General features: G+C 43.3%; 1 protein-coding gene across 1 annotated transcript; it reads right to left on the bottom strand.

The window, feature by feature from the left end:
* Nucleotides 1-34,714: 34,714 nt before the first annotated feature.
* On the bottom strand, nucleotides 34,715-69,735 carry LOC126412133 (O-acyltransferase like protein-like). Its single transcript, XM_050081579.1, has 12 exons — nucleotides 69,436-69,735; nucleotides 61,756-61,898; nucleotides 58,534-58,724; nucleotides 55,213-55,298; nucleotides 54,094-54,275; nucleotides 50,525-50,857; nucleotides 47,983-48,176; nucleotides 45,883-46,015; nucleotides 43,747-43,930; nucleotides 39,648-39,790; nucleotides 38,814-38,922; nucleotides 34,715-35,935 (listed from the first exon to the last, which is right to left on the bottom strand). Exons 1-12 carry the CDS (start codon nucleotides 69,668-69,670, stop codon nucleotides 35,682-35,684), a joined length of 2,187 nt encoding a protein of 728 aa, XP_049937536.1. The 5' UTR covers nucleotides 69,671-69,735; the 3' UTR covers nucleotides 34,715-35,681.
* Nucleotides 69,736-72,089: the final 2,354 nt, after the last annotated feature.

Here is a 72,089-nt window from a genome sequence, read left to right as displayed (position 1 = left end):
TCCATTTTCAATATTTTTACAATGACCATTTGTTTGTTTGTTTAAAAGATTGGACTATTATAAAACGGAATCTTTTGAAAGAATGTGGCACGCAGAAAAGCATACGACTGTACAATTAGTAGCGAATTAAGGTTTAAAATACACACATTAAAAAAAAAATTTGCATCACCCCTGTTTCCAGAACTCCTGAAGATAGACGTTGACTGTGGATGTTGTATCACAGACACAGTCCCTTTGACTGTTCAGAGATGTCACTAAACCCGCCCAAAGAGAGCAGCGTCTATTAGACCGAGGTTGTCCGACAGCAGATCAGTTCCAGTCATTCTGTAGTTCAACCATGCCTAGACAGTCAATACCGCGGTTCGATCGCGTCCGCATTGTTGGCTGTGAGCACTATGGGACTCAACTGCTGTGGTCATCAGTCCCCTAGAACTTAGAACTAATTAAACCTAACTAACCTAAGGACATCACACACATCCATGCCCGAGGCAGGATTCGAACCTGCGACCGTAGAAGCAGCGCGGCTCCGGACTGGAGCGCCTAGAACCTCACGACCACCGCGGCCGGTCCGCATTGTTACTTTGTGCCAGGAAGGGCTCTTAACAAGGGAAGTGTCCAGGCGTCTAGGAGTGAACCAAAGCGATGTTGTTCGGACATGGAGGAGATACAGAGAGATAGGAACTATTGATGACATGCCTCGCTCAGGCTGCCCAAGGGCTACTACTACAGTGGATGACCGCTACTTACTGATTATGGCTCGGGGGAACCCTAACAGAAACGCCACCGTGTTGAACAATGCTCTTCGCGCAGACACAGGACGTGCGCAATAGGTTGAATGATGCGCAAATTCACTCCCGACGTCCATGGTGAGGCCCATCTTTGCAACCACGACACCGTGCAGCGAGGTACAGATGGGGCCAACAACATGCCGAATTGACCGCTCAGGATTGGCATCACGTTCTCTTCAGCGATGAGTGTCGCATATACCTTCAACCAGACAATTGTCGGAGACGTGTTTGGAGGCAACCCGGTCAGGCTGAACGCCTTAGACACACTGTCCAGCGAGTGCAGCAAGGTGGAGGTTCCCTGCTGGTTTGAGTGGCATTGGGGCCGACGTACGCCGCTAGTTGTCATGCAAGGCGCTCTAACGGCTGTACGATACGTGAATGCCGTCCTCCGACCGATAGTGTGATCATATCGGCAGCATACTGGCGAGGCATTCGTCTTCATAGACGACAATTCGCGCCCCCATTGTGCACATTTTGTGAATGACTTCCTTTAGGATAACGACACCGCTCGACTAGAGTGACCAGCATGTTCTACAGACATGAACCCTATCGAACATGCCTGAGATGGTTTGAAAAGGGCTGTTCATGGACAATGTGACCCACCAAGCACTCTGAGGGATCTACGCCGAATCGCCGTTGAGGAGTGGGACAATCTGGACCAACAGTGCCTTGATGAACTTGTGCATAGTATGCCACGACGAATACAGGCATGCATCAATGCAAGAGAACGTGTTACTGGGTATTAGAAGTACCGGTGTGTATAGCAATCTGGACCACCACCTCTGAAGGTCTCGCCGTGTGGTGGTACCACATGCATGAGGAATAAAAGGGGCTGAAATGATGTTTATGTTGATCTCCAATTTTCTGTACAGGTTCCGAACTCTCGGAAGCGAGGTGATGCAAAACTTTTTTTGATGTGTGTATTAGCTGCACAGATCTAAATAAAGAAAATGACAATTGACTCCAGTTAGATTCGAATGCTCATCCTTTACTCTCGTAAAACGTCTACCTATCCACTATGCCATTAAAACAAATGTGCAACCTTCGTCGTTGTAGTAATTCTACCGACGTGGAGTTCTTATATTTCAACCGTTTCTAAGCACTCGAATAATGATCTTCCAAAAAAGTGATACAATGAGTTAAGTTGCAATGAATCTCGACGTCTTCTGGTTCCTAACTATTATATTTATTCCTTTCGACGATGTAAACGCCAAGCTGAAGCTCCACAGACCGCTAGAGTTATGAACACTGGCATTTCTGAACTGAGCCATGCGCAGTCCCTGTTCTTGGACTTTAAATTATGCGGTCCGGACAATCTTTTCTCCTCTCATTGCACACTCTAGAGTCACAGTAATGTGACCACCACGTGTGTTCGAAATCAATGTGCGATAGCCGCTCACACATGGCAAATGGTGACATTAGCAATAGAGGGTATATAAAGCGTGTCCGGGCGAATCGTAAAAATGTGCAGTCGTTACCGTTATACGGGAACTTAGCGATGTACCTGACGCCCAAAAGCATATGGTAACTGATTTTCGGGCCAAGGGTGTAAGAATTTCCGAAAAGGCTAATTTTCTAATCTCTTCGCGTGCTGTCTTGGTTAAATTATACGTGGCCTGGGTGAATGCTCTGGTTCGGTTGGCAATGGTGTCATGTCCTAGCTGGTTCCACAGATATTCTATCGAGGGTAGATTTGGAGAGCTTTCTGGCCACGGGTGTATCTCAGCCTCACGTAGATGGTTCATAGACACACGAGCCATGTGTGAGAAAACATTATCCAGTTGAAAAAGTTCACTACTTTACTGTCACGAGAGGGGTAATACGTAAGGACGCAGGATGTCCATGACATTTCACTGAGCCGTCAGAGTTCCCTCAACCACTGCTAGCTGTGACCTGAGGTCATACCCGATGGCTCACACCACATCACTGCTCAAGTGTTTAACACCGCTGTGTCTCTCCAAAACGTTGGAAAAAATGGACTTCTGCCCAGAACACTGTCATACTCGCTGGCGATGTGCAGAACCGTGAGTCATCGCTGAAGTTAATGCGACGCCATTCAGCAGCGCCGATGCTTCCAGGTCACGGCACAACTCCAAACGCAGCCGTTTCTGTTGTGTTAACGACAGCCTACCCATGGGATGCTAATTCCCTAGTTCAGCTGCTACTAGTCTCCGACCAATGGCGTTGGATCACGCATAAAGTTTCCTCAGATGGCAGGCGTAGGTATGAAGCGGTTATGATGTGCTTGGTGCACAACTTGGTGATCCTCTCTTGCGGTGGTCAGGCGTGGAGGACCAGAACTTTGACAACGAGTATGCCTGCTCTCACTTTCTCGTTTAGTCCAACCTCGAGCCACTGTCACAGCCGAATGATCCAGAAATCTAAACATTGCCCGATTCGATCAGCTGGCTGAAAGCAGACCCACAATGAACCCCATTGAAACTCGGTCAACTGGTGATAACGCTGCCTCAGACAAGCATGTGGCATCTCGATGTCCTTCACAGTGATCCCTCAACATCTCATGGTGTTCAGGCCCTCTGTCAGACCTGCTAACAACACTAAGCAAGACCAACATTAGGGCCCTCACTTGTCCGTTCTATCTGTCACAGAGAATGGCAACTCTGATAAAAAAAAATGGCTCTGAGCACTATGTGACTCAACTGCTGAGGTCATAAGTCCCCGAGAACTTAGAACTACTTAAACCTAACTAACCTAAGGACAACACACACATCCATGCCCGATGCAGGATTCGAACCTGCGACCGTAGCGGTCGCGCGGTTCCAGACTGTAGCGCCAGAACCGCTCGGCCACCAGCGGCCGGCAACTCTGATCATTTAAATATCTGCTGATGGTGCATTTTTCTAGGTAACACAGTAAATATGAACTCGAAACAGTCCCTGCAATCCTACTACACGTATCATTGAATGATATGGTCTTTTTCCCACAGCCCTTTTTAATGCCAGGCGATCAGTCTAGTTTGTTAAAATTTTAAACTGCTCACCAGAATAATATACACGATAGTAGGAAGGAAAACAGAGAAACTTCCGTATGAAGGTAAGTTTGGTTCAAGAAAGGGAAAGCTACCAGAGAAGCAATTTTGAAGACGATCTAAGCGAAAATCAGGACACCTTATTACCTGTAGAGGACCTAGAGAGTCTTCCATGTTTGAACCAACAGTGCAGATGACGGAGGGTCTGTCAGGCCACAATGATGCTGAGATGGTTCCTAGTCCATTACGCCCCCAGACAATGCAGATAATAGTTCACGAGGACGACCACAAAACAAAAGGCATGGAATTTGATGTGGAGGAGAGCAGTGGGACGAAGATGGTTCTACACCAGTTTTAATGTAATATTCATATCAAATTAATTAATTGGTCAATTAATTACCCCAACCCCCTGTTGACATCATCAGTTTTCCCAACTAGCATGTGGGTCCTCCTCAGGGAACTCCTCTCCCCTCCCATTCCCTTCTTGTGACGTAATCCAAGATGGCGGCCCTGGAAAAAAGGCAGGAAATATAATTTATTGGTGGGAATATCAAATATTGTGTGTTCACTTTGAGATTTGGGGACCGACTGACCTAGTTCACAACATCGCCTCCAGAGGGCGCTGTTTCCCACTCGCACTCCAGAAATTGGTGGAAAAAGGACTCAGTCTGTGCTGGGCTGCCGGATAGGACTGATGTAACTCTCTATTTTGTATGCAGTGTGGTATATTGTTCATTTAAACAATTTGAGTTGCAATTGATTGAGCACCAAACAGTAGCTCCATCTAATTTTGTCAACTGATTGAGCACTAAACAGTAGCTCCAAACAGCTTCATCAACAACTGCTGGATGCGGAGTGGATATTTTCGTTGTTAGTCTAACACGGGAGAGTTGCTCCATCCAGTATAGTTAACAACCGTATAAGGTAAATAATAACATGCCAGCAAGCTATCACTAAAGTGCAGTGGAGTGCCTCCTACTAATCTACACATGAATAGCTGCTGCTCCTGTTGGAAACACAAGAACAGATAGCAATAACAATAATGAAAATAATAATAAGAGAACAGCACATAATAATAATAATAATAATAATAATAATAATAATAATAATAATAATAATAATCAGAGAACAGCAACTCACTTTCCTACTACACATAATGATAATGATAATAGAACACCAACCCACTGTCCTACTGCACCACTTTCCCTGTAACAGACTGACCTATGAACAGGACTCCTGTATGAACTTCATTTGAGAGTGAAACACACACTTACAAGTTGCAAGTCACATCCTAGCCAACAGAAACATGGGATATATATCGTATGATATTTCTTTATGAGTGTAACAATCATTGTTTTACCTGAACATGGAGTCTCAAGATGAGAAAGAAAACTGACTAGTCATCTCCAGTCTAGGCAGTGGCATCTACCCTAAGAGCTGGCCAGCCAGAGAGCTGCAGCCTGTCACAGGCAAAGGTAATCCTCAACTTCCTGCTGTCCGAGCACTCCTGCCGCCAGCCACAGCACAATTTGGCCTCACTTGGGCTAATTGCAGCTCCATTCCTTACACAGACCCCTTAATTTAAAAAAAAAACACGAAACGGGGATGTTTTTTTGTCAATACACCTCGAATTTCTCATGTGAAACATAGATTCCTTCCGTTTATACGAGTTATTTTCGAAGTTAGAATCTCATTACGTTTTTTAACTTTTTTGTAGGCTGTAGAGCAGCAGGAGGTGGGCGGGGGGGAGAATCGAAGCGCAATGAAGGAAAAAAAAGAAGAAGCAGATAGAAGAAATCAAACCATACACGCATTTTCACGTCGTTACATTATCGTTAATTGTTGTGAAAATCCTGTACAACAGTATGGCGTAGGCTATATTTCCTCTAAGTATTCTTTGACTGGGTAGAAAAATCTGTTCTTACCTGCCACATCCTGCCTCACAGGACTAGAATGTCAAACTCCTTATTGGTTTATGAAGGAGTACTAATAATAAACAATACAGCTCTACCTCGCAAGATTCCTCCTCACTTTCGAACTCTCTTAGAAAAAACAAATGTCTCGTCACATAGGAAGTCATCACAGAGGAGTTGTAAATATTAGGTTTACACTATGCACCATTCTATAAATTCGACAATATAGGTGATTTTATTAAGACGTCCACCTCAGCCTGTGTAGGTCCCGTTAAAAGATCTCACTGTAACGGAAAAACGCCTGACTGACACTCCAACTCTCGAATCTTATCTGTGGCACTCTCAGCCTCGCATCCACCCAGCCTGCGGCACGTTATTCAAAAATGGTTCAAATGGCTCTGAGCACTATGGGACTTAACATCTATGGTCATCAGTCCCCTAGAACTTAGAACTACTTAAACCTAACTAACCTAAGGACAGCACACAACACCCAGTCATCACGAGGCAGAGAAAATCCCTGACCCCACCGGGAATCGAACCCGGCACGTTATTAATATCAAATTGGTACACTAATTAATTAATGAGAGCCCCATTGCATAGTGAAAAATTTTTTTCCTGCAATCAGGTTACACTCGCCAGGTAACCATTACAGACGCTTCTGTGATGACTCTGGAGGCTTTCCACAAGGCTAGGTAAACACGTCCTCTGCTACCGAAACATATGGTAACCATCATGAAATAACTGAAGACATCCAAGGCTATTTGCGTTCTGTCTCTCAGTTGTCTTACCATACTGGTGGAAATAAGTCATTCAGAATTGTGATATACTGCTCCCGAACTAATCCTGCTGAGACCTGTCGGTCTATGGGGGCACTAGGAGGTTTGACTCTCTTCTCCACCCCCGGATTGCATGTGATCAGCTGTTACCAGGATGCGAACCTCTGCCCGAGCGTCAGGGCTGCACTGCCCCCAGCTGTAAACCCACCACTTCTCTTGCCGGACAGCAGTTAATGATTCCACACTCGCAAATGGTGTCCTATCCTTCCCAAGACTGGGCGTTTAAATGTCGGTGGGGTAAATACCGGGATATTGAACAATATTCTTTCCCTCATCTCTCCTGCAAGCCGAAGCGTTCTGAGATGTGTTTTCTAAATATCCCGGAAAGGCAGACACAGTGGGCAATAACTAAATACTAGTATACTGTCGGCCACATCCCAAATGTGTAGGAGTCTGTAGACCTGCGCTTCCCTCAGAATGTAGCCCTGTAAAAGCGTTCCTATTGCTTTCCGCCATATTAGTGAGTAAATGATTCGAGAACTCGAACAGGAATCCCTGGAGGGAAGAAGATGTTCTTTTCGAGGAATACTGTTGAGAACCGGCATTTGAAGTTGACCACAGAAGGATTCTACTGCTGCCGACATAAATTTCACATAAGGGCCACGAAGATAAGACATGAGAAATTAGCACTCATAAGGAGACAGGCAGCTACTTTTCTCTCGCTGTATTTGTGGGTGGAATAGGAAAGGACCAGTATACCCCCCACGACACACCATGCGATGGCTTTCGAAGTAAGCGTATAAACGTAAATTTAGTCTTCCTATTAATATATCAGTCCATCCATTTACAGGCATGCAAAACTCACAGAAGAAAGTTGTCTCTTATTGATTGAGAAAACAAAAGACAGAATTTCTGCTGCTGGTTGTCTCTCTGTAGAGACCTTCGCATTTACCACTAATTTACTCACTGCAGTGACTTGGCGAGCCATATGTGAGAGTTCTAAGATGTTTGCCAATAACACTTAGAATAAACGGTATAGAGCTTACCTTTTAACTCCTCTTTCGTGACAATATCTCTTACCTACCGTATTCTCACGAATCTTCGAGTCTTCAATACATAGGATTTGAATCCACCTGATTTCGACCAGTAAGAGATGTCCCCAGCTAAGCTGCAGACCCCTATTAATTCTCTCAAAATCCCATCAATTTCTGACAGCACTGTTCCATTAGTTAGAAGGTTCATGGACAGAGAGCTATCACAATGTGAAAAATTGCAGACTAATGTACAGGAGGAATTTCATAACCATGCGTAGTACACAGATTAGATTAGATCAGATTGTACAAAAAAATTCAGAAGCTTAACATCTACAATTCATCGATATCGAATGACTGGCTGTAAATATCCCTCCTGTGCTTGACCTAATCTCAGTTACGTAGCAGCAGCCGGCCGAGACAGACGCAGCGACAGGGAAGTAATAGATTTTGTGACTTTTACGAGTTCCTAGTCAGGAGCGAATTTTATATCATCTGTGTGCTTTCATAGCTTAGTTTTTTGAGTTTCTGCGTATTAATTTAATATCTAATAGTCACAGTTCTCCCGTTTTCATTTGCGTCGGAAAGTAAACCGATTTTCTGAAATATTACAAGTTCCTAATCAGGGGCGAATTATTTGGTTTACCTGGGTGCTTCGGTAGTTAGGTTCTTGAATCTCTGCGTATTGACCTAATTCATTGGACACAGTTCTTGCATTTTCCTCAGTGTCTTCCGCAGTAAGTGCCAATAGTCCGTTTATCTTGGTAGTTCAGTTTTCCACGCTCTTTAGTATCGATAGGGACTGTGATTGTTGTGTGCAGATGCGAGCCTAGTTGGTGACACTTCGCTCTCAGCTCCTGGCTGTGACGGCTTCGGTTACACAGCTTGAGGCTGCAGTGGATGGGCACCACTGTTGTGGGCCGGCTGTGGAGATCCAACGGACATCCAGCACGTTCGAGTCCTCCAACCGGTCCTCGTCGGTGGCCAACCGAGTTACTTCTCGCACTGAGATTGACCCCTCACCTCTGGCCGAGTGGCAGGTCGTCCTGGGGCGTAGCAAGAGGCGAAAGACTTCCCGGCGGCCACACGCAAGGCCTCCCTGGCTAGTCTGACAAACAGATTTCAGGTGTTGTCTGTGGTTGACACTGTTGCTGAGCCAGATGCTGTCGCCTGTCCTGTTTCAGAGGAAACCTCTCAGCCTGCAAGATCCGGACAATCACAGGGGGTGGGATTATTGATAGTTGGCAGCTCCATCGTTAGGCGCGTTATGGGCGTCCTTAGGGTCATGGCTGCCAAGAAGGGGAAGAAAGCCAATGTGCACTCTGTATGCATACCAGGTGGAATCATTCCAGATGTGGAATGGGTCCTACCAGAAGCCATGAAGACCACAGGGTGCAGCTAGCTGCACGTGGTGGCTCACGTCGGTACTAATGATGTGTGTCACTTTGAGTCGCAAGAGATTCTCTTTGGTGTCGAGCAGCTAACAGAAGTGGTAAAGGCTACCAGTCTTGCTTGCGAGATGAAAGCAGAGCTGACTACTTACAGCATAGTCGACACGACCGATTGCGGATGTCTGGTACAGAGCCGAAAGGAGGGTCTGAATCAGAGGCTCAGCTGGGTTCTGCGACCCTGTAGGATGCAGATTGGTCGACTTATGCCGTAGGGTGGTTGGGCTTTGGGTTCCGCTGAATTAGTCAGGAGACCACAAAACGCAGGAGGCGGTTACACGGGTAGCAGGGGCTGTGTGGCGTGGACAGGGCGGCTTTTTAAATTAGAGGGTCTTGGGAAAACACAAAAAGGGCTTCATTCACAAAGAGTGCAGGCCGAACACAGGGAGAACGTATATACGGGAACCATTGGTATAACAGTTACAAATTGTCGTTCGGAAAGTACCAGGGCTCCAAGCGCTAATAGAAAACGCTGATGCTCAAATCGTTGTAGGCACGAAGAACCTAACAGCGTTCCGAAAGGATAGGCTAAGCATGATTGGCGGTGGCGTGTTTGTTGCTGTTAGAAGGAGTTTATCTTGTCGCGAAATTGAAGAAGATAGTTCCTGTGAGTTAGTATGGGCAGAGGTCATTGTTAGCAACCGGGATCCCTTTACCGACCTCCCAATTCAGATGATACAGTTGCTGAAACGTTCAAATAAAGCTGAATTTGTTTTCAAACACGTACCCGACTCAAACGATTATAGTTGGTGGTGACTCTAATTTACCCTCGATATGTTGGCGAAAATATATGTTTAATTCTGGAGGTATGCATAAAACATCATCCGAAATTGTGCTAAACGCATTCTCTGAAAATTATTTCGAGCAGTTAGTTCACGAGCCCACGCGAATAGTAAACGATTGTGAAAACACACTTGAGCTCTTAGCAACAAATAATCCTGAGTTAATAACTAACATCAAATGGATACAGGGATTATTGAACACAGGGTTGTCGTACCGGGACCAAATCCTCCAAAAATAAACGAAAAATATACCTATCCAAAAAAGCAGATAAAAATTCACTTGACACCTTTCTGAGAGACAATCTCCACTCCTTCCAAATTAACAATATGAGTTTAGACCACATGTGACTTGAATTCAGAGAGACAATACCGGCAGCAATTCTGAGATTTATACCAAATAAATCAACAGACGACGGAGCTGATCCTCCTTGGTACGCAAAACGGGTTAGAACATTGTTGCAGAAACACAAACACAAATGCCAAATCTAAACAGACTCAAAATCCCCAAGATTGGCGATCTTTTATAGTAGCCCGAAATTTAGCGCGGACTTCATTGCGAGATGCTTATAATAGTTTCTACAACGAAACTTTGTCTCAAAACCTGACAGAAAATCCAAAGAGATTCTGGTCGTATGTGAAGTAGGCCAGCGGCAAGACACAATCAATGCATTCTGTGCGTGATAGCAATGGAGATACTATCGACGACGGTGCTGCCAAAGCAGAGATACTAAACATAACCTTCCGAGATGCCTTCACAAAAGAAGACGAAGTAAATATAGCAGAATTCGAATTGAGAACAGCTGCCAACATGAGTAACGTAGAAGTTAATAACCTCAGAGCAGTGAAGCAACTTCAGTTATTTAATAAAAGCAAGTCTTCTGATCCAGACTGTATACCAATTAGGTTACTTTCAGAGTATGCTAATGCAATAGCTCCATACTTGACAATCATTTACAACTGTTCACTCGACGAAAGATCTGTACCCAAAGACCGGAACGTTGCTTAGGTCACACCAATACTCAAGAAAGGTAGTAGGAGTGATCCACTAAATAACAGGCCCATATCATTAACGTCGATATGCAGCAGGATTTTAGAACATATGTTGTGTTCAAACATTATGAATTGCCTTGAAGAGAATGGTTTATTGACATACAGTCAACGTGGATTTAAAAAACATTGGTCTTGTGAAACGCAACTAGCTCTTTACTCACATGAAGTGTTGAGTTGTATTGAAGAGGGATTTCCGATTGACTCCGTATTTATGGATTTCAGGAAGGCTTTTCCACTGTATCACACAAGTGGCTTGTAGTGAAATTGCGTAGTTATGGAATATCGTCTCAGTTATGTGACTGGATTCGTGATTTCCTGTCAGAGAGGTAACAGTTCGTAGTAACTGACAGAAAGTCATCGACTAAAGCAGAAGTGATTTCTGGCGATCCCCAAGGTAGTGGTATAGGCCCTTTGCTGTTCCTTACCTATGTGAACGATTTGGGAGACAATCTGAGCAGCCATATTAGGTTGTTTGCAGATGACGCTGTCGTTTATCGACTTATAAAGTCATCAGAAGATCAAAACAAATTGTAAAACGATTTAGAAAAGAATAAAGAGAAAGACGATAGTTGACTACTTCCCGTACGATAGTGAGATGAATAGGAACATAATTGACATTAAGGTAATACCATTAGAGGTCTTGGATAGCGACCACTGTTTGCTAGTAATGAACCTGAGAGGTACTAATGTTAATAAAGGGACAGAAAACCAGGAAAGACGTATAAGGGTATGGATGTTGAAGAAGGAAGAAAGCAGGCTACAGTACCTACAAGTAGTAAAGGAAAGCATCCCAAAGGATGAACCAAAAACGGTAGAAGAGGAATGGGGTAGATTCAAGGGAATATTAGTGAGTGCAGCAGAAGCAATATGTGGGAGGACAAGCAACAGAAAGAGATGGAAAGAAATACCCTGGTGGAATGATAAAGGATTTAGTACAGAAGAAGAATAGAGCCTTTTCCAGAAGAGAACAGTAGAGACAAGAGAAGAGTATCAGGCAAGAAAGAAAGGAGGAAGCAAGTGGATGGAACAGTGGACTAGAATGATGGAGGAGAATAGTGAAGGTTCAAAAAAAGGTGTTATATGGCATGATTAAAAGTAAGAGGAAGAACGGTACGACAGATTATGCTTGAATGGTGAACAAAAGTGGACAAGATGTAGAGAATAAGGAGGAACGCAAGAATATGTGGAAGGAGTATTTTGAAGAACTCCTGAACCCGAATGGAGACTTGGATGAGGAGGAACAAGCCGAGGAGAAAAAAGAGGATGAACAGCAAATAGAAAAAGACCTTACATGGGGAGAAGTGGAAGAGGCATTGGGCAAGATGAAGGGAGGGAAGCCACAAGGTCTGGATGACCTAAGTGTAGAAATGGTAAGAGCAGCAGGAGAGGTGGAGATGCAATGCCTATATCGAGTAATGAAAATTGTGTGGAGACAGAAGATGATCCTAGAAGACTCGAAGAAGGGAATAATTGTCCCGATCTTTAAGAAGGGAAATAGAAAAGAGTGCAAGAACTATTTTTGAGAAAATTTTGGAAGCACAAATTCGGCCAAAATTAGAAGGAAGAATGAGAGAAGAGCAACATGGCTACAGTACAGCAAGGTCCACGATGGACCTAATTTTTGCTGTAAAATAACTGCAGGAACAGCATTATGAATATGGAATAGATCTACTAATGACCATCCTGGGCATCGAAAAAGCATATGATAGTGTATATAGAAGTAAAGTGTGGAAAGTCCTGGAGAACAGAGGAGTAGCAAAACATATTATTTGGAGGATAAGGGAAATGTACCTTGGAAGTGTGAGCTGTGTGAAAGTGGGAGGAGAGAGATCAGCTTGGACTGAACAGAAGAATGGCTTGAGACAGGGAAGTGCACTTCCGCCATTACCATTGTAGTGATGGTGATATAATGAGTACAGTAGCACAAGTAATTGGTGAAATAAAGATGAAAATTATGGTGTTTACAGATGATCTGATGATTTGGGGGAATATGGTGGAGGAAGAACAAGAGCAGTTGGACGTATGGCAACGAACAGTACAAGAATATGGGATGAAATTTAGTATAAGTAAGAGTGAGATGATTATGACAATAAAAAGAGGAGAGAGGAACAACTGGAGTAGCAATTGGTGGGGAACGATTGAGGAGAGTGGAGAGTTTCAAGTACCTAGGAAGCCTGGTACGAGAAGATGGAAAAACCGCCAGAGAAGTAAACGAGAGGGGGAGAAAAGCAGAAGCATTTCGGAATAGTGTCAGAAGCCAGATATGGAGCAAGGATGTACTCCAAATTAGTAAAAAAGGTTATATACTGGTCATACTACGTGCCAATCCTGACATATGCATCAGAAACCTGGGATATGAAAGAAAGAGAGAAAAGCAAAGGGCAAGCTAGTGAGATGAAATTCTTGAGAAACAGTACTGGTGTGACGAAGATTGAAAGGTTAAGAAATGAGAGGATCAGAGAGTTAATAAAGCTGGAAACATTACTGGAGGAAATAGAGAAATCAAGGTTGAGGTTGTATGGACACGTTAAGAGAATGAAGGGGATACACAGGGGGATACACGAGATGAAACTGGAAGGAAAGAGACCAAGAGGAAGACCGAGAGATAGATGGCTGAAAGGAGTAGAGGAATGCGTCCAGAAGAAACGAGAAGACTGGACCAAGGTGAAGACGGAGAGATGGTCGCACGACAGAAGACGATGGAGAGGCCTATGGTCCATACATACTCGGACAGAGGCTCAAAACTGTCCAAGATGATGATGATAACCTGTATTGTGCGAAAATTGGCAATTGATCCTAAATAACGAAAAATGTGAGGTCATCCACATGAGAGCAAAAAGGAATCTGTAACTTCGGTTACACAATAAATCAGTCAATTCTAAAGGCCACAGATGCAACTAAATACCTAGGAAATACAATTACGAGCAACTTAAATTGGAAGGAACACATAGAAAATGTTGTGGGGAAGGCTAACCAAAGATTGCGTTTTATTGGCAGGACACTTACATAATGTAACAGAGCTACTAAGAAGACTGCCTACACTACGTTGTCTACCCTCTTTTAGAATACTGCTGCGTGGTGTGGAACCCTCATCAGATGGGATTCATGGAGTACATCGAAAAAGTTCAAAGAAGGGCAGCATGTTTTGTATTATCCCGAAATAGGGGAGCGAGAGTCATTGAAATGATACAATATTTGGGGTGGACATCATTAAAACAAAGGCGTTTTTCGCTGTGGCGGAGTCTTCTGAAGAAATTCCAATTACTACTTCCTCCTCCGAATTCGCAAATATTTTGTTGACACCGACATACATAGGGAGAAACGATCACCATGATAAAATAAGGGAAATCAGAGCGCGTGCAGAAAGATACAGGTGTTCGTTCTTGCTGTGCACTGTAAGAGACTGGAGTAATAGAGAATTGTGCGGGTGTTTTGATGAACCCTCTGCCAGGCACTTAAATGTGATTTGCAAAGTATCCATGTAGATACAGATGTATATCGTATTCCTATTATTACCACACCAGAAATCTGACAGTGTCTGAGTCTTTGCTGACAGCACAGTGTTTCTCTCCTCATTTTTTGTAACAACTGAACAAAACTACGAACTATAAAAGCTTCGACTTCATCTTGTAGAGAACTCAAAAATATTTTACTGTCTCTCTTTCTCTTCCGATATATCGGGAAACAAGTACCTTTGTGTGTTGGCACCAACCATATGTGGTGATTCTATTAAACATACACGTACTGGTTCACTGCAGCAGGCAGCCAGTGATTGAAGTCGCTTCCACAGACCTATGTAAAATTTTGTTTTCTGTACTGGAGGAAGACCGTATAGACTATCAAATGTACAAAATCCTATGACCAATACACTGGCTCTTCAGATCTATAGCGTTACGCTCTCTGGTAGAAATGCTGTCAGCGATTTTGAATCGTAGCTCTCCTTTCAACCACATTTGGGTTGGATTCTATGGAGATGTCTTTTAATCATTATAGCAACTAGTGAATTATATTCATGGCACTCTCATATCTCGAAATGTGTCACCTTTTTTGAACCTATGGACACCATACAGAAAAAAATTCCAGAGTGGTTTTAGGCAGCCCCTCTGCATCTTGTAACTGTTCCTCGGTTTCTCCCCAGCCCTGCCAGCAGCTTTATCCATGTAATCGTTCCAATTTAAGTCGGAACTGAGTGGAAGTTGGAGGGTGCTACATCTAAGACCTCCTGCATCCCATGGAGAAACAGGGTGAGCTGAGATAATGCGACAAGTCCATGTTTTACCACTCGACAGAAATGAGAACATGTCATAGTTTCAAGCGTGTACAATGTGTAAGACCAGTGCCGAACGAAGCATTCTCCTGCAACGTGAGGTAGTAGAAAAAGACAGTACGAGCAGTTACGGTGGTGTTTCTTATTGGGAAAATTAGGAAGATTCCACATCATATGGGAACTGGAACAAGGGTGAGGACTTTGCTACTGCATTCCAATGCGTCTCCAAACTACAGATACTGCAGACCAAATGAGATCTATGTCCCTCAAGGTGCATTCATATCTGTCACCCAAACATTCTCTCTGTCCTTGTTGTTTTGTACCATCCAACAGAGAAAAACTACAAACTATAAAACTCTACTAAAGTCATCTAATAGAGAACTCAATAAGATATTACTGCGTCCATCTCTTCCTACATATATCGAAAGCAAATACCGTCTGGACGCTGACATCAAGCATATGTGGCGACCCTAATAAATATACAGGTATTGGACCAACGAAGCAGGTGGGACGTGATCGAAGACACTTGCACAGACCAGTGTAAAGTTCCGTCACTGGTACTGTAGGAGGACCATATCCCTCAGACTATCAATCACAAGAGAGGATCCCTTTGTTGTTCTCTCATAAGCAGTATGATACGTTGTTTTTTCTGCTTTAACACATCCAAGCAGTGTATGACTGTAGCTTTGTACACCGCCATACATTTTGTTTTTCCACCATGACTTCTGTGTGTGTCAGGTGCTAAGCGGACATTAACACATTTTGGTCCACTGACTGTCACAAAAAGCTACACATCACATGTTGTAAACTATGATGCTCCCACAATACACAGGATGGTTGAAATAAAAGAAACAAATGTAGAAGACGTCGCAACATATGGAAACTGGAAGAATTTGGGGCATGGAGAACTGTTTCCAAACAGCTGACTGAAGGTGATAATCTCTACATCTTTCGCAGTGATGGGGTAGCAAATGTCTAGGTAGTCTGAAGAGCCCCCCTCTGGACCTTTTCTGTATCATACGTCAATCCTATCTGATTTGGATCGCACAATACACAGCAATACTCCAGAAGAGGGCAGACAAGTGTAGTGCAAGCAGTCTCTTTAGTAAACCTATTACATTTCCTAAGAATCCTCCCAATAAATCGCACTCTTTGGTTTGTCCCCCTACAGAATTACCTATTCATTCCAGTGTAAGTTATTCGTAATTGTAATCCATTTAAATTTTCGTAATTTGTCATGTAACTGAAATTTAGTGGATTCTTTTTAGTATTCATGTGAATGACTTCACACTTTTTATTATTTAGAATCAATTGCCACTTTTCCCACGACACATATCACTAGTACAATCGTTCTGCAATCTGTTTTGGTTATCTGATGACTTTATAAGATGGTAAATAAGAACATCATCTACAAACAGTCTATGAGTGCTATTCAGATTGTCTCCTAATTCGTTTATGTAGATCAGGAACAGCAGAGGGCCTGTTAAACTTCCTTCGGGAACTTTTGTTTTACTTGATGACTTTCCGTCAGTTGTTACGAACTGTAACCTTTCTGACAGGATATCACAAATCTAGTCAAGCAACTGAGACGATACTCAGCACACACGCGATTTAATTAGGAGTCGCTCATGATGAATGGTGTTAAAAGTCTCCTCCAGATATAAAAACAGGAATCAATTTGACTTCTGCTGTCAATAGCACTCTTTACTTCGTGAGAGTAAAGAGCTAGTTGTGTTTCACAAGAATGATATTTACTGAATCCGTGTTGTCTATGTGTCAATACATCGTTTTCTTCAAGGTGATTCATAATGTTGAAACATATTATATGTTCCAAAATCCTATTTCAAATCGACGTTAGTGATACAGGTCTGTAATTCAACGGATAACTCCTGTTTCCTTTCTAGGGTATTGGTGTGACTTGTGCAATTTTCCAGTCTCTGGGTATGCATCTTTCTACGAACTATCGGTTGTATTTGATTGCTAAGTGTGGAGCTATTGTATCAGCATACTCTGAAAGGAATCTGACTGGTATACAATCTGGACTGGTAGCCCTGTATTTTTTAAGGGTTTTGAACTGCTTCGTTACACCAAGGATATCTACTTCTAAGCTATTCACGCTGGCATTTGTTCTTAGTTCGAATTCTAGAATAATTACTTCGTCTTCTTTTGCGAAGGAATTTCGAAAAACCGTATTTAGCAACTCTGCTTTAGTGGCGCTGTCATCAATAATATCACCACTGTTATCGCGCAATGTAGGTGTTATTGCGTCTTGCCACTGGTGTACTTTACATACGACCAGAATCTCTTTAGGCTTTCTGCCAGATTCCGAGACAGACTTTCGTTGTGGAAACTGTAAAAAGATATCTCACATTGAAGTTCGCGCTAAATTTCGAGCTTCTGTAAAAATTCGCCAATCTTGGAGATTTTGCTTGTTTTTAAATCTGGCATGCTTTTTTTTTGTTTCTTCTGCAACAGTGTTCTGAGCTGTTTTGCGAACCACGGGGGATCAGTACCATTTCTTATTGATTTACTTGGTATCTCTGAATTGCTGGTGATGCTATTTGTTTGAATTTCTACTCTTACGTGCTTAGATTGGAAGGAGTGGAGACAGTCTTTTAGGAAGATTTCAAGCGAATTTTTATCTGCTTTTTTTCGATGTTACGGTTTTCAGCCTAGCTACAACAACCTCGTGGTCACTAATCCCTGTATCTGTTGTGATATTTCTTGACTGGTCAGGACTATTTGTTGAGAGGACCTCAAGTACGTTTTGGCAACCATTTACACCTCGAGTGGACTCCTGAATTAGTTGTTCAAAATAACTTTCAGAGAAGGCGTTCAGTACAATTTCGGACGGCGTTTTATTGTTACCACCGACTTCAAACATATATTTTCGCCAACGTATCGAGGATCGAGTGGAGTTACCACCAACTATAATTGTATAAGTGTGGTACCTATTTGAAACGACACTCAAGTTTTCTTTGAACTGTTCAGCAACTGCATCATCTGAGTCAGTGCTTCGGCAAAAGGAACCAATTATTAATTTATTCCGGTTGTTAAGTATAGACTCTACTCATAGTAACTCAAAAGAACTATCTGCTTCAATTTCACAACAGGGTAGACTACTCCTGACGCCAACTATATTTAATCTATCCTTAATTGAACACGGTTAGGACGCTTGTAAAATCTTTGGCTGAACTTATTAACAGCTTTAGCCAGTTCTGTGTTCATGTAACGAGTTGAGATTCAGTGCTTTCTATTCGTGCTTGGAGCCCTGGTTCTTTCCCAGCACAGCTGCGACAGTTAAAAACTACAGTACTAATTGTTGCTATGACTATTCTCTTCCTGTGTTCGTCCTGCAGTTTTCGAATCTGAATCTCTTTCTACACATTCCCGAGACCCTCTAACCTAAAGAAAAAGCCCAGTCCCCTCCACACAGCCCGTCTACTCGTGTAGCCGGTTCCTGCGTGTAGTGGACTCCTGAGCTTTTAGCGGAACCCAGAAACCCACCACCGTATGGCGTAAGTCGAGGAATCTGCAACCTGCACGGTCGCAGAACCGCCTGAGCCTCTCATTCAGACCTTCCACCCAGCTCTGCACCAAACGACCACAGATCGTGAGCTGCGCCATCATCAAGTCTTACAGTCTTTGTTACTGTCTTCAGCTAGCCGCCTGAAACCAGAGAGAAGCTATTGTGATCCAAAGCGACAGACATCGTTAGTACCAACATGAGCCACCAGCTGCATTTGGTTGCACCCTGTGCGCTTCGTGGCACCTGGAAACACCCGGAAGCATCTGGAATGACTCCTCCCGGTATACACAAAGAGTGTATATTGCATTCCTCTCCGTCCTTCGCAGTCATATCCGCAAGGGGCCCCATAACACGCCTAACGTCGGAGTTGCCACCAACTACCCTCTGTGAATGCTCAGACCTCGCAGGCCTAGAGGCTTTCTCTGGAACAGGGCGAGTGACTTCATCTGGGTCAGGGACTTCGTCAGCCACACACGGCGCCCGAAATCTGTTCGTCAGATGAACACTACTTCAAAAATTAAAATCGCAGGAGAAATTTCTGAAGGTGTTCAGCAGGGCGATGGGCTCTCAGTAATTCTCTTCAGTCTGATCTTAGACAAGGTCACTAGAGAGTGGGATAAAAAAATTAGAAGAGAAAAACATTGAAGGACTTCATGGACAAGGAAGATGAAGACAGGAGGTGAAATGTCTCGCTTTTGCTGCCGATATTGCAGTAATTTCTAAGGACAGCTAAAACTGGATTACAAATGTCGTACGAGAAAACGGAATACGTTGAACATACTGAGAAAAAATATACAGAAACAACACGGAAAACAGCTCGTAAGTTTAAGTACTTGGGATAATGGATACAATCAAATGGGTTAGATAATATCACAAGTAAAGAATGATCGAAGAAAATGGAATTAGCATACAAGCTTATTCAAAACCATATAATAGAAGATCACTATCACTCCAAGCAAAAATTAAAGACTACGCTACAACAACTAAACCGGAAGCACTTTACGGGTCTGAATGCCTAAAGAGGTGAACAAGAAGAACTGGAAAAGAAAGAAAGGAAAATACTCAGAAAAATTTTAGGACCACAAAAGAACAAAGATAGCAACTGGACGAACGGAAGAAACTAAGATCTACACAGAAACATAGAAACAGTCCGATTAAAGTTTTGCGGCCATATTTACAGAACGAATGACAATAAGCTGACTAAGAAAATTTTTAATTTCATTTCCAAATTAAAAAATACCATGGTGTAGTTGGAAGAGACAAGAAGGAAATTGAGAAAACTTAACATCACAAAGAGACCATAAATGACAGGGAAAATTTCAGTCTGTTAATTAGTAAAGCAAAAACACCCGTAAAAAAAAAAGAAGGAAGATATAAAGAGAAAGATTGTATTTTACTTAGTCTTAGGTTCAGAGCGGTCTATAAGTGGCCACATTCTATTATAAAAAAAAAAAAATTGTCTCTTTGGAAGTATTTTGAAGCCCTTGGCAGTAACACGCCAAATGAAGACAGTATATCACTGTACAGACATACACACTGAATGCAACCCAGAAATTGATTATTTCCACTAGTACTGATAAGAGTTTATGATAACTATGGTGCTACATTGGAAAGTCTGACTGAGTAAGGAATGAAACGCAGGCAGGCAGATTCTTCGTTTTTGGGGTTACGTGTTTCAGTTCGTAACAATGGAACACTTGTTGTCCTTCCGTCTGTCTCTCCATCTGACTGTTAAGAACACTTTTTCTCAGAAACGTTGGACGTATCAAGCTGAAATTTACGTCACATACTAAGGTCTGCGGTCCCTTGGCAATGTAAAAAATTTAAACATTTGAGTCAGTGCAATCAAAAAATACAGCCAAATATGCCGAAAATTTTGATACTCAAAAACTCACTTATTATAACCTATAAGGTACTCCCCAATGAAGTAGAATTATGAAATTCGGCAAGATGCAAGATTTCACAGTACAAGTGAAGGAAAAAATCTGAAAATTGTTAATTTGTAATTATGTTACTCTAAAAGAAATTTTTTGTCCTTTTTTTATAGGTCTGTAAGACCCATTTTTTTCCCAGTAACGGGTTGTCGTATCACATCTAAATCAATGCAATCAAAAGATACGGCCATTTATGTCACAGATTTTTATACTCAAAAACTTACTCGACAAAACTTACAATGTACTTCCCATTAACTCAGAATAATGAAATTTGGAAAGAAGTAAAGTTTCACAGTACAGGTAAATGAAAAAATCTGGTGATTGTTAGTTTGTAATCATATCACACGAAAAACTGTCATTTTTTATGGGTCTGCCTGTCTCTCAGTTCTTAAGACCCCTTTTCGTCAGTAACGGGTTGCCCTATCTAGTTCAAATTTAGGTCACATTTAACCTTGTAACTCAATGAATGAAAAGATACGCCAGTTTGTCACAGAGTTTTATACTCAAAAACTCACTCGTCAAAACCTATAGGGGGACCTAAAAACGACGGAGAGTGTTCGTCCCCGCCGTAGCCCTCAGTGGCACACAACCCCAAAACAAGCTACAGCAGTCCACTCACCCCACCGCCACCCCACACCGAGCGCAGGGTTATTGTGCTGCTCGGTCCCCAGTGGACCCCCCCCCCCCCCCCTCCCCCCTGGGAACGTCTCATTCCAGACGAGTGTAATCCATATGTTTGCGTGGTAGAGAAATTATTGTGTTCGCATACGTGGGTACAGTGTTTGCGCAGCAATCGTCGACATAGCATAACTGAGACGGCATAATGGGGAAACACCCAGCATTCGCCGAGGCAGATGAAAACCGCCTTAGAAACAATCCACAGGCTGTCCGGCACACCGGACCTCGACACTAATGCGCCAATCGGATTCGTGCCGGGGACCTGCACGCCTTCCCGCTCGGGAAGCAGTGCATTAGATAGCACGGCTAGTCGGGCGGGCAACCTATACGGTACTTCCCATCGACCTAGATTCACGAAATTTGGTAAGAATAAAGGCTTATCAGTGCAAGTAAAGGAAAAGAAACTCAGAAGTTTGTAAATTTTTAATTATTCACACACAAAAACATTCTGTTGTCATTTATTATTCGACTTCAAATAATTCTTGAAAATCTTGGAATTCAAAGCACCGATTTAAATAAACACTTCCGTCAGTCAACTGACGCGATTTACAGACGAAGTGGCTGAAGTTGAAGCAGAAGTGCAGAGTCATAAATTTAGCTCCGGTGAACTACCCACAATGTGTTAAGTAGTCACCTGCCTTTATTGGTCGTCTGTAAGTCTGCGGATCATTTCTGTAGCTCTGATGAATCATTCCTGTCGACTGTAGAGTCCGTAATGCACAATGGACTTTGATCAGACTTAGGGAGAAGCACGCGCCATCTAGGCAGCGGCTGGCGAACTTCACGAGCGCTGCAAGTGCTCTGCAGCGATGTTGGAGGGCAGCACCAGTTGCTACGTGATGGAGGCCAAGGCTCCAGGCACCGCAAGGGATTCACAAGTTATTACAGTTTGTTGCTGTGATGTCACGGGCGACCGAGATCAAGGACGTAGTAAAACCACCGGTTCCCGCTACCTGTGAATGACACAAGGCCGATCGCTGAGCAATAGAGACAAGATGCGGGGAGTCACCAGCTCTATCGTCACGTTGCGCGAATAACAGTTACAAAATACGAAAGGTTTCGAGATGAAACGACGTACGACGCAAGTTTCATAGAACCTAGCCCTAATATTCGAGGTATCGAGCACATTGTGACGTAGCTCACCGGTTTCCGAGACAGGTACGTGAGCCACACACGTACTGAAATGGGGGTTTTCTTGCAAAGACAATGTCGCGCTTGTTTCCTATCTGATTCCCAGGAACACACACATATTTTAAATACCAGTTAACAAAAAAATAAAGTTTACGCAATTCGCAGGCCGAATTGTACACTTATTTTCTTATTTAGGATAATTAACGTTTGTTGAGGCAAAAAGTGCTTCGTGCTGAAAATAAAAATAAAAGTAATTGCCGTATTGTGAATGAACGAATGCTCGCCGTTTTCCACACACTGTCGCAATTAGACTAATGCTCAAGGAAAACAAAAGTTCTAACCTGTACCGCTCTGAATGGCCAGATATTTCCCCGTTGCCTGCCAAGAGCGTACCAACATCCCAGATACTGGTGGGAGCGGGGGCAACAGCCCATATTAGTTTACTGTTAGTGGCGAAATAGAGATTTTGCCTGTCTTCAGCTGACACTGACTTGGTACGTTTGTCTCTCTTCAGGTGCTTGTCTTGAAATCAATTTCAGAAGACTGGGTGGTTGGGTCGGGGAGGGGGGGGGGGGGGGGGGAGGAACAGCTGCCTCTTGCTCCATTTTAATCCCACCAGCAGTGGGTGTGCCTATGCTTCCTCTATTTATACTGAAGACAACAGAGACCAATTTGTAATTTCTTCTGTGCGAGGTTGCAAAAGGCCAGTGATGTTTGCGGCAATCGACGACTCACTTGTTGCCTACCATGCAACAACAATATTGGATGCCAATGGCAACAGGGAGTGGGACTGGAAGTATCCAGTGGTGAGCACAGCACGAGGCTACAGAGCGTAGTTGAACTGCTGAGTTGAGAGTAACTTACATCACTGCTATAGCGCTAGTGGTGTTGATACAGAGGAGAGCAATAGCAACGATAAACAAAGCAATCATTGCATTATATCTTCAACAACAGTTGCCGAAGTTGACATATCGACAGAAAGGAACCCATCAAAATGGTTCAAATGTCTCTGAGCACTATGGGACTTAACTTCTGAGGTCATCAGTCCCCTAGAACTACTTAAACCTAACTAACCTAAGGACATCACACACATCCATGCCCGAGGCAGGATTCGAACCTGCGACCGTAGCAGTCGCGTGGTTCCGGATTGAAGTGCCTAGAACCTCTCGGCCACACCGGCCATCTACAACAAGTGATTGGGCAACCAAATAAAGGCAAGATCACGCCACTTGAATAAGCGCTTACTGGAATGCGGGAAATAGTACGACAGATTAGCCTCTCCTTGTTCGGACACCAAACAGCCGTTTGCAGTTCTGTCGTTGAACACTGAGTAGACTCTGCCATGGGTCAGGCGGTAGTGTCAACCTGCTGATTCTGTCATTACTGTAAACTGCGGTCAAGGGTTAGTAGAGCATCTGAGGTGACCAAATGAATTATAGGGTTATTGTCCGACACAGATCAAGATGGAAGTGGGAACGGAAACATCTTAGACACAGTACTGGACAAAGATGAGGGAGGAATTCGGCTGGAAACGCACTGAAGGTACTACCTCAGAAATCGGATTGAACTGACAGCCCCACAGCAAATGCTGCTAGTTCTGTTAAGTCGTGATACGAGGTGTTCAGAAAGTCTCCCCGCAGTACCATATGATAGCCGAAATAGAAGTTATTAATTTATTGAATATTCATTTTTACTTACAAATTTTAACATTAAATGTTGGAAGTGTCCACCCTGTTGTTGAATACACAATCCAATTTGTCTAATCATATTTCCAAACACAAGCTGCAACATTTCTTCTGTAACAGAAGCAGTGAAAGTGGAAATTGCTGTTTTCAACTCATCAATGGATTTTGGACAGTTTTTATAAACAGTTGCTTTCGCTGCACCAAAAACATGAGCAAGTAATGACATTGAAATGCGAGTTGCATGCGCGGTTGCACCATCTCGTTGAAAATAACCGTTCACTTAACACAAGTACTCCTATGAATGGGTACAGAATATCACTGCAGTATCGTTGTGCGTTTATTGTTTCGTTGAAAAATATGGGACCCACAATCCGACGTCTAGAAATTGCAATCCAAACTCCTATTTTCACAGTATGAAGTGGTTCCTCATGAATACGCATTGGATTTGCAGTATTCCACATATGAGAATTTTGCGAGTTCATGTACGCGGATAAGTGAAACCACGTCTCATCAATGAAAAACGTTTAATTAAGAATATCCCTTCCATTCTGTTGAACGAAATTGTTGAACCATTGACAATAATGCAGTCTCTTGCCATGATCAGTATTTTACAGTTCTTGCACGACTGTCACTTTGTATGGGAAAAGTTCTAACTTTTTCCTTACAGCTGTGTGGGCCGTCCCGACACTAACATCGACTTCCCGGGCGAGTTTTCTTACTGACTTGTTCGGACTTATGGACATTTTGTCGGAAATATCGAGTAGTTTATTCTCAGACAAAACGCTACGACGACTTCTTCTCGGTGCACCTGTCACTGAACCTGTACTGTAATAAAGTAACCTAGAACGTTAAATTTGAGAGATTCTGTCGAGGTACTCTTCGGTCGAGTAGAAAGAGTTCTCCAACAGCAAGATACTGAATTTAATCTTGAACTTCATCACATTGCCTGCAGCAGTTTTAATGTGCTCTGGTAGGTTGTTCAGTACATGTGTACCCATGTATCGGCTCCTCTCGGTACTGTTTCATTCATAATTTTCACTATTTTTTGTTAAAAAACCTACTATATTGAAGAGGACTCTGCCGGATATTCTAGAATTAACACCATATGTGATTCCCATAACATGATTCTTTATTCTGAAAATAGTATGCCTTCATCGATACGCAAATCACTCAGATCGTCGTCACCTGGAAAGCAACTCGGAGGCCAGAAGTTCCCCAGGTGGAGACTACCAACGATCAATGGCATACGATTATTTTTTTCACCTGAATTTCGCTAGAAAAGGATTACGTAGCTCATTAATGAGTGGCTATATGAAAAATAACTAGTCTCTACTTTTTTAAATCGACTTTAGCAGTAATCCATACGTACTGCAAACATGGCTGAATCATGGCGCTTTATTAATTTTAGGCATTGAGTTTTGCAGTTTAGTTTGTCATACACCTGTGGCCCAAATAACGTAGCACATTCTACTTCTTGTATTTCGTTGTTTAAGAAACTTATTTTTATAGCTTGTGCACTCCTGTGATAACCCAGTTGGGCTGAACCATCCGTTGATGTTTTTGATTATTTCTTTATCTGCCTTTTGAGTAAGGGTACTGGTACTGGTACTGCAAAATTTATATCTTCCACAGTTATTAGAAGATCAATTATGTGTAGCAGAAGCAATATAGTCCCCAAAATGGAACCTTGTGGTACACCACGCCAGATTGTATCGAACTGTGAGTGGCTATCGTTATGCAATTGACATGGAACTGATATATATTGAGTCCGTCATTCATATAAGGTAAAAATGATAAGCTTGCTGTGTCTACTATGACATGGTATTTTAATGTTTCTAACGAGCGAGATGGTGCAGTGGATCGCGCACTGGACACGCGTTCGTGAAGACGGCAGTTCCAACCCGTGTCCGGTGGCCATCCTGATTTTCGTTTTCCGCGATTCCTCTCTAATGCTGGGATGGCCAGTTTCCTTCGCCGACTTGAATCAATCCAAGCTTGTGCTCCGTTTCTAATGACCTCGATGTCGACAGGACGTTAAATGCCAATCTTCCTCCCTTTAATGTTTCTATTAGGATATCAGGATTCACACAGTCAAAAGATCTGTCTGATGGCATTAGCTGGACTTCTGCCGATCCAACTATTCCCTTAGCTTATCAAGTTCTTGTCGGGTTTCAAGCCGGATCAAACTGCCATCTGAACACAACATTTCACCTGTCCACCTGGCCGCCGTCATCAGGTGAGAAGGAAAATTTACACTGGCTACACTATTCGTACCGTCAACGATAGATGTATTGAACATCATCGCCATATGCGATTATTACAACCAGATAAATCTGCGGTGGCTGAGCATTGCCTTACAGAGGGACACAGGATGCTATACAATGAGACGCAAGTAGTAGTTACAAATGCTTCGCGGTACTGGGATTGTGTTTTAAAAGAATCTGTTGAAAATCAGACTAGCAGATAATATCATAAATCGTGATAATGGATACCCGCTAAGTAAAACGTGGAATCCTCTTTTATCAGCTATGAAGAAACAACGGCATCTTAATCGGTCCACTATGAATAATCATTTGCAATGATATATCGTTTTCAACAGTATTCACCACCGAAGGCGTTGCAACTCTTTTTGCCGCATGGGGCAGCAGGAATGATTGACCGCGTTCGCACCGTATTTAGCGCATGCGCTGTTGTACTTTCGATGTATATAATGGTACAGCCATTTGAGAATGGAATCAGTTATCGGCGAGAGCAGCGTAGCTTTTCTCACCTGATGATGGCGGCCAGTGGACCGCAGAAATATTGTGTTCAGATGACAGTTTGATCCGGCTGGAAACCCGACAAGAATCTGATATACTAATACGCCGGGAAAGCCTAAATAGTCATTCCCTTAATTTCTTTCTTTGGCAATCGACTTATGATGGATTCAAAGTAAATGAATTTGACTGTCTGTTTTAAATGGTTTTCTGTACATTTTGATGTTACATTTTTCCAGCATCGCCTCAATGGCGTAAATAATGTAACTGGCGCCTAGGGCAAAGATCGCCTTTATGCCTCCCCCTGTACCAACAGCCCATCCGATCTGCTTCCCTTTGTTTCCGCATGAAGACAGTCCAACGTTCCTTTGGTCGCCTTTTCCATTTCTTGCTCAGCCATCTCTGTAAACCTCCCAACCACTGGCTTTTCTTCTTCTGGCGCCCCTCGCGATGCCGTCATCCTACGGAAAGATTCATTCAAATTTTATTGTAATGCCTTCAGTTATTTGTCCACATACGTGACAGCTTGCGAAATCTGCTCACGATGCGCCTGGTCCAGAGTCAAACCGAACAAAACTCCGCATTAATTTGCTGATTGAACTCGAAGGTACAATGAATGCTATTACATCAATGTATTCCTTTTGAACAAGCGGAATAGCTAAGGTTGATTTTCCACGTGGGTGAGACGCTCTTTCGTGACAGGATTGAATTGGCAAGTAGCTTCAATAGGTCAAGATGATCTGCTGCCTTAAAAGTGTCGTATTATCATTCAAGTCGCTCACTACGACTGCGAGAGCTGATGTACAGCATGATTCAGCTGCTCCAACCAATGTCGTTTTATGCAACCTGCAATATTGTACCTGACCTTCAAAAACCACAAGCGAGATTTTTATATTCTCTCGCTCGCTACGCGCAAACTACTAGTCCTACGGAAAAAATTAACATGACTTTGTAACATTACGTGATTGCCCTACCATTTTAAATCATTCACTAACCGAGCAGACACTCAGCAACAGCTACAGTTAGCAAATAACGTCATGTGACGTGACGTGTTTATAGTGGAATCGCCGTCAGAGATACTGTGAGCTATTGACTTTGAAAGCCGCGGCGCCAAAGGCGGAAAAAAGAAGAACATTTTTACTCATTCTTTTGATGTACGAGATATTCTCGATGAACAGTTAGTCATTCTTCTATCTCTCGTAATTTGTGTCGGACGCGCATGTCTTGCCACCGCATTATTATTGTTTAAAAATATTATTTTAGTTTAATGTGGAAGTGCCATACTGCATAGCAGTAGATTCATGTGAGAAGCTATATTGTGCGACGTGTATCTGGAAATGTTAAAAGATGTAAGTTCGTTATATATCGACTACCATAAATTGAGTCCGCAGCTCGTGGTCGTGCGGTAGCGTTCTCGCTTCCTACGCCCGGGTTCCCGCGTTCGATTCCCGGCGGGGTCAGGGATTTTCTCTGCCTCGTGATGACTGGGTGTTGTGTGCTGTCCTTAGGTTAGTTAGGTTTAAGTAGTTCTAAGTTCTAGGGGACTGATGACAATAGATGTTAAGTCCCATAGTGCTCAGAGCCGTTTTTGAACCATAAATTGAAAGTTAAATGGAACTTGTGTATGGACTAATTATTTAGTATAGAACCTATGTCTCACTACTTCATGACCATGTGTATTTAATTTTCTTTTATGTTTCTGCAAATTTTGATGGTTCACAATCACAAATTGTTTCGTCGAAATCGGACGGAAGTTGCATACGGCGAAATAGTTTCTCCGCACCTTATTCTACTGGTAAATGTATAATAAACTTCGGTCCCTTATGAAATTCGCGTTGAGCTATCCAAAAACAATTATATTTTCAGTAGTCATTTAGCCCTGACCAGTAAAGGTATTCAAAACCACTACAATAACTAGTTATGTCTATTGGCCTAAAATACAATATATATCATTATGTGCTTTTTTCTGCAAATATATTTCCACCACCAATTATAGTTGCATGTTAACGCACAAAATAAATATATTGTCATAACTTTTTGGAGAAAATTTAATGTATTTAAATTTTGTTCTGGGATGCGTTTTCGCTAGAGGCGTAGTTTTCGAGTTATTCAAGAAAGATACCTTCAAACTCACCCCCACTCCCACACTCAGCTCCCACCGGTCAGGATTTGTAGTATATTGTCCATTGCACTCTCTTCTACCACTGTACGAAAATTGGTGACTACGCGAATTATTTCCCACATTCGACCTTTTTCGCTCTTCATTGACTGGCCCTATTACACCACCGATTTAGTCGAGGACGTACTAATTGTAAAACTGACGTTTTTGTAAGTTTTACCTAACAATTTTTTCGAATCTGAACAACATAAAATAAACAGTTACAACGTCGTGTTCATCTGATATTCTGCCTACAACACTATAGTGCTCGTAAGGTTAAAGTTCGGATAGAATTTCAACGTAATTAGTTTTAGCGTAAAGTGTACCAAAGTTGTTTTGTCTTTTATTACCGTCACTAGCAAGTTTAAATTAATTAGTTAACGAAATAGGCGACTATGCTGGTGGTGTAATAGCGCAATCAATAGAGACCGAAAAAGGTCGAATATCGGGAGTCGTTCATGTAGTTAGAAATATTTGTGCAATGGTAGAAGGTATGGAAATTCTGACTGGCGAGGGATAAGTGGGGAAGAAGGGGGAGGGTGGCGGCGGATGGAGGTGCGTATGAAGTTCACTTTTGTATGTTTTTCTGGAGTAATTCGAAAACTACGGCCTCCAGTGAAAACGTATCCCAGTACTACAGTAAATTTGCTACAAAAAGATCTTGTTCATTATTTCAGTAGGACTAACAGTTTGCGCTTATCAAGCGGGAGGATACGAAAATCTGAAAATCTCGCGCGTGCATTTTGAAGGCCGGATATAACGTTGCGGGTTGCATAAAACGACATCGGTTTAGCATCTGAATTACCCAGTATACATTATATAGCAAATGACCTTTTCTAAGATGTTGGCCAACACGTTTTCGATCTCTTTCTGAAGGTCTCTGTCAGTCAGTCCTTTATTTCCAACAATATTTCTCTCAAACTCTTTCCATTTTGTGTAGTACACGCCTCTTCTCTGTGGATGGGTTTACCTCGGCGTTTTCCGCTGTGCGGTCTGATACTGCTGCAGCCACGAAGCGAGATAGCCGTGCTAAACGATCGTCGATGTACCGCCTGTTTATTCTTCTATGAAAGCAACATCGCTTTACAATATAGAAAAAGGTACACCGTTTTTTTGGATCCTGTCGATTGGGTGTTTCAGGTCCAGGAAAACGTTATGGAGGGCAGGATTGTGAATATGGGGCACTGAATGCCTCTATTCAGTGACAGTCAGTGTCCTTCTTCTAAGTTGAAAGAAATTGTCATTTCCAGTTTGGCTTTTAAATTCCTTCAGAACGGCCTTTTAATCACTTTCATTACAGTAATGCCCCTGTGAGTTCTAGATTCTTGAACACACGAATGTTTTACTGCGACTTTCGTGTCTCTAAAGTTATGTGTCAACCTTGATGGTAAACAGCAAATCTTCGTGTTTCTGCTTTATATTTTGAATCATTTATGACGTAACATTATCCTAATCTTCAGATTTACCCCCTCTAAGCTTTCTCCTAGCTATCTCCTTTCCGGCTGATTCCAGATCTCCTCAGCCTTTCCCCCTTCTTCTTTTAGCCTATTATCCACTACTATCAACACTCTACTTTTATCCGATTTTATTGGAAATATTTTCTCCATTATTACAATCTGTATTAAGATATTTTCCTTTCTTGTTTTTTTGTGTGTTTCAAAGGGCATTTCTTTTCTATCTTCGTGTTTTTAGTACCTTATAGAATAACTTACAGTTTTTCTTGTATTCCTTTTTATATCTTCATATTATTCCCGTGACTTAATTTTTTTGTCTCCTTAATAATATTTTTGCCTTTTTTTCTTTGTTACTTGTATCACTCATATGTTAATGACCAATGGTCTTGATCCTCAAATTTATCGTTCCTTCTTCTTCCTCGCATCCTGGATATTATCATTATACCCGCTCCAAAAACCCCAGCACAGTTATTTTACACTTCCATACTTTTACTCTATAGCTCGCGAAACCCTTCTTCCATTTTCTGGTCCTCTCTGAGTTATGTTACCTCAGTTTTCCCGTCTTTATTCTTCCTTGGCTCTCTCTTGCCCTCCTTTCCGCTTATTTTGGTTGTACTTATCAATAGATAATGATAACACCCCATTTAAAAGCCTGAACAATCCATCATAAGCTTAAAATGGTACTTCTCACGACTGTTTAGGTTATTAACGCTGTTTGTTCCTGACTGGGTTTCTCCCTACTGTATTGATGAGGTCTCTTGAATGTAAACGTATTTGCTGCTACTAGGCTGTCTACTTCACAGAAGTCAAGAATCCTCTCACCATTGTTCTTAACTGTATTCTCTCTTTATCTCCCACTTGTCTACCCTCTCCATTTACTGATGTCTGACTAACATTAAAGACTCAAACATTATACTTTCTGCAGCAATGACATTCATTCCATTCTTAAGCTCCACATACAACATACCCTTATACTGTTTCCTTTCGTAATAGATAATTCTATGTTCCATAATCTACCATATTTGTTCTACATCTAGATTCACACATACGTGTTAAGTCAGCTCTTCAGTTCCATCTCTAATATTCGTATAAACCGTCAGCATTTCTGTTTGATGATTAGTACAGAGGCTATGATCTTTATTTTCTTGTGGAAGTGTATCGCATCGTAGCAACTGAACTCATATTAGGGAAGAGCAGGATTAAAGTTCTGATGTGGTCATCCCGTTTTATGTATCCCGTGGTTCGTCTAAATCATTTCGGGCGAATTTCGGGATGGTTGTTTTAAATACCGCTTCCCTTCTAGCCCGCTCGATGCCGATGGGATGCGGTAAACTCTAATATTCGTCCTTTCTTCCTTCAGTATTGCTTTCTCTTGGGTTTCTGGATGATGTAATATAACGAAATTCATTTTTTATTTGAAACCCGAAGTGAAAATTATGCCAAAAATGAGTAGTAACACAACTTAAGAAGAAATAGATTAGTATAGTATTGTGGAAATTAATTGGAACAAGCTTATGTTTTACAAGTAACTGAAGTTGGTTAACTGTAACCAGTTTGGATTCGAGGCGGACTTGACAAGTGTAAGTCCCCTTCAGTTCAGTTGCGTGCTGCACGTGCAGCAACGGCATGTGTGATTTCTGTACTCTCGACAGCAAAAATTTGTGTCACCTACGATACCTGTAAAAATAGTTGATCTTCATGGAAACAGCATCTATGACTGTAAATCTGGTGTTTCACGACTTAGTAGGGTATATAGAGTTACTGTATCATTGTCTCCATAAACAAAAGGCAAATATGGACTAAAACGGAAAACCATCCACAGGACTGACAAGACTCAACTTACAAGGTCCTCACAAGACAAGGGAGGACCTTCAGAGATATTTATTGGCTACTGGGGTTCAAATTGACTCTGAAAGTTTCTTGATTGTGGGCGAAAGACACGAAAGATAGGTTGGCATGGGAAAAAATATATAAATCTTGGGCCTCCAATGACTGGAAACGTGTAATTTTCACCGATGACTTAAATTTTGTTGTTCAAGTTTACTCAGAAAGGATTTTAAGGAGAGACACTAAAGAAGCAGTGAGAGCAGAGAATCTCGAACAGGTTACAAAATACCCTCCCAAGAAATGTTTTGGGGTTTCTTCACTGCAATGGTTCTGGGGCGCTAGTTCCAGTTGATGACATGATGAAGTCAAGCAAATACATTGAACTCGCTAGTCTCACGGTTGTGCCATTCCTACAGAGCTTTTCAGATGGTAGATGAACGTTTCTACATGATTTGGCCCTGTGTCACATTTCTACAGCAGTCAAGACGATCTTGGATGTCGGCCGCTGTGGCCGAGCGGTTCTAGGCGCTTCAGTCCCGAACCACGCTACTGCTACTGTCGCAGATTCGAATCCTGCCTCGGGCACGGATGTGTGTGGTGCCCTTAGGTTAGTTAGGTTTAAGTAGTTCTAAGTCTAGCTGACTGATGACCTCAGATGTTTAAAGTCCCATAGGGCTTAGAGCCATTTGAACCATTTGATCTTGGATGAAAAATCAAATGTGTGAAATCTTATGGGACTCAACTGCTAAGGTCATCAGTCCCTAAGCTTACACACTACTTAACTTTAATTACCCTAAGGACAAACACACACACCCATGCTCGAGGGAAGACTCGAACCTCTTTGATGAAAACAACATTAATGCACTTCAGAGGCCTGGTAATTCGACTTAAACCCCATCGGAAATTATTTGTGGATTATCTTGAAAAGGCCTCTTGGTAAAATGAATTGCTCAACAAAAGAACGCATGTTAGTAACAGTGCTAAAAGAATGGTTTCATGACAACGAACAACGAAACACTTGTCCTAATCTGGTCGAATCTATGCCACAACGTGTTCAGAAGCTCGTTAAAGTTATTTTTGTGCATACCGTGCACACTTAAATTGTCGCAGTTAATTTTCATACTTCTTTAGTTCGGGTGTTGGAGCAGTAAGTGTAATCCGTAAACAGTTCTAGTAACTAATTTTCTGCCCCTTCCCGTGGTATCGAAAGGAACCGGTACAGTTGGATTGGTCTGAAGCAGCTGCAACATTACTTATGTTGCTCTCCATGTCCTGCTTGGGCTAAATGTTCATCATTACGTATTATGCAGCCTTCACGACGTTCTGCCACATTAAAGTCGTACCTCTCTGGTTCAAAACTTTGTAAGTTTTATTTGTGGACAGAGACGAAGGTGTTGTACCGTCAGCATTTGTACGCTCCATCACACGAAGTTCCTGAAAATTCTCTCCTAAGTTTATTAAATGTTTTTCATTTGGCCTATAGAAGATGACACGACAGTTGTCATTAGTTCTTGTGTGGTGAAGTCTTGATATTTGGATGTTGACGTCTTACAGAGTAGAAAAGTCTAACTGCTGTGCGTGTTTGTACTTCTCTTGGAGCTGGATATCTGTGATCATTATAATATTTCTTATGTAGTATTATCTTATCATCGCCCTCAACTGTTGGTACATTCGTCAACTACTTTTTTACGTATGCAGTTTTCTATCGTCTTCAGCGATTTTGTTATTGCTGAAGTTATTAACGTAGAGCAGTCCTTATCTCTCGCAAAAAGAGTCCTCATCTATCTAGCGCACAGAAACCTGCTGCGAAAATAGGAAGTTACGCTGTTCCCGAGCAACTGAAATAGTTTAACTGCAGACTGAGCACTAGAGACAACATAGTGTCCTCACAGATAGACGTGCACTGTGTTTTAGATTACGAAGGAACTAGAGCATCGTTATATCTTTCCTGTATGTGCTAGTAGGTGAGAAAGGTGAGCACTCCTATACGCTACAGACGGGCTAGTAATTTATTTCATTATATTCATTTTTCTGGGTGATTAGTTAACCACAAGTAGCTGTTGTACTAATTTTGATGCATGTCCGATAATTTTTTGCATATTTTTAAATAATTGGTTTATAATATCACGTTGAACCAATGCTAAGAATAACTGTACACTGTTATCTTCGTGTGTTTTTAGAAGTTTAATGTTCCTTATGCTTAGTGTCTAAAACCGTCACCACATTCGCATCAGGGACTGAAATTACTTCTTTTGATATTGTTCTTTTTATCAAACGACGGCAATCTGCAGTACTATATTGTGTCAGTTGCCTGTAGTAACATCGTGTATTCCATTAATTTGTTAATTGGTGATATTGCCATTAGGACGAGTCCATGTTCAGCTTTTCGCATGTAATGTATGATAGCTGTTTATTTCCCTAAAATGGGTGCACATTACAGTACGGTCGACTTCCGTTGGTATGTTGTAGGAAATGATTCACATTAATCGTATCAAATGGAGAAGAAACAGTTACAGCATTTTGTTATAATTAAGGTTTTTTATTAACAAAATTTAATACTGATTTCATTAAACACAGCAAACGGAGGCCTTGAAGGGCCTCGACTTCATTTGATATGTATATTTCTTAAACATATAAATATCTATGAAATACGTAGGTAACAAATGACAACGAAATAAATAGCTACTCTTCTTCGCAGTAACAACATTTTCCTCGCCATCTGGTGTTTCGTTTAACATAAAGTTCTCTTGGCAAAGACACTAGTTGAAGCAGAGTAGGTGAAAGACGAAGTGCGAAATATGCGAGTATTTTACTGTGGAAACTGCTACACAAATGAAAAAACAAATATCACTTAATAAATACTGGCCTGTTTTTCGCCAATACTGTTTGCATCTAGATTTAACATTAGAGAGTGCTGCAGAAAGCACTCTCTGGTAGTATTTCCGACTAGACTGCCAAAAGCGATCTTTTACGAGAGGTTAGAGTGGTCAGGTGGTTAACAGACGACTAACAAGGCGGTACGAATCCGCGATATGGCTGTCGCAGCGAACGGTGGCAAAACGATCTAGCAAGCGCAGCGCTTGCCTGAACGTTGCGTCAGCCAGTGTTCTCAGACCTGTCGGGAGCAGACGCGCCCATTTCTCTCCGAGTCGTAGCTGGTGACGTTAATGGAGAGTGTCGTTTGACCTCGAACCAATGCGCGGGCTAAAGAAGGAACAGCACAACAGTTTCACAGCCTGTTTTCCACAAGGAACTGACTTATATTGCTACAAAAGTATGAATGAAAGACACTTATTCGACTTTTCTCCCTCAAAAGCATGTCGATCTTGCGGTTAAGAGACTGTCAAAATACGTCGGCGGTTAGTGCGACGTCATAGCCTGCGGTATCTCGAATGCTGAAGCGAAGGTCGTGTCGGCGCATTATCAGTCGACGTCGAGGTTCGTGTAGCGGCGTCCCCGGCCGCAGGTCGTTGCCACGGAAACCGCTAACAGCTGGCCGGCGTGGACGAGGCGTCGACGCGCACCTCCGCGAGTCGACCGTCGCAGGGAGGGGCGGGGTGGGTCTCGGTCGCCTCCGACGCCGCCACTGTGGCGGCCTCCGTGTTCTCGAAGGCGGGATTGTCCTGCGGTTTGCCGGCCGCCTGCCCCAGCGTCGAAGGCGGTTGGATGCTACACAGCACGGAAGCCGGCGGCGCCGCCGTGCCGGGCGACGCGGGCTTGGCCGGCGAGGGCTTGCTGTCTGTAAAGGTGCGACAGCAACTCGTAAGCTAGAGCGCAACAGTCCAGCTGTTCAGTATCTGTGTGTGTCTACTCCACTGAAGAATTTATCACCAAAAACATTGCTTATTAAAATTAACCCCGGGCGTTAATACTGTTAAAGCACCATATTCAAGTAGCATAGAACATTTCTTCGACAATAGCTAGGCATTTATCAGTAAGAGCTTCAGTAAATCTCTCCCCTGTTTTGTATAACTGCTTGCATCCAGTATGACTGATTCAGTTTTTGGTCATTTCCAAGAATGATTGCCTATCGAAGTGGCGGGGTCCAAACGGTACATATCGAACTTGCGATTGTAAATCGATCATGCGACTGTGCTGTCAACGTTATGGTCAATTATTTGTGATCGTCATTTTTATCTGTTTTCCGTCGTTCCCTCTTAGTTGCTCTAAGTTACATACCTCCGCGAATTAATAGAAAAAAGGGAATTGTTCCCGTAACGTAGACATCACATGGCCTTTCACATGACGACGAGTAAGGTAAGTCATCTCCTTTGTAATTACAAGTATTTTTGTAACGGATCACGCAACTTTTTTGGCGGGCGTTATGAGTATGTTCACGGTGGTACTGTAGCAATGACAAAAGAAGACCGTTACAAAAATACTTGTAACTACAAAGGAGATGACTTACCTTACTCGTCGTCGGTGTTGTCGTCATGTGAAAGGCCATATGATGTGTACGTTACGGGAACAATTCCCTTTTTTCTATTAATTCGCGGAGGTATGTAACTTGGAGCAACTAAAAGGGAACGACGGGTAACAGATACAAATGACGATCACAAATAATTGATCATAACGCCGACAGCAGAGTCGCATGATCGATTTACAATCGCACGTTCGAGATGTATCGTTAGGACGCCGCCACTTCGATAGGCAATCATTCTCGGAAATTACCCAGTTTTTTATGGAAATTGAACGGGAATGGAAGGAAAGGACAGGAAACGAAAGGGAAGGAACTAACGATATCATCAGCCTCGGGACTTTGAGTGGAATCAGCGGCGACGACTGAAAACGTGTGCCGGACCGGGACACGAACCACGGATTTCCTGCCTACTAGGCAGGAAACGATATCAGTGATACGATGCTGATGACATTGCTATCCTCAGTCAAAGCGAAGAGGAATTACATGATTTGTCGAACGGAATGAACAGTGTAATGAGTGCAGAATATAGATTGAGAGTAAATCGAAGAAAGACGACAGTAATGAGAAGTGGCACAAATGAGAACATCGAGAACCTTAACATCAGGATTGATGGTTACGAAGTAGTTAAGGAATTCTGCTACCTAGGCAGTAAAATAACGAGCGACGGACAGAGCAAGGAGGACACCAAAAGCCGACTAGTACTGGCGAAAGGGGTGTTCCTGGCCAACAGACGTCTTCTAAAATCAAACATAGGCCGTAATTTGAGGAAGAAATTACTGAGAATATACGTCTGGAGCATAGCATTCTATGATAGTGAAACATGGACTGTGGGAAAACCGGTATAGAAGAGAATCGAAGCATTTGAGACTTTGTGCTTCAACTGAATAATGAAAATTAGATAGACTAATAGGTACGTAATGAGGAGGTTCTATGCTGAATCGGAGAGGAAAAAGACATGGAAAACACTGACAAGGAGAAGGGATAGGATGATAGGACATCTATTAAGACGTCAGGGAATGACTTCCATGTTTCTAGAGGGAGCTGTGGAGGCCAAAAGCAGTAGAGGAAGACAGAGATTGGAATACATTCAGCAAATAGTTGAGGACGTAGGTTTCAGGTGCTACTCTGAGATGAAGAGATTGGCACAGGAGAGGAATTCGTGGCGGCCCAAATCAAACCAGTCAGAAGACAGATGACACTAAAAAAAAAAAAAAAAAAAACAAAAAAAAACGCTGTTACGTTAACCATTGCGCCACCCGGACACAGTGTCTACTGCAAATACTCGAACCATCTCGACGCGCTCCCTGATCATCATCCACACTGAAGGTTGTGGATACATTGCCCATCGAGACGAATCATTGATATGGATACGTGGTGTCTGTTCTTTGAGGCACACTTCCCTCCAATACTAAACTGGTGATCCGTTTATGGCGCAAAATGTGCCATACCAACCGATCCCTTCTTTTGGTCAAGCTGTGCCACAAATTTCTCGCCTCTCCATTTCTGTTCAGTGCCTCCTCTTTAGTTGCGCGATGTACTGATCTAATCCTCAACATTCTTCTGTAGCACCACATTTCAAAAGTCTCTATTCTCTTCTTGTTTTATCTGTTTATATCCATGGTTTACTTCCATAGATGGCTACACTCCAGCAAAATACCTTCAGGAAAGATCTCCTAACACTTTTCTCTATAGTCAATGTTAACAAATTTCTCTTCTTCAGAAACTCTTCCCTTAGCAGTAGCTATATCCTATTTCGACCATCATCATTTATTTTGCTGCCCAAATAGCAGCACTCATCTAACACTTTTGGTGTCTCCTATCCTAATCTAATTTCCTCAGCATCACCTTATTTAATTCGACTATTATTATACAACGCAATTTTTAACATTTATCAAACATAGCCCACACAAAATATAAAGACAGGAAAGAGCAGTTGGAACTAAATGTGTGAATTAGATGTACAATAAATGTAATATTGAAAGAAACTAGATTGCAGAGTGGTAAGTATGAGTAAGTTTTGTTACAGTGTAAAGGTTGTAAATTTTGAATATGTGGCCAAAATGGAGATGTGAAAAGGGTTCATGGATGGGAGCATGTAGACAGAGAGAGAGAGAGAGAGTAGGGGGAGAGAGAGAGAGAGAGAGAGAGAGAGAGAGAGAGAGAGAGAGAACAAACTTAGTTGGTGAAAGACACATACCAGGTTTTAGCCAAGCCTTGTCCAGGTTGAGAACGGGCAGCTCAAAAGTGAGGGCGAACACTGTGGATAACGTGAGCACAATGGCGACGTCACCCAGTGCGATGTGTACCTGCAAACAGAACAGACGGTCACTGCTAAGACAAAGTACAAGAGTTGGCACGTCTGAAAAGTCTCAAAAAATGTGTGTGAAATCTTATGGGAATTAACTGCTAAGGTCATCAGTCCCTAAGCTTATACACTACTTAACCGAAACTATCCTAAGGACAAACACACACACCCATGCCCGAGGGAGGACTCGAACCTCCGCCGGGACCAGCCTCACAGTCCATGACTGCAGCGGCCCAGACCGCTCGGCTAATCCCGCGCGGCAGTGTAAAGTCTATGGTTATCAAAAAACGCACGGGACGAAAAAGCTCATTTTCACGTTCTTTGAGTATATTATTAAGGGTGCAGTTATCATCAAGTATGCACCATAGTAAGTGCGCCAAGCCACAGCACGTTTATATGAAGTCAGTTAAGACAGAGTGTTATGAAAATTATATGTCTTCTATATTTGGTTGGCACGTATATGACGAAAATGTATGTTTTTCTCCTGCGGGGATGATTGTAATGATCTAAAACGGTAGAGAATAAACATACAATTATACGGCTGACGGCGCAAACATGCTTTTCTCAACTTATCTAACAGTTGTAGACAGCCACCTCTATTACGATCTTCAACCCCAATTCATTACATGGCAGTCACCGACTTAAGAACGAGCTTCAGGAGTAGGAATACTAACACTACAACTAATTTTCACCATGACCATGCAAGTGCTGTGATTGCATACTTACCACCGAGAAGTGATCGTAGCTGATCGGAGCCCTGAGGGCGCCCAGCTCGTAGTAGAAGACGAGGAAGTGGATGAGGTAGGCGCTGTAGCACAGCTTGGCCAGGGGCTGGAATCCCCACCAGCTCAGCAGTCTGCGGACGGGACCTGCCGCAGGACAATACCGCTACAGACTCGTCAACAACTCCAAACACATCGCTATAGAGATGAAATCTCACATAATAAACATAGAAGCGTGGCATTAATGTCCCTTCGACGACCAGGTCATTAGAGATCTAAATCTCGGGCTAGGAAGAAAGTCGCCGTGTCCCATCGTGGATTCTTTCCGGCATTTACCTTGGGCGGTTTTGGGAAAACACCGGGAACCTGAATCCGGATGCCCGGAGGAAAATTTAAATCACCGTCCTTTCGAAAACGAGTCTGATGTATTTCTGCTGTGCCACCTAGCTCGGTACACGAAATTTAAGCAGTAAAATCGATTTTCAAATTTTAGGCAGCCATCTAGTATTTTCAGATAAAAGAGACGATTCATCCTCGTGCGAATTAGTGACGAGACGAGGAGGACAAAGGGAAAAGAGAGCTCTGCTCGAATTCAGGAACTGTTGCAGCATTCATATGAATTGATTTAATCCGTCCGAGCAGGCATCGGAAGGCCCACCGTTACCGACAGACCATCGTGTTATCCCCAGGCGATAGGCATGGTAGGCACGAATGGGCCGTTGTTGGTTTTCGTGACGAGAACTGCTACTTCTCAACCAGATAGCTCCTCAGATGGCCTCATAAGGGTTGTGTGCACCCCGATCGCCAACGGCACTCGGCAGATCCGGACGGTCAGCCATCCAAGGGCTAGCCAGGTCCAACGACGTTTAACTTCGGTTTTCTGACGGGAACCGTTTGAACTGATTTAGGGGGACGGTAATTCAAGAAGACTGGGTTGGTGTATGCACCAAGTAAGTTGATGTCAAAACAAAATAAAAAAGCTTTCGCGTAAATTGGAGTGATTTTACCTAAGAGCAAACTGGTACCGCAGGATACCGTTGGGTAACCAAATGTGGACATATTTCATTCAATTGATGTAGAAGTATTAGGTTTTTCAGACGCAGCTGATGATAGAACGTATATTCCATAATCGATCATGAATAATCAGCATCAATGAGTACAGCCTAAGAAAGTGTCTAACACTTCACAACAAAATACATTGCGACTACAAGCCTCTGAGATGATATCTTGCCGGCCGAAGTGGCCGTGCGGTTAAAGGCGCTGCGGTCTGGAACCGCAAGACCGCTACGGTCGCAGGTTCGAATCCTGCCTCGGGCATGGATGTTTGTGATGTCCTTAGGTTAGTTAGGTTTAATTAGTTCTAAGTTCTAGGGGACTAATGACCTTAGAAGTTGAGTCCCATAGTGCTCAGAGCCATTTGAACCATTTTTAGATGATATCTTTAATATCCCCACAAACGGCGGATACCATTAGCAGCTCAGAGGTGTTGCTTATTGAGATTGACTATGTCCGATAGGAGCCGTATGCAGTGCACCTCGTGGGTCTATCCACTGTCATGGGAAAGAGGACACGCAGACAGCCACTACTTTAAGTCTTGCAGAGTACATCACATGTGTTACTACCGGTCACGCCTTCCTACTACACAAATTACGATCCTGCTTTGAACGTGGACTTTCTGGCTCCCTCTAGCGGTTTCTATTCAATGCGCTGCTCATGACGGCTTTGGCTTTGACATTTTCGTATCGGGAACGGGCAGAATACCGTTGTCAGCAACGACGGAGTGATTAGAAAACCAAAAATGTGAGACTAGGATTCGCGCTCTTACTTACGTGCATAGATAATGATATTAACTGCGTGTGGCTCAATGACCTGTTGCAAGTCTTGCTATTGGATACCACTTAGCCTATTTACAAGTCGTTAACGTACCCCAGTTACGCAACCGGGGAAAGGCAACCTACATTTTAACGTGGAATCCGATCCACGTGTTGTTTCTGGCGATTCCTCACACCACTGGAATTTGCAGGCACGCGTTTTCTAGTAAGCCACCAAACCCTATAAGTGTACAGGTAGTTCATCTATAGGTTTTGAGGACTGAATTTGCGAGCATCGAAATATGTGACACATATGGCCCTATCTACTGATTGCATTGATTTATAAGTTTAAATTTCTTAAGCTGATTAGGGTCGTAAAATTCAGTATTTGACATACATTTCACGTTGATACCTCTAACTGTTCCTGACAAAAAGTGGTTTCAAGAGACGGACAGACAGATAGAAGAACAGCAAAGGCTACAAATAAAAAAATGATGTAATTGCAAACTAACAACTTTCGTATTTTTTTCCGTTACTTGTAGTCTGGATCCTTGCTTCTTACCAGGTTTCATGATTCTAGGTCAATGGCCAGTACACTACAATTTTTTATGGGTGAGATTTCGAGTGTCAAAATATGTGATATACACTACTGACCATTAAAATTGCTACACCATGAAGAAATGCAGATGATAAACGGGTATTCATTGGACAAATATATTATACTATAACTAACATGTGATTACATTTTCACGCAATTTGCGTGCATACATCTTGAGAAATCAGTACCTAGAACAACTACCTCTGGCCGTAATAACGGCCTTGATACGCCTGAGCATTGAGACAAACAGAGCTTGGATGGCATGTACAGGTACAGCTGCCCAAGCACCTTCAACACGATAGCTTCATCAAGAGTAGTTAATGGCTTATTGTGATGAGCCAGTTGCTCGGCCACCATTGACCAGACGTTTTCAATTGGTGAGAGATCTGGAGAATGTGCTGGCCAGGGCAGCAGGCTAACATTTTCTGTATCCAGAAAGGCCCGTACAGGACCTACAACATGCGGTCGTGCATTACCCTGCTGAAATGTAGGGTTTCACAGGGATCGAATGAAAGGTAGAGTCACGGGTCGTAACACATCTGAAATGTAACGTCCACTGTTCAAAGTGCCTTCAATGCGAACAAGAGGTGACCGAGATGTGTAACGAATGGCACCCCATACCATCACGCCGGGTGATAGGCCAGTATGGCGATGACGAACACACGCTTCCAACGTGCTAGTGATACGAGGCCGTTGGGATCCTGCACGGCGTTCCGTATTCCCCTCCTGAACCCACCGATTCCATATTCTGCTTACAGTCATTGGATCTCGACCAACGCGACCAGGAATATCGCGATACGATAAACCGCAATCGCGATAGGCTACAATACGACCTTTATCAAAGTCGGAAACATGATGGTACGCATTTCTCCTCCTTACACGACGCATAAAAACAACGTTTCGCCAGGCATCGCCGGTCAACTGCTGTATGTGTATGAGAAATCGGTTGGAACTTTCCTCATGTCAACACGTTGTAGGTGTCGCCAGCGGCGCCAACCTTGTGTGAATGCCCTGAAAAGCTAATCATTTGCATATCACAGCATCTTCTTCCTGTCGGTTAAATTTCGCGTCTGTAGCACGTTATCCTCGTGGTGTAGCAATTTTAATGGCCAGTAGTGTAAATGGTCATATCTTTTAATTACTCTGACTTAGAAGCGTCAGCTTTTACAGCGCCAACAAAAACAAAATTTCAACTTCATGCCTCAGCTGGTTCCTAAGAAAAATTCGTCTCAACAATCCGACAGACAGACAGGCGGACAACAAAGTTATCGTGTAAGAGTTTCGTTTTTATCGATTGAGGTACGGATCCGTAAAAATGGTGTCCAATGTTTCGAATCCATAGCTATCCCATATAAAAAAAAGTACCTGTGTTATTTCGGGCAAAAATCCATTACGGACACCTTTAGTGTAAAAGGAGTAACTAGTCTGGAGCGTGAATGAATTTTGTATTGTAGGAACAAAAAGGCGTTTGAGTAATAAAAGTTACTTATACACTCTTTTCTTGAACCTCTATCACAGTTTCAGTATCCCTTTGGGAAACGGAATGTTGGTACATCTCTTGTCGGTGGAATTGTACAGCCACCTCAAGACAGTAGGTGCATTAGTGTGCCAGTTGATGGACGTGGCCTCTGGCAAGGAAGCGACGCCTGCGGTATCAGAGGAGGAGACAGGGTAGAGGTCTGGCAGGTGCCTACCTGCGTATCCTCGCTCGCAGGCGAAGATGATCCAGGCGACGACGAGGGCCCAGGCGAGCGGGTGCAGCGCGCTGAAGAAGGCGGCCTCCAGGGGGTTGTACGGCTTGACGTAGTAGGCGTGCAGCGAGTACACCACGGCCAGGGCGCACGCCGTCGACGCCACCCAGCACACGCACACCGTCGCCTGCGGGGACAGAGCAACGGCGCTGCATAACAGACTCGGCGCACACACGAAGCTACAGTGTTGCCTCACATTACTCTTCCACTTCTTCTCCGAGACTCGACGTTTCGAACTTCTACTGGGATATATCCCTCAGGAGCCTTCTAGTTGTCAAACACTGTAAAATGCCAGTGTCGCATTTGCTTACAACATACAGTTTTCCCGCACTTTTTGTTCAAACCGATGAATGACGAATTTTACCCATTACTCCACTTCCTAAGAAAAAAAAAAAATCTTCTGAAGAAGGTTCCTGTAGAGGAGTCGTCACGTCGAGTTTGGAAAAGAAGGGAATATGATGCAGACTAACGACCCAGAAGATTTTATCTACAGTGGCAACAGTCACGAAAGAATGCAGATTGACACTAAACGTGATGGGTCTGCGGACGTGGACACACTTATCTCATCAGCACCCTCTTCTACGCCTTAGGGATAAATTTATAGACCAGACGAGTCTGAGTTGAGTTGCGTGAGGTTTAAGAAACCCAGCTGTATGAACAAGAGCCGTGAAAACAACTGTTACCAACAAATGAAGTCATTTTATAAATTCTTCCTCGGCCGTTATTTTATTTTATTTTTTTGCTGCATGGGCGTGGACGATCATTTGAAACACACATTTTTTCTGATTATCTAGTCTGTATACCGGTAGCTCCAAGTATTTAAATTCTACCAAATCAGAGAGCGTCAACTTCGTGTAACAGAGTCTGTTATACCTAAACTACCCAGAAAAATCAGGTGCATCCACTTCTCCAGGAAATTTGCATCGGGATGCTTCTGTTCCGTTATTTATCACCTCAACTGTCATTTCAAGCTTTTATCAATCATGCAAAGGAATTTTTATTACTATTCAACAGATAGATATTACTTTGCGTGTTGGCATATGCAATTTTCTCTTTTTTAAAAAAAACTTTCACTCGATGTGGTTTCACCATTTTCATAACCTTTTTCAGCTTGAATAGACATAAACACCAATGTGAACAATGACGCTAGATGCAGCTATTAGCTCAATGAAGGGCTTATTTCAATAGTGGTACAAGTCCATTTTTGTTCATATTAAGATACAGAGCCCTAAAGTTAAATGAGCGCTGAAAAATCTGCAGTTGACATACGAGAAATATTCATGCATATGGCTTCTTGCTAGAGATTAACCTTTATTTCTGTTTGTTTGGCTCATTAATTTCAGAAGCGTTATCGACAGAAAGGTGGAAGTAATGGACTTGTACCACTATTGAAATAAGCACTTCAAATAATGCCGAGGAAAGATTTTTATACTCAATCTAACTTGAGTGATGTTTCTTTAGGAAAACGAAGACAGGCTTATCACAAATCAAAATTATATTTCCGTAGTTAATACTTTGTTTTGTTGTTCATATAATTATGTAATACGGTTTTTATTGTCTCTTGCGCTATTTCCTTTTGTTACTGTGTTCAGTGTTCTACTCCAAGTTGATAACTGTACACCGAGCTCTCCGTTACGCGCCATTATATTATTGCGTTGATTACCTTGATGTGGAATTCGATTTCTGTTTGCATACAACTGGAGCCATTTGTGTATTTCTTACCATCGACGTGGCACCAGATCAGGCATTTCTCGGCTTGCAACTTCCGTGATGAAGTCCCGCTTCCCCATCTGCCGGCTTGTACCATTTGTGAACGTGATTCGTACCAGTTTGAAATTTACTCCGAGCTCCGAGTAGCGAAACTCGGCTGTTGTGTACATAGAGAACTATTTGCGTTTGTATTCAGTAGGGCACAAATCTAACAGTTGAAGCGACTGCTCGTGATAAGCAGAAAGTTCGTGTCAGGTCCCGGTCTGCCACAAATTTCCAGCTGTGTCGACATAATCATTATGAGCCCCTACTTTAATTGTTGCACACAAGAGTAGTCGCAAAGTGGAAGAGCACAGTGGTGGTACTTACGATAGAGAGGTGCGTTTTGCGGCCCTTGGTGTGGAAGAGCAGCCAGCCCAGTCCCAGGCCCACGAGGAAGGGGCTGGCCCGCGTGTAGGTGGCCGCGTACACTCCTGGGAAGAAGGCGTCTCGCACCGTGTCCCTGCAACACGAGGGCTCCAGTTTAGATACAAGGTGCTGCGGATCCTGTGAACATTCTGCACCCGGAGGCAACCGTGCCGGCAGCTGGCTATCATGGCAACAGTTCTTCCATTAACAAGGCACTCTCTGGTCAAAAAGCGTAACTACAAACAAGTACAAGGAGGAAAGGTAAAAATTACGTAAGTGACTTAAGGTTGGGTGCAAGAAACAGCAACTCCTGGACTATTTTACTGTCTCGCAAATTAGGATTGACATCCTAGGGGAAAATACTGCTACGAACAGGGGAAGATTACAGAAATAACTACAATACTTCCAATATATAACCCAAGGGTTGGCACTACAGTGCTGAACTAGTGGTGGCCGCATTGGAGATGGTATGCACTCGTATGAGCTTTCATTTGACTTAGAAACCAGTTGTAGGGGAACCTACAGTTTACTGTGTATTTCAAGTCACAGTGAAACTTGGGTATTTCTTGTAGTAGCAATTATTGTAAGCGGTGAAACAAGCGATATGTGACATGAAAAATTCTAGGACAATCTACTGATTGAACTCGAACTACTTTCAGATATTTACTCTATCACCCAGTTGCCCATCGAGCCACTGTCGGATGGCGGGGCAGGGTGGAAGGTGGGGGGGGGGGGGAGGCCATGGATGAGAAAAATGAAAAGTGATAAGAGAGTGGGAGTAATGGAGGTGGAGAGCGGCCAGAAAGAATGAGAGAGGCTTGCTGAGAGAAAGGTAGTGAAGTCAGGACTGAGAGAGAATGGGGGGTGGGGACAGAAAGAAGATTAAGAGAGGGGGCGGGGAAAGAAAACAGAGAAAGAAAGGAATGTTAGTGTAATATCTCTTTACCTTCTATTAATTATCGCTGCACAGTTCTATGAGTGAATTACGTTTCCTACTTGACCATCTATATACTCGCAGAATCGATGCGCAAAGTAGTACTACTCCATGAGCGTATAATTACTCTTTGTAATATTCTCTCTGGTGTGTTGTGAGGACTTCTAGGTTCTTCTCCGTGCCGAATAGCCGCATTGAATAATTGTAATTTTGCTATCCAGATTACTGGAAGAAAGAAATTGAAAATATATTGTATGCTACTCAAGGAAATATATACTCAGCATTTACATCAAAGGTGTGTAAGGAATTTCATTATATATGTATTCTCTAATTGGAAATCTGCACGGAAGTGTCGTTTCGTTGGTAGTCAGAAGGGAACTTCCGATGAATTGGAAACGAACCTGCAATTATTAGATCCAAGAGCTCCATTATTTCATCGGATAAGTAAACTCTATCAAAGCAGACTTTCCGCTTGATCTGAGATTTCCCGACTGACTACGCAACGCAAGAAAACCAAGACATTTTATTTACACAGGACTGCAGATCGCTTCGAATCATCGAGACTGCGGACAAGGAGAGTCATCGTCGGATTCTGATTAAACAAGTAAAGCTTAATTATAACTTTCTTGAGCTACTGGGATGACTGTGATATGGCTGCTTATGAATGAGATCATTAATAAAATACTAATAACTAACTTTCCTCCTCACCAGCAACCAGTATAAACACAATATTAATTAAAATCATATGAGGAATTCGGGAGGGAGAAAGGAGAGACCAGTACAGTGCGTCGTCACCGTCCACAAATAGGAACGAACGAAAACAAAAAGGGAAATAGCCGATACGAGCTAAGAATAAGTCTGTACACGATGTACTTTTCTGCTTCTCTCTTAGCCGATATCTGTATATAAATAGTCTGTTTCCCCACTACGGAAGTCAGTTCCCGGTGTAGGAGTCACTGCATTTAAGACCTAAAGCTGTAATGGTTGAATAATCTTCCGTCTGTGAGATTCGTATTCCTCGAAAGCGTTCGTATAGCTGTTACATCTGCCCAACATTGAAGTTGATCTTCGACAAAAGAGGAAAGTAAGTTTATGAGCGAGAGTTGAGTGAGGGAGGGTATACTCACTCGAGACTGCGGACGTCAGCCCAGGGGAACTTGAGGATGTAGGTGAGGCAGAAGGCGACGATGATGGGCACGAGCAGCAGACCTCCGAGCAGGCCACGCGCGACGCGCGGCCACCGGAACATGGGGTACAGCACCAGCGGGCTCAGCCAGTAGAGCTGCGTGTCCGCCGACAGGTACCACGACTGCACCACGCACTGCAGCACAGAGGAACATCCAAACCAATGGGAGACATCGTCTTGCCAGGACAAAAACACAACTTTTATTGGGGTTTTCTACACATAGGAAGGTCTAGATCCATTTACTGCTATCCTTACAGGAGTCGTGGTGCAAGTCTGCAATTTTCCAGTATCCATACCCTCTCGAAATACATCTAATACATTTACTTCGGTATTTCCTTCAGGCAAGTTTTACTTGTTAAAACTCAAACACTACTGTCACAGAGTACATTTGACAGTACCGTACTATTGTACAGTCGAAGCACAGAACTCTGTGTAGGGCTGCGACGAAACTTGTAGGGCAACCACTGGCTCTAAATGGCCGTTGAAATGGTGTGAGGCGCTGCAGCAGCTGATGATAGCACTGGCAGCTGTAATTGCTCTGCATATAGTAGAATCAGCAAAAGAAGATCCTTGACAGCTGGCAGCGTCGTCGCCAGTTACCAGCAGCGAAGCTCACACGGCTGCAGGTGAATACAATAGCCATCTATAGATCTGTGGCAACACTGAAGCGTTGCCGTGGATACGTTTACAAAAGCGCGTTACCCGATAGGTTGTAGCAGGCATGCAAAGCTGTCAGGGATCAACTTAAACGCTGATTGACTACAGCGGCCGAGGCCCAACGATGATATTTTCCTGTACGCACCAGAATTGTCAGTGACAAAATGATTCTGATCTTGTCTTATAAGTTGTTTATGTATACTGAAAACATTACAAGCGCTGTTACGCTTCCTTGGGACACACGTGGTGTTACTTTTGTTTCTGTTGAGCACTCACCATCCATTGTAACATACATTCCTCGAGTCAGTCAAGTACTTGTGAAGATACTCTGTATGATTGTATCTCAGCTAATAATTGACCATGTGGTACAGTGACAAATGACTTACAGGAATCGAGGGAGACAGAATCTACATGTTCGTCTTCATACGTTGTTACGATAAATTTCTGCAGACGCCTCTGGCTGCCTTAAGATATTACACTTGGGTTATAGTCGATATTGAGATGTAAAATGTGCAGAGTAATATAGCACATTCCGTCAATAGCTACTGTCCTGGGTGGTTAAACTACAGCTACTTACAGAGTTCCAGTGCGGGCTATAATTATACCGTATGGCAGCGAACCTTGGCGAACCGATTTACACTGGAAGAAAATTAGTTACGATTTTGGCCACCAGGTGCAAATTTGTTGCTGTACAGCAACTTGTCGACAACGCTGGTGATTATGCTGGTGAAATAGGGTTAGCGGCGGTTAGTAATTATATCAGCGGTACTCCTTTCTCACTGATTTACTTTTTACGTTCACGTCCCGTTCCTAATGCATTACATAGGGAAACATTTCTGTACGTCTTTCTTGAATTCACAGTGCCAAGTTTGCACCTGGTGGCCAAGATTGGAACAATTGTTTTTCAACGAAGATCTTTGCCGGATTACAGCATTAGACTATGTAACAAGTTTCGCTGCGACGGGCTAATTACAATCCATACTGGATCTCTGTGAGTAGCTGAACTTCAGTTATGACAATTGGGCACTATGCGTGTTTTAGCTCTGAAGATGGCCTACTTCGGCTGAAACTGACCGTATAAATACCGGGTGATCCAAAAGTCAGTATAAATTTGAAAACTTAATAAACCACGGAATAATGTAGATAGAGAGGTAAAAATTGACACTCATGCTTGGAATGACATGGGGTTTTATTAGAACAAAAAAAAGTATTGCTAGACGCGTGAAAGATCTCTTGCGCGCGTCGTTTGGTGATGATCGTGTGCTCAGCCGCCACTTTCGTCATGCTTGGCCTCCCAGGTCCCCAGACCTCAGTCCGTGCGATTATTGGCTTTGGGGCTACCTGACGTCGCAAGTATATCGTGATCGACCGACATCTCTAGGGATGCTGCAAGACAACATCCGACGCCAATGCCTCACCATAACCCCGGATATGCTTTACAGTGCTGTTCACAACATTATTCCTCGACTACAGCTATTGTTGAGGAATGATGGTGGACATATTGAGCATTACCTGTAAAGAACATCATCTTTGCATCGTCTTACTTCGTTATGCTAATTATTGCTATTCTGATCAGATATCTGTCGGATATTTTTTGAACTTTTGTATTTTGTTGGTTCTAATAAAGCCCCATTTCATTCCAAGCATGTGTGTGAATTTGTATCTCTCTATCTACATTATTCCGTGATTTATTCAGTTTTCAAATTTATACTGACTTTTTGATCTCCCGGTAAATACGTGATGTAGACTGTGCTTTGTTTAGACGCTGGCAGTGTAACTGCTGTGAGAGGTACGAGGTGCGGGCAGGAAGCGGGGCGGGGACTCACCACCTCGCCGGGCGGCTGGTAGTTGTTGATGTAGAGCAGGTTGCGCCACCACGAGGCGCGGCAGCGGCGCGTCTGCTCGGCCATGACGCCGCTCCACAGCGGGCCGGAGCCCAGGTGGCGCGACAGCGTCGAGTACAGCCAGATGACGACGGCGTAGACGGGCGTCAGGCGGACGTAGCGGTACACGTAGAAGTTCACCAGGCCGAAGGGCCGGCCCTGCGAGCGGTCGCGCAGGAACACGAACGACAGCAGCATGCCGCTCACCACGAAGAACGTGTTCACCGCCAGGCTGCCGCCGTTAGACACCGGCATCTGCGTCCAGTCGTACTTGAGCTGCAACACGACGACGCTCATTAGAGCGCGCTCGCTGCACTACGAGCCGTCGTAAAACTGGACTGTCACTGCGGTCGATATTGAGTCCGTCCAACTGCGCGAGTGTTCCGTGGCTTAGAGTCAGGTGACAGTGAACGTGGGCATAAGTCACTCCTAATACAATATATTCAGTTCCGCACATCTACAGGTACAATACTAATTGTTGTGGATTGGCAAGACAGCCAACCCACTATGAGAGGAAGCCGAAAGGCACGCGTTTTAGCTCACGCAGGCTGGCGTGAGGTCTGGAACAGGTCAAGGAAATGAGACTAACAAAAAAAGTACGTAGCTGCTGGAATACTTAACTTTAATCCATAATTGGTGAACATCGCTCTTGACGGTACATGTTTTACAGCATCAATAGTAACTGGTAATGGCGCCTTGCTAGGTCGTAGCAAATGACGTAGCTGAAGGCTATGCTAACTATCGTCTCGGCAAATGAGAGCGTATTTTGTCAGCGACCCATCGCTAGCAAAGTCGGCTGTACAACTGGGGCGAGTGCTAGGAAGTCTTTCCAGACCTGCCGTGTGGCGGCGCTCGGTATGCAAACACTGATAGTGGTGACACGCGGGTCCGACGTATACTAATGGACCGCGGCCGATTTAAAGGCTACCACCTAGCAAGTGTGGTGTCTGGCGGTGATACCACACTAATAAAATTTTTTAGAGAATTTAAACAGGAAAAAGCTCATCTTTCAACACATAAAACAACTCAGTTAGCCATATTTGCACTTCCAACCATCGGAAATCTTGGAGAGAAACAAACCAGTAAGTTAAAATATTTCACAAATTTTTATTCAGTAATGACGCACGGGATAATGTCCTGGGGTAATTTATCTTTAGCAAAGAAAGTTTCCATACTTCAACAACGTGCTGTAAGAATAATATGTCGTGCTCATCCACGACCACCTTGACGGTATCTGTTTCAGGAGTTAGGCTTCACAGTGCATTTATTCCTTCATGAAGTTGTTCAAATGTGTGTGAAATCTTATGGGACTTAACTGCTAAGGTCATCAGTCCCTAAGCTTACACACTATTTAACCTAAATTATCCTAAGGACAAACACGCACTCCCATGCCCGAGGGAGGACTCGAACCTACGCCGGGACCAGCCGCACAATCCATGACTGCAGCGCCCTAGACCTCTCGGCTAATCCCGCGCGGCTTCATGAAGTTCTTGTGAATATAGTTCTAAAAAAACAATGACGAAGGCATTTACAATGCCGGAGGAAAAATGACATCCAGTATCCCACATTAAGTTTGTCTTTAGCGCTAAAACGGGTGCACAGTTCTGCCACCAAAAATTTTAATCACTTGTCCACTGTTTCACAATGTCTCCCAGACGTAAAGTTAAGTCTGAAAACAAGCTGAAAAAGTTTTTCCTTAACAAATCTTTCTTTTCAGTAGAAGAATTTCTACCTATGTGATACGTAAATGTTAGTGGACAGGAATTGTGAACTCACATCAATATTTAAAAAAAGTAAATGTTGAGCATGTAGCCATTTTATTCATGAATGTGTAACGTGAATGTAAAATGACTCTTTTGACATCATTATGGTTCGTACATTTTCATGTATTGGAGCTGCGCAACTCTAAGTATTTGAAAAATGTCATGTTACAACCTTGAGATGCCGATAAAATTATTTAGAAAACCATTTTTGGTAGACTGACCAACATCAGATTCATAAAAGTATTCACAGCATCATATTAGCCGAAATATAAAATCACTAACATCAGGTGATAAAACCATGAATTAGACACTATTACTATATCATAGTACAAATTATATCGTCAATCTATAAAAACTACGACAGGTAGTACACTCATTAATGTTATGTACTTTATTTTACTATATAATAACTGTGGCAACGGCCTTGCCGCAGTGGATACACCGGTTCCCGTGAGATCACCGAAGTTAAGCGCTGTCGGGCGTGGCCGGCACTTGGATCGGTGACCATCCAGCCGCCATGCGCTGTTGCCGTTTTTCGGGGAGCACTCAACCTCGTGATGCCAATTGAGGAGCTACTCAACCGAATAGAAGCGGCTTCGGTCAAGAATCCCATCATAACGACTGGGAGAGCGGTGTGCTGACCCCACGCCCCTCCTATCCGCAACCTCACTGAGGATGACACGGCGGTCGGATGGTCCCGGTAGGCCACTCGTGGTCTGAGAGTGCTTTTTAATATATTAACTTTGTCTGATGTATGGTTTTATCATCTGCCGTTAATGAATTTATTTTTCGCCTAATACCTCCCCGCCTGGGCGGGGCTGTTAATGAGTCACGCCTGCCCAAGTGAACAGCAACAAAAGAATGTCCCGAAGGGAAAAAGACGTTTGCGGGCACGCACACCTACTGACGCTTCGTAGAATGGCTGCAATACGGAACTCTGATGCACCATGTTACAGTGAGAAGACACGAAACGTATTGATTTGTTTAAAGTTATTGATATTTTAACAGCAAGAAGAAAGCTTCCTAATAAAATTTGATACAATAATGAAGTGTGCTTTCAAACTCTATGTACTGTGTAGAGTCTTAAATGAACGCCCTTCTCATATAAATAACCAAGTTCCAGCATATTTCTTTCCATTCCCCCAATTAGTATATTTCCGGCTGATCATTTGGGTTATTGTCACGTTTTGGTTAAAAATTTTTGTAGGCGTCGACAGTCATCGGTCGTATCACTTCACTCAGGAAACGAGGTAGTGAATTTCAAAGTACATCTTTTAGTCAGTCAGCGGTTCTGCACGGAAAATAGCGGCCTTGCAAGTCCTCCGCATACGAAATTAATTTCTTAAGCACTGCGATACCAGGCAGAGTCAGTCTCATAAAGATATATCACACTGCCCTCTCCCGACGTCGTCGCGTGCTGCGAAGGATACGTCTCCGTGTCTCACTACTTGGCGCTTTAATTTTATTTAAAATGCTCTTCAAGAATCAAGTTGTGCTTGTGAGGGAAAGTGGAGACAGAGAATGAAGTCTGTGTTTGTCTGATTAAGCTGAACATTAGCTAGAAAAATAATTACATCTAAACTCTAAACCTCAAGTCCAGCTTTCACATGCACAGTGGGAATATCGCCGCTGACAGGTTGTGGGTGTAGCACGCGTTTTGAACGTGAAGTAATACTGGCATGTGACTATTTGATCAGAGAGCAAAAGGCTGAAGAGTCTCTTTTGTTTTGGCGATCTGTGACGACTTACCCCGTCCTCGACGATATCGCTGTTGATGGTCGGTGTGTCGGCCATGACGGCGTACTTGTGGAAGAGCACCACCCAGGCCATGCTGAGGAACTTGATGCCGTGCACGCTGGTCAGTCCCGAGTTGCTGACGTGGGTCAGGGAGCGCCAGTTCTTGCGCACCGAGAACGCCAACCACGCGCTGTCTGCAAAGACAAGGGAGCGCCAGGTTAGCGGTGAAAAGCAAGCGAGGCGCCACGAGGTTTGTCAGACTGTAATGATTGCTTGTGAGGCACTGCAAAAGTTCAGTAGTGGGGAAAATACGAAAAAAAAGAAATTTCACCTCTATGTCCAACACTTTTCATACAGTTAGCACATCACTTGAAACTTCAAGTACGAATTCACTTTTGTTGCCACTTCGTGCGATCAATGACGCATCACACGTTCCATTCGTTGGTGATTCTGGTACACTGCCTGTGTGTGATTTATGATATTGTGTACGGAAGTGGACTTTGACGGCATCAAATATTCAACACGTTGTGCTGTGCCAAAAATTATGAAATCACTAGCAGACCTCTGGGGTGTTCAAATCAACCTTCGGCTTCAGGATAGTTTTAATTCGTCCTTACAGTCACCAGACGAAAATGTTCTTGTTTCACAACTCCACTTATATTGTCTTCTAAACTCGGTAGTCACAAAATACCGTCTTTAGTCAAAAATTTTGCAATTTGCGTCAAGAATTGTGGCATTTTACATTGTAATCAACCAATCTAGATCTGAAAATGGCCGGTAACGACAGAAAACCGTCATAACCACTTGTATGTTCGCGCAGTCTGGACTGAAATAAAATAACCGATTACTACTAAAACCATTTCATCATCGTTACTTTCAATTTAAACTAACACATAAGTCTCTCATTCTTTATGGTGTTCTCGTTTCATAACTCAGTATTTTCGGCATCTGTAAACATCCGATGTACTATTAATGCTGAAATCCTGGATGATACTACGTTAAAGTTTTCTGTTTTTACAAGAATTCTGACTTTGACATTCATGCAGTGTAAATATATGCGGCATTTGAAATACTCAGTGCCATTACTGCAATACAAGTAGTTTATTGTTCCATGAGTCGTGCGAGCCTTACCTTTCTTAATGTCCACTTTCTCGGAAAAGAACACATCGAAGACAGTGGAGCCCACTAAGGCCACTCCAAACATGACCATCAGCGCCCTGTAACAAAGAATAAATTTCAAGTTTAGAGACAGTAAATCAGAGCCAGCGCGAGGTATATTACTTTCATTGTGACAAAAGGTGAACGTTAAAATCGGATGATGCTGGATACTGCTGGAGACCAAGATGAGTGTGATGTACCATCGGAAGACCATCGCTACTGTTGGTGCTTGTTACAGTCCCAGATTCTGTTGAGGCAAGGACACTGGCAGTGGCCGGGCACCAATCACTCTAATGATTTCCGTATACTATCTTTGTTTAGGCCACGTTGAAAATATCGCTGGCAGTTCGATGCTGTACTCTATCTGAGTCAGATCAATGGAAATCATTTCCAGCGTCGAAGTCGATTTGATTTGAGGGTGTTCAAATTAAAGGAATCTGCTGTTAAAATGAAACAAATTAACCCTTTCACAGCCTAATACGCTGGATTTTTGAATATGCCTAACACACCTAATGTTGCTTGAGTTACCGGCCTCTCTCACAGACACACGGATGTATTGATTATAAAACGTTTAAGTAGCTAATTCTCTTCCACAGTTTGTAGAATGCACGGAGGGGGAGGGGGAGGGGTGCGGGAGGTCAGGTAACTGGGTTTGGGGTTGAGAATGCAGGTCGGAGAGGCTTGGTCTCGGTTTAAGGTGAGGACATTATAAGGCAGATGAAATTATGAGAAGTATGTTTGTACCTGGGGTCCGCCGTTCGTGGTCTCGCGGTAGCGTTCTTGCTTCCCGAGCACGGGGTCCTGGTTTCGCTTACCGGAGGGGTCAGGAATTTTCACCTGCCCCGAGATGAGTGGGTGTTGCTGCGTCATCATTCATCCCCATTACGGTTGAAGGAAGTCAACGGCAAACCACCTCGATTAGGACCCTGCCTAGTACGGCGGTGCGGGTCTCCCGCATCGTTCCCCTACGCTCTGTCAAGAACCATGGGACTTCATTTCCATTTCAAAGTTTGTATCTCCTTTGCGAGCGCTTCGTTAGATACCAGTGATGATTTTCACGGAGATGTGCAGTCTGTAAGGCATAGTACGAGAAGTGCCCAGCCCGCCACACGTAGCTGTAATGTTTGCCATGCAAGAAGTATTCATCGTCTGGTTCCAACAACTGTGATGTTGTGATTGTGTGAGGCGCCGTCCTGCTGATGAGATCCACTATCATTCATTTCGAGTTCCAAATGGCGTTTTATTCTCGACACAAGTATGGATATTCGGTGGTATCACCAATTAGACAATGCACGCAGAGCGAGCACTGTGCAAATTTGGCTCCGTCCAGCTTCACACTTACAAGCACACTGTTGATTACCGCTTCATACCATGTTGCCAGCTATGGGCGGCTGTGGTGATAAGATCGAAATGTTTTGCACTCTCGAAAATCTTCTAAACATAAAAGGCCATTTTTTCGCACAACAACGCGACTAGTGCAGTGAGAGAGAGAGAGAGAGAGAGAGAGAGAGAGAGAGAGAGAGAGAGAGAGAGAGAGAGAGAGAGTGAGTGAGAGCTACATCTACATCTACATACATACTCCGCAATCCACCATACGGTGCGTGGCGGAGGGTACCTCGTACCACAACTAGCATCTTCTCTCCCTGTTCCACTCCCAAACAGAACGAGGGAAAAATGACTGCCTATATGCCTGTGTACGAGCCCTAGTCTCTCTTATCTTATCTTTGTGGTCTTTCCGCGAAATATAAGTTGGCGGCAGTAAAATTGTACTGCAGTCAGCCTCAAATGCTGGTTCTCTAAATTTCCTCAGTAGCGATTCACGAAAAGAACGCCTCCTTTCCTCCAGAGACTCCCACCCGAGTTCCTGAAGCATTTCCGTAACACTCGCGTGATGATCAAACCTACCAGTAACAAATCTAGCAGCCCGCCACTGAATTGCTTCTACGTCCTCCCTCAATCCGACCTTACAGGGATCCCAAACGCTCGAGCAGTACTCAATAATAGGTCGTATTAGTGTTTTATAAGCGGTCTCCTTTACAGATGAAACACATCTTCCCAAAATTCTATCAATGAACCGAAGACGACTACCCGCCTTCCCCACTACTGTCATTACATGCTTGTCCCACTTCATATCGCTCTGCAATGTTACGCCCAAATATTTAATCGACGTGACTGTGTCAAGCGCTACACTACTAATGGAGTATTCAAACATTACGGGATTCTTTTTCCTATTCATCTGCATTAATTTACATTTATCTATATTTAGAGTTAGCTACCATTCTTTACACCAATCACAAATCCTGTCCAAGTCATCTTGTATCCTCCTACAGTCACTCAACGACGATACCTTCCCGTACACCACAGCATCATCAGAAAACAGCCGCACATTGCTATCCACCCTATCCAAAAGATCATTTATGTAGATAGAAAACAACAGCGGACCTACCACACTTTCCTGGGGCACTCCAGATGATACCCTCACCTCCGATGAACACTCACCATCGAGGAAAACGTACTGGGTTCTGTTACTTAAGAAGTCTTCGAGCCACTCACATACTTGGGAACCAATCCCATATGCTCTACCTTAGTTAGGAGTCTGCAGTGGGGCACCGAGTCAAACGCTTTCCGGAAGTCAAGGAATATGCCATCCGTCTGATACCCTTCATTCATGGTTCGCAAGATATCATGTGAAAAAAGGGCGAGTTGCCTTTTTCTAAAGCTGTGCTGATGCGTGGACAGCAACTTCTCTGTCTCAAGGAAATTCATTATATTCGAACTGAGAATACGTTCGAGAATCCTGCAACAAACCGATGTTAAGGATATTGGTCTGTAATTTTGAGGATCCGTCCTTCTACCCTTCTTATATACAGGCGTCACCTGCGCTTTTTTCCAGTCGCTCAGGACTTTACGTTGGGCAAGAGATTCGCGATAAATGCAAGCTAAGTAAGGAGCCAATGCAGTAGAGTACTCTCTGTAAAGCCGAATTGGAACCCATCGGGACCTGGCGATTTATTTATTTCAACCCATTCAGCTGCTTCACAACCCCAGGGACGTCACTATGTCCTCCATACGGGAATCTGTAAGAGACTCAAACGGCGGTATGTGTGTACGATCCTCCTGCGTGAAAGATTTCTCAAATGTTAAATTTAAAATTTCAGCTTTCGTTTTGCTGTCTCCCGTTGCCAGGCCAGACTGATCAGTGAGTGACTGCGAGCTAGATTGAAGGAAGTTCTTTTATTTGACATAGACGCTGAGGAAGTAGAAGAAGAACAGGTGATGGTGGGGGGTACTCACACGAAGCACCAGTCTGCAGGCTCCAAGGGCATGCCGTCGGCGGTGGCGCAGTCATCCGGCGAGATGTGGACGCTAGCGTCCTGGCCCAGTGCAGCGGGCAAAGCCACCATCAGCTGCGCGGACACGTCGCTCGCCGAGCACGTCGCTGGCACGCACGTACCCCAACGCAGGCGCCGCCCGTCAGCCGCACCCTGCAACACGTAGACCGCGCTCCAGTCCGAGCACACTGCTAGCAACAACAGTTCTCATCGATACCTTCAACACTCGGCTCACTACCCTCAGCCGTTCATCGAGAGCACTCTCTACCTCGGAATAAACAATCCGATGTAATGAGGAAGTCGCCACTAGATATAACGATAATCGGAGCTGCCAATGTGAAAGGAGGCGGGGACTACTGCGTTGTCAGTAGAGGAGCAGTAACAGAAGAATTGATGGGTCAGGAGAGCTCATGGACTTCGATCGTGGGTCTAAATAACAGCTAAACTAAGACTAGGCAGACCTCGTGTACTGACGGACGGGCAGTGGCGAACATGGCGGATGGTGGCTGTGAAGATCGCATGAAATCATTGGAAGGAATTACTCGTGAGCTCAAAGTGCCACGAGCGATCCATCTAACACAATGGCTGTGCGTGATGGTCAGTCAGTGTAAAGTGACGCTTCAGGCGGTGTAAAGAGCGACGCCAGTGAACAATGTATGACTGGAAACAAGTGATTTGGAGTGATGCATCACAATATTGCGTATGACAATCCAGTGGAAGGGTATGGGCTTCGTGAATGCCTCACATCAGGTGCAGTGCCAACAGTGAGACACGGAGGAGAGGTGTTACGGGGCAGGGACGTTTTTCTTGCTTAGGATTTGATCCATTTATTGCGCTTAAGGAATAACTGGATTAGGAACCATGCGAAGACATTTTACAGCATGGTGTACTGTGTATAGTAGAGGAAAAGTTTAGAAGTGACGACTGTATCATCATGACTATGCACTCTGTCTGAAGCAGCATCTTCGAGGGAATGGTTTGTGGACAATAATATTACTGAAATGGACTGGTCTGCCGGTAGTCTCTACCTGAATCAGTGGAACACCTTCGTGGCTGGTAAGAATGTCCATATCGCTCCAGATACCAGCGTCCAGCATTGCTACCTTCGGTGGTTTCGGCTTTTGAGTAATAATGGATTGCCATTCCTTCACAGGTTTTCAGACAGTTGACTGAAAGTGTCCCCAGCAGGATTCAGGCTGTTGTAAAGGCGAAGGCCGGACACTCGCCATATTGACGTCCACTAATAAGTGTCTGGATACTTATGTTCAGATACTGTACTTTTAATTTATTATACTGGTGGTTGGTATCCGAAGCTGTGGATTAAAGAACTTGAAAAATTGCAACAACTGACCACTTCCTCTATATCCTTATTAACGGTAATATGCGTTTTGGGTCTTTACTCATCTTCTAATGGCGTAATGCGGTTGTGTCTCACTTATATCGAAGTGCAAGTCTTAGAAAGCAGTGTGGCAGTCGAGCATGTGAATGCTGACTCACTTCCCTTATCAGGTTTCCAAGTTAACGCCTCTAAAATACAAACAGACTTAGTTGCACAGAAAAGACTTATATACCTCAGTTCAGGGAATGTAGATGGGTAGGTCACATAACTAATGAGGAGGAAGTACTGAACAGAATTGGGGAGAAGAGAAATTTGTGGCACAATTTGACTAGAAGAAGGAATCGGTTGGTAGGACATGTTCTGAGGCATCACGGAATCACCAATTTAGTATTGGAGGGCAGCGTGGAGGGTAAAAATCGAAGAGGGAGACAAAGAGATGAATACACTAAGCAGATTCAGAAGGATGTAGGTTACAGTAGGTACTGGGAGATGAAGAAGCTTGTACAGGATAGAGTAGCATGGAGAGCTGCATCAAACCAGTCTCTGGGCTGAAGACCATAACAACAACGATTACAGTATTGGTGAAAAATCAGTGGAAACACTAACCACTGTCAAGTACCTAGGTGTAACCATCCACAACACCCTAGAGTGGAATGACCACACAAAACAAATTATACGAGAGCTATTTGGAAAGTAAGGTCCGATTGTTCACGAAATGGGAAAAAACGACAGTGAAAGTCCGATCAAGCTTTGCGCAAACGTACTGGGCAGTATCTCTAATAAGCCTGTCGATCGCGTCACATCGCTCTTTTAAGTTCTGAGCACACAGTGAACACGTAAAGAGGTCTAAAACAATAAGCGTATCCCACAAAGTCTGAGTGCAGGCTGAGAGGTTTCGCCTGATATCATGCAACCCCAAATAACGCAACTGTCTGGCATTTCCTACCAACTCTTGGCCTCACACTGTAGGGGCACTGAGGGCGTGCCTGCAGCGTTTTCAGTGGGAGGTGTTTGATCGCCCCCCGTACAACCCGAACTCGCCTCCCTCTGAAGTTCATCTCTGCTTACATGAACTATTGGCGCAGAGACGTGTCGGAAAGCACAGACGGCTGTCTTCTATAAGGACGATATTGATAAAGTTGTATAACGCTACGACAAATGTCTAAGCAGGCGCAGGTACGATGCAGAGAAGTAGATGGAAGATGTCGCAAACAAAACATTTTTTATTTTCACTGTGATTTCCATTTCACGACCGATCGGACTTTACTTTCCGAATAGTCCTTGTAGGAAAAGGAGATACCAGGCTGCGATTCATCAAAAAAACGTTAAAATGCAATTCATTGACGAAAGAAGTGGCATGCAAAACACTTTGTTCTGATGATTCTTAAGTATTGCTCATCGGTGTGGGACCGTCACCGGGATGGACTGAGAGAAGAGATAGACAACATCCAATGAAGAGTGACGCGTTTCGTTATGGGATCGTTTCGTCGGCGCGAGAGCTTTACAGACATGACCAACAAATTCCAGTATCAGACGCTACTAGAAAGGCGTTGCTTATCACGGAGAGGTTTATTATTGAAATTACGAGGGAGTACGTCATGGGAAAAGTCGGGCAACATAGTGCTGCACTACTTCCCACATACGTGTCGCGTCGCGAAATGACGGCTTCGAGAAAATCTCAGAAATTAGAGTTAATATGAAGCATTACCAAAAGTAATTCGTCACTCGCGTTATTAGAGAGTGTAATACGAAAGGGCGGGGGGGGGGGGAGATAGTGGCACCAGAAGAACACTCCACCACTCAGGTGGCGCAGAGTGTAGATAAATGTAGAGATAAGTGACTCACCCCTGAGAGGTGCACCGTGGCGAGGCAGTAGCGGGCCTTGAAGGCGGGCCCCCTGGTCTGCACGCACTGGTCGTAGGCGCCCAGCAGGTCTGTGTTGCCGGAGAGCACCCCTGGCGCCAGCCGCCGGTTGGACGCGTCCACCACTGCAACACCCGCCACCTCTATGTCAGACTATGTCCAGCAGCATACGAGTCGCGACGTGCAGCGGCATCACATCTGGCGCTTTCCGCGCATACCACTTCCTAGTAGCTTTGGTCAGTTAATGTCGTGACCGCGTTACCTGTATGTCGTGTGTGTTGCATACCTATCTGTCGTTACATCATAACAATAACTTTTTTTACGTTTGCGATCGGTATCTCACTAAATGTCCCTAAAAAGTGGAAGCAGTGAAACGTCTAGAAATTAAGTCAGGGTTTATAAAGGGCCACGTAAGCTGTGGAAAATTTTTGTTCTACATCATTATTCTCTTGTTTGATACTTAAAAATAAACAGTATTTACAGTGAAACTGAAATTGTCAATGTTTAATTCAGGCTTTATTCGAAAATTGTTGATTTTGGTACATGAAACAGAGGGATATTGTAGTAATAATAAAGAAAACGATGTAGATTTATCATACAGCGCTAGAAAACACAATTTCCTCCGTAAAAATGTAAAATAAAAAAAATTCAAAATGAAAATATATCAGATATCGCTTCAATACTTCGTTGAAACTATATAAAAGTGTTTCAGTTTTTAAATAACATTTGCATTTATCAATAACAACAGGAAACTCCTGCTTTTGATCATGGTGAACATTCGATTGAGTAAAATATATCCTTACGGAATATAAATTATAATTTATAAGTAATAACAATTATTTGATCGCATAGCGTCCACGCTTTTATGAAACCAAAGCAATTACTTTTGATGTCAGTACAGGTTACATTCTATTGGCTGCAAAATAACTTATATACCAGGTGATCAAGAAGTCAATATAAATTTGAAAAGTTAATAAACCACGGAATAATGTAGATAGAGAGGTAAAAATTGACACATATGCTTCGAATGAATGGGTTTTTATTAGAAAAAAAAAACAAAATTCACAAAATGTCCGACAGATGGCGCTGGACAGCAAAACGTCAGTGACTGCTACCTTGACGGGTGAGAGGTACGCCGATATGTACAGAATCGCATCATCCCCAGCCTGGCTGATAAACACCTGCTGGAACGTACGATGTGTATGCAGGATGGCGCTCCACCCCATATTGCTAGACGCGTGAAAGATCTCTTGCGCGCGTCGTTTGGTGATGATCGTGTGCTCAGCCGCCACTTTCGTCATGTTTGGCCTCCCAGATCCCCAGACTTTAGTCCGTGAGATTATTGGCTTTGGGGTTACCTGAAGTCGCAAGTGTATCGTGATCGACCGACATCTCTAGGGATGGTGCAAGACGACATCCGACGCCAATGCCTCACCATAACTCCAGACATGCTTTACGGTGCTGTTCACAACATTATTCCTCGACTACAGCTATTGTTGTGGAATGATGGTGGACATATTGAGCATTTCCTGTAAAGAACATCAACTTTGCTTTGTCTTACTTTGTTATCCTAATTATTGCTATTCTGATCAGGTGAAGCGCCATCTGTCGGACAGTTTTTGAACTTTTGTATTTTTTTGGTTCTAATAAAACCCCATGTGTGAGCATTTGTACCTCTCTATCTACATTATTTCGTGATTTATTCAGTTTTCAAATTTGTACTGACTTTTTGATCACCCGGTATATTCTACCAATCCTACCGACAATCCTATCATTTACTCCGTCATTTAAGTAGTGTACCAAAACTACCGAACTGTAGTTTCGGTAGAGCACAACTCTAGTTTTAGCCAGATGCCAACGTTGTAAGATCTCAGTGCTTTCGTGAAATAGCGCTGCTGAGAACACATCATCTGACGGGGAAGAAGTCTGTTACTCCACACAATAGTGTAGTTTGTGAAACATTGAAATTTACATCTTTTCAAAGTATAATATGTGCCAATTAAATTCATTCGGAAGACCAAACGACAACATTTAGCAAATAATTCATCAGATTTTTAAAATTTATCGTATTCTGCATCCACTAGTATACCGAGTATCTAGTTCGCCCTTTACGTGCATCGTTTCTCGTTTTAATAACTTAATTTTCTACTCAATGTTGAAGGTTCCACGGGAATGTGAGAACGATACGCTTCATCAGCGGAATGTAGCGGATTTAGCTGCAACAATAAAATATATTAAAATAATATGAGGGACGTATGGTATAATATTTCAAGAAACTCTTTTCCCTTTACTGTAACTACAGAGGTCTCTGACGAGAGTCAAACTGGTGAATGCAGAACTTGCGAGAATGACACGAAAGACCAACTAGTCTGCGTCTATCCCTGCTGCATTCGAAAGGTTTCCCTTTAACAATCACAGATGTAAGTGGGTTGCCATTTACGTCACTACGAAGAAAGACCTAGAAAATAAATGTCAAAGTAACAGGGGAACGGCAGCATACGATTCGCTATGAACATTTCACATAACATCCCTACAAATTGTTAAAGACAGGTATGTCAAAACTGACTGATTCAAATTGTGACTCGCTGATATTGTCGTCAAATGACACTAGATTTTCTCGTTTCGTAAAGTGCAAAAACTTGGCACCACTTTTAAATCTTATCAAGATGTGATTTGACATTCGTGCAGCTTTTTTTCTTATTATAGATAACTGAAACATCTGCGAAAAGTCAGAGTTTACTATTAATGTCATCTGACAACCCATTGATGTACAAATTGAACAGCTAGGATCCCAACACTTCCCTGGGGCACGAATGAATTTACTTCTGCACCTGTTGCGGACTCGCGGACGCACGTTCTCGCCACAAAGAATTCCTCAGTCCAGACACAAATTTCGTTTCACGGCCCCACATGATCGTACTTTTAATTACAAGCATTGGTGTATCACTGAGTCAAATGCTTTTCGAAAGTCAGGAAATACTGCATCTACCTGGTTGCTTTGATCCGTGGCTTTCAGGATGTCATACGAGAATAGCATGAATTGGATATTCATGACCGACGTTTACGAAATTTGTGCTAGTGCAGCTCAGAATACGTTCTAAGATTCAGTACAGATAAACAAGGTGTTTCAAATGTCATGTCCTATAGGAAAAAGTCTACATTAGTGATTCAGTTGTCTTCTCCCATAGGACAAAGTTGTATTCAAGGATATGACAGGAAGGGCCATTCGAAGCAAAAAAGTCTAGTAAATATGGGCATTAAAATGCACACTTTAAGATCTCTGAGCTCTTCTTCGTCTTCGATACTGTGAAACAAATCTTTTCTACTGCAAGCTCATTGCTTTCCATATTATGAAAAATTGTAGTATGGACCAACACAAGAAGAAAAAGAAAAGTGCATGGGCTCTGAAGTACATACCTTAAAAGCCATGACCGCTTCTTCAACTTCTGCTGTGAAACACACCTCTCCTCCTTAAAAAGTCCTCATAGGTCTCGAGGTATGCACCTTAGAGCCCATTTTAACTAAACAGTTTTTACTTGTTTTGGCCTTTACTACCTCGTCCCAAAATATGGAAAGCAAAGAGTTTGCGGTAGAAGAGATCCGTTTTACAATATCGGATATGAGTAAGTGCTCGTAACTCTTAAGGTATGCATTTTGGAACCTATGTTTAGTAGTCTTTTTTGCTCCGAATGGTCATTCCTGCCATATCCCTGAATACGACTGGGGCCAAGACTTTTGAATCACATTGTGATGATATTCTAGAATCTGATAAGAATTCCATCGAGTCCCGGTTCCTTGTTCAGCTTTAGTGATTTCACTGTTTCTCGACGCCATTCACATTAATACCTAGTCGTATATCACTCCTCTTTGCAGTGGTGCGGGAATTAAACTGGGAGAGTTGTGATCCAATCCTGACCTTCATTTCTAAGGGAACATTTGAAATAGGCGGTAAATTTACATGTAAGAGATACACGCCACTACACTGACCATAAATTCCACGTTTAAAACGACTGAACAGGTTCTGAATTCTGCCACCAACCTACAGGATACTCGAAGTGCGCCGGTTAATGGATGTTTGACTGCCTAAAGTGAATCCTAAACATGTGTACATAAAATTTTTTAATCAGTTATTTTCGTAATTGCCAGTACACTGTTTTGTGACTTATGAGTCGTTCAAACAAAAAAACGTGGAGTTCCTTTCGAGCTGGACGCGTGAATCGTCTCAACAAGGTCACGTAACTGATGCTATTCGCTACAGCGAGGCGACGTCTCTTCACCACATCTAAAAATCCGATCTGCGGGTGGCTCGTGGAAGTAGTACCATCAAGTGAAGTGTCACCCATAAAGCCAGATATCAGCTTCATAAATGTATGCTTACGTCTTAAAGTAAGCGTAATGGTCGATTCTGTTTCGTACTGCAGTCCGTGTAATGAAACTGCAGTCTTAAGCTCAGAAATGTTCTGAGCGCTATGAAAGGGATGTGAAGCTTAGAGTTCGACATGCTTTCTATGTCGATGTCACCAGAGGCACAGCACTAGCTCATTAGCTGGGTCTGGTTGATGACAGGAACGACCATTAACTGAAAACTTGGTGAAGGGACGAGCAGAGAGTTTACTTCAAATGATTTACGAAATTTTAAGCACTGCGCCAACCGCAACTGTGCTATGTGCTTTGAGAAACACTGTGGCGAAAAATTCCTTCCAGTATGAGTAATACGGTAAACATGAGTAATACGGTAAACACCACTGACGGACTGACAAACTGCTGCGTGCAACAAGCGCCCTATAACCGTGGGACATGTGATCCTCATGACGCCAATCCCTCCAGCCGTTATTGCCAGTAGATCAAACCTGATGGCGCTGCTGCTTCTTTATTCATGCATATCGTCATTTTTCCTAAGATGGCTGAGTGAACACTGTTCCGGACTTCCCGATCTTTCAAAAACCCGAGGAAAGCCGGGAACCGAACCAGAGTCCTTTCGCACCGAATTCAGCGACGCCAGCTATTCGGCTAGAGAGACGGTCGTTTATGCTTTAATCGACATGGATAAATGGAGCCTGAGGATGTCTGAAATCTTTCACATGATATAATATTTTGACAGTGTATATAGTCCTAGTGGAATCATGTATCACATTCTCAGCACCGGTGAAACCAAGAGCAAAGAAAATAATCACCTTAATTAAAAACAAAACAAAATTTACGTACTTTCAATATTGTGTTGATATCAATATCAGCAAATCACTATATTTGTAATTTATTAATTAAGATTTCCATCAGAGTTGTAAATAATATCTTAGTTAGTGACTAGTTTCGTGCTTCATTCTCAAACCATATCCTATACTAGAGGATACAATGATCTTAGCAAAACGTGAAATACAATATTTTCATCTTTATTGCATCTTTATTGCATTGCTGTAATTTGTGCACGCAGAATGTTTGAAAATGAACGAAAAGTTCGAAACTAGTCACTAATAAAAATATTCTTTGCAACTCTGACGGAAACATAATTCATAAATTACAATAAAATTTTGCAAAGAACACAATTTGCTGCTTCATTCACCTTTAACAGCAATATTTACTGCAACAGACGAGTTTCAGCAGCATTTTGCTATCATCGAGCACACATTTATCAATTAAACACTATTTTGTATGCCTTCATAAGCTAGATGTATGATGTTTTTGCTGTATGTGCCGATGAAAAAAAAGCTAGCTGATCGAGTTCTGCAGTGAAATTTACACGTGGGTTACGCTCCAACATTTTTTTTTTTTACTTATGTGAGGCATAAATTGACTGTGTACTATTACTTGCTTATGGAATGAATGTATATTCCAATTTTATTTAGTGATCTATGTCCCAGAAATTGGAATGTATATGCAGTCCACATGTAAGTAATTAGTTCTTTCAATAAACATACTGGCCGAGCGGTTCTAGGCGCTCAGCCCGGAACCGCGCGACTGCTACGGTCGCAGGTTCGAATCCTGCATCGGGCATGGATGTGTGTGATGTCTTTAGGTTAGCTAGATTTGAGTAGTTCTAAGTTCTGGGGGACTGATGACCACAGATGTTAAGTCCCATAGTGTTCAGAGCCATTTGAACCATTTTGAACCAATAACCATACGACTGTGAAATTTTTGTAGATCAGAGGATTTAAAATAGGGCCTCTACGGAGTATCTCTTTCGTTTCCAAAGACGCATCTCTGGAAACGAATTGAGGTGCTCTGTAGATGCGTTAGTTTAAAATATGGTCAGCTTTGGAAGCAAACTAATATATTCTGCAGATGCACTGCTTTAAAATGTTTGATTCAGCAAAAATTTCGCATTCACACATATTTATCATTGTACCGGACGATGACGTAACAGGCGAAGGCCTGTTGTGAAAGAAAATAATAAATATTCTAGAATATTACATCGGTGACGTGTGTGTTCCCATTTGTAGTGTATAAAATATTCTACCAAGAACCGATTGACCTATAATACATTTTTTAAAGAAAGTTTTGCCATGTAACTGTCAATTGTTCATTTATTTTACACATTCATGATTTCGACTTTGTATTCATTCTCAAGTGCATGTTAAAAAGTTAAAATATGTCTGAACTGTCTGTGATATGTCATCGGCGACAGACATATTTCAACTTTTCAACATGTACTTGAGAATGCCTACAAGGCAGAAATCGGGATTGTGAATAATAAATGAACCAGTGACAGTCAAATGTCGGGAATTTCTTAAAAAAATCTCTATGACTATGGTCTCCCACGAAGGAAACAGCAGTAGGTCTAGTTTATTACGAGGCCTGCTATACATCTAGTACTATTGGGTCACGGAGGCAGGTTAATTCACCGAGTATATAGAATACAGGATAACAGTGATATATATATATATATATATATATATATATATATATATATATATATATATATATATATATATATATACTGGGTGATCAAAAAGTCAGTATAAATTTGAAAACTTAATAAACCACGGAATAATGTAGATAGAGAGGTAACAATTGACACGCATGCTTGGAATGACGTAGGGTATTATTAGAACAAAAAAAAAAAAAAAAAAAAGAAACAGAGTATTGCTAGACGCGTGGAAGATCCCTTGCGCGGATCATCGTGTGCTCAGCCGTCACTTTCGTCATGCTTGGCCCCCCAGGTCCCCAGACCTCAGTCCGTGCGATTATTGGCTTTGGGGTTACCTGAAGTCGCAAGTGTATCGTGATCGACCGACATCTCTAGGGATGCTGAAAGACAACATCCGACGCCAATGCCTCACCATAACTCCGGACATGCTTTACAGTGCTGTTCACAACATTATTCCTCGACTACAGCTATTAATGAGGAATGATGGTGGACATATTGAGCATTTCCTGTAAAGAACATCATCTTTGTTTTGTCTTACTTTGTTACGCTAATTATTGCTATTCTGATCAGATGAAGCGCCATCTGTCGCACATCTTTTGAACGTTTGTATTTTTTTGGTTCTAATAAAACCCCATGTCATTCCAAGCATGTATGTGAATTTGTAGTCTCTATCTACATTATTCCGTGATTTATTCTTCAAATTTATGCTGACTTTTTGATCACCCGGTATATATATCGATCCTATAACAGACTTTGGCACGGAAGCAACCCTATAAATGAAGGACAGTAGGACTTACTGGAGAGGGCCCACGTGGAGCGGTTGCGGGCTGCTTCCGCCAATAGAGTGGTATCTCTGCGGCAGGCGTCGCCGACCTCCGGCGGGTGTGGCAGCAGCGGCCGCAGCTGCGGCGGCAAGTCCTCCACCTCTGCCTCAGCAGGCGCCGGCAACCTGCGCCCCGAGGGGGGCGCCGGGCCCAGCGGCTCCGCCGCAGCCACCGCCAGCAGAACTGCGAGCCTCCACACGGTTGCCATGGCGACGCTTCTGCGGTACGCTGCCGGTGGGTGGATGGTGGCCGCCGACGACTGTGCGCCGGCCGGCGCGCGGCGCACGTTTTGTGCACAGCGCGACGCGACGCTACCCCCTCCCCGCCAGCCATCCACCCGCTGTGACGTCAGGCTTCACGTGCGGCGCTCCTGGCCCGATCGGGGCGACTTCCGTTCCGGGAACGTCACTGCCCGGGCCTCCGCGAGCGCTACTGCTACGCAGAACCGGCCCGCCTTCCTCTCTCCGTGTTAACGCGGACAGCAGGGATGCCCCACGGACTGTGGACCCCTTATCTCGCGACCTGCCTTCACCTCGCCGTCCAGTGGCTGCGCTGCGTCAGGTTGTCCTCTGTTGGCCCTCCGGCACTAGGGAAAGCTGATGGACCCTCCAACTCAGTGGTCGTCAAACTGCGGCTCGCGGCCCGCGTGCAGTCCGAATGTAGTATTCGCGAGACTCGCTGTTCTCAGTTGTACTTTATAATAATATGCATCTAATAATTAACAACCGAATCTAAAATCGACAACTAACATTAACAGCCTCTTAAGGGTGTCGTATTCGTATTCAGTAAGAAACAAAAATGTGAGACCTTAGTTTTTCCCGGCGTATGCAATGTAAGTAAGTTACGAGAATGAAGCGAGATGACGTCGTCGACTACCGCCGATATTTCGACAGAAACATGAAAAAAAAAAAAAAACAATTGGTTCAAATGGCTCTGAGGACTATGGGACTTAACTTCTGAAATCATCAGTTCCCTAGCACTTAACACTACTTAAACCTAACTAACCTAAGGACATCACACACATCCATGCCCAAGGCAGGATTCGAACCTGCGACCGTAGCGGTCACGCGGTTCCAGACTGTAGCGCCTAGAACCGCACGGCCACTTCGTCCGGCGGACAGGAAGACATTCTACCGTTTTCAAGGCAAATCTGCAGCAGGTAAGCACTGTGCAAGCGAATTTAAAACCTCAGTTTTCAGAGGAACTACGTAAAGATTACACACACACACACACACACACACACACTGCCCGCATCTTGTGGTCGTGCGGTAGCGTTCTCGCTTCCCACGCCCGGGTTCCCGGGTTCGATTCCCGGCGGGGTCAGGGATTTTCTCTGCCTCGTGATGGCTGGGTGTTGTGTGCTGTCCTTAGGTTAGTTAGGTTTAAGTAGTTCTAAATTCTAGGGGACTGATGACCATAGATGTTAAGTCCCATGGTGCTCAGAGCCATTTGAACCACACACACACACACACACACACACACACAGACACACACACATACACTGTTAACACTAGCGCCATCACAAACCAAAGATGACTGACGTCAGAAGTTACTGTTAGCAAAATTAATAGTCAACGTGCGAGCTATCACAAACTCTGTCCCTCTGCTTTTTGACAAGTGAGAGAGCACGATTCCATGCAGAATCTAAACAATGACCACCATTTCTATTTATAAGATTACTTGCTAATTTAATTTAAGCAGCTTCCTTAATAACTCCATAGCAATAGCTGGAATTTCATGCCAGAATCTCCATCGAGCGAGGTGTCGTAATGGTTAGGACACTGGACTCGCATTCGGGAGGACGACGGTTCAAACCCGCGTCCGGCCATCCTGATTTAGGTTTTACACTACGTGATCAAGGGTATCCGGGCAACTGGCTGAATACAACTTACAAGTTCGTGGCGCCCTACATCAGTAATGTTGGAATTCAAAATGGTGTTGGCCCACCCTTAGCCTTGAGGACAGCTTCCACACCCGCAGACATACGTTCAATCAGGTGCTGGAAGGTTTCTTGGGGAATGGCAGCACATTCTCCACGGGATGCTACACTGAGGAGAGGTGTCGATGTCGGTCGGTGAGGTTCTGGCACGAAGTCGCGTTCCGAAACATCCCATAGGATTTAGCTCAGGACTCTGTGCAGGCCAGCCCATTACAGCGATGTTATTGTCGTGTAACCACTCCGCGACAGTCCGCGCATTATGATCGTGTTGAAAGATGCAATTGCCATCCCCAAATTGCTCTTCAACAGTGGGGAGCAAGAAGGTGCTTAAAACATCATTGTAGGCCTATGCTGTGATAGTGCCACGCAAAACAACAGTGGATTGTAAGCCCCCTCCATGAAAAACACGACCACACCATAACACTACCGCCTCCGAATTTTACAGTTGGAACTACACACGTTGGCAGATGACGATCACCGGGCATTCGCCAGTTCCACACTCTGCCACCGGATCGCCACGCTGTGTACCGTTATTCGTCCTCCACACAATGTTTTTCCACTGTTGAATCGTCCAATGTTTACGCTTCTTAGAGCAAACGAGGCGTCGTTTGGCATTTACTGGCGTGATGTGTGGCTTATGAGCAGCCGCTCAACCGTGAAATTCAAATTTTCTCACCTCCCTCCTGGA

This window comes from Schistocerca serialis, chromosome 7, assembly GCF_023864345.2.
Source record: "Schistocerca serialis cubense isolate TAMUIC-IGC-003099 chromosome 7, iqSchSeri2.2, whole genome shotgun sequence".
Taxonomy (NCBI): domain Eukaryota; kingdom Metazoa; phylum Arthropoda; class Insecta; order Orthoptera; family Acrididae; genus Schistocerca; species Schistocerca serialis.
This window is presented reverse-complemented; position numbering and strand designations above follow the sequence as displayed.

Excerpts from the sequence above, each read along its gene's own strand:
- LOC126412133 (XM_050081579.1), bottom strand. The coding sequence starts at position 69,670 with ATGGCAACCGTGTGGAGGCTCGCAGTTCTGCTGGCGGTGGCTGCGGCG. Across the intron at positions 55,299-58,533 it reads CCTGCAGACTGGTGCTTCGT|GGCGCTGATGGTCATGTTTG; the intron begins GTGAGTACCCCC and ends TCTTTGTTACAG. Across the intron at positions 38,923-39,647 it reads GCTACGATCACTTCTCGGTG|GTACACATCGCACTGGGTGA; the intron begins GTAAGTATGCAA and ends TTCTGTTTGCAG.